At 35.8% G+C, this 72089-nt stretch overlaps 1 protein-coding gene across 3 annotated transcripts; it reads left to right on the top strand.

Moving 5' to 3' along the window:
- The first annotated feature begins 31160 nt into the window (after positions 1 to 31160).
- On the top strand, positions 31161 to 39386 carry LOC131050554 ((+)-neomenthol dehydrogenase). 3 transcript variants are annotated; one of them, XM_059213435.1, is made up of 6 exons: positions 31161 to 31217; positions 31344 to 31433; positions 36358 to 36627; positions 36722 to 36802; positions 38639 to 38812; positions 38922 to 39386. In XM_059213435.1, exons 1-6 carry the CDS (start codon positions 31215 to 31217, stop codon positions 38982 to 38984), a joined length of 681 nt encoding a protein of 226 aa, XP_059069418.1. In that variant the 5' UTR covers positions 31161 to 31214; the 3' UTR covers positions 38985 to 39386. The 3 variants fall into 3 exon arrangements, with proteins under 3 accessions (XP_059069418.1, XP_057840742.2, XP_057840748.2); XM_057984759.2 differs by having other exon boundaries at positions 31174 to 31217; positions 38906 to 39386; XM_057984765.2 differs by lacking the exons at positions 31161 to 31217; positions 31344 to 31433 and adding an exon at positions 31482 to 31627 and having other exon boundaries at positions 38906 to 39386.
- The last annotated feature ends 32703 nt before the right edge of the window (positions 39387 to 72089 follow it).

The raw sequence follows: 72089 nt of genomic DNA, 5'->3' as shown, positions 1-72089 counted from the left end.
AGTGTTCCTTTATTCCAACACATCCCTATCCACAAGATTAGAAGAGGCAAGGGTCAATGACCATGTGAAGATAGTAGATAGCCAAGATATCCTCTAGAGATTCAAACAAGCATGCCTATGTATAGGATGTAGGTGACCCAATTCGAGGAGATGAAGCAAGAGCTAGACTGTTGAAATCAGCAAGAGGGGCAGTGACAAACTCAAGAGAAGGTGGGGCCTTCTCAACAACACAAATAGAGATAGGCAAAGGAGCAGGCACTAAAGTAGATAAAGAGATTGGTGAGGAGAATATTTGAGATGATTTGCACCAATTAAATTCTATAATGGGTCCCTCCTCAAACTTGCATTTAGGGTCTGTAGGAGGCATAGGTCACTTGTCAACCATGGTAGGTTGGAGGACCCCAAGAAAGCTCTGATGAAGAAGCAGTTGCAAAACAGGAGGGTCAAACAAAGCTACATTAGATGCCAGCTACATGTGCAACATATCCAATGGCTGGGATAACAAAGGGATATCCAGTAACGAAGTGATGAAGGGCAGTTCTAGGGAAGGAGCAATGATGACCTACACCATTTTAGGGGGAGGTTCATCGATAGGCCCCAAAGAAACTGACAATAACATTGAAGATGATGTAGAGACTGGAACATCGGAAGAGACAAGATCAAATACAATAGGAACTAGTGTCGACGATGTACCATCAATTTATTAAGAATGTTTAGGAAAATGAGAGCAGAAAATTGGATATGCTACATACTTGAAGTATATTGCTTAGTATAGTTGTTGGCAGATACAAGTCAACTCACAACACCTGTTTGAGTAGAAGCAATGCAAGTTGACATGTATACCAATAAATAACATGTTAGACAGTCATTTGTATGCATAAAATAAATTATTTTGTATAAATAAATAATTTCAAGATAGGAAACATACATTGAAATCAGCTATATATAAGATAAATTTTAAAAGTTTGAAACAAAGTAAACAATTCAAATTTTTTTAAAAGCATTGTTAAATAGAAATAGGAAAAAGAGAATATGAATTATAGAATAGCCAATTTCAAACATTTGTTTTCTAAAAATTCTACATGATAACCCTATCTAAAAAGAGAGACATGTCATTCATGAAACCTTAAACATAATAATTTTTAGTATATGTTTATATCGTTTAATATTTAGATTTTACCAAAAACATATTACTAAAAGAGCATGGTAGATCTAGTAAAATGTAACAACATGTTATTAAAAGAGCACAATAGATGAACATTTTAATATGACAGACATTTGTATGCAGAGATTAACTGATTTTGTATAAATAATTAATTTAAAGATACAAAGCATACATTGAAATAAGTAATATATTACATAAATTTCAAAGCTTAGAAACAAAGTAAATAGTCCAATACTTTTTTAAAGCATTGTTAAATAGAAATAGGAAAAGAGGAATATGAGTTAGAGAATAGGCCAAATCAATACATTTGTTGGCATGAAATTTTGCATGATGATCTTGTCTCAAAAAAGAGACATGCCATTCATGAAACCCTAAACATAATAATTTTTAGGATACATTTATATCGTTTAAAATACTACTAATTGGCAATGAAATGACCTACTTAGATACACATGCATAAACACAATAATTCAAACTCTTGGTATCGATGGTGATGGGCAATGAGCATATTGCAAATATATTAAAACACAGATAAATTGAAAATGTAATTGATAATATAACCTCTCAAATTGTGAGTACTATGAATGGACAGACATAGAAGGGAGAATAGAAGGAATGGAAACTTTATTACCAAAAAATAAACATAATGTGTAAGAGAAATCATATATAATTCAATGAAAAAAAGGCTAAATATGTCTCTAATTTTCCTTCAATAGATAAAGTGTTAGCATATAAAGTCTATGTCATAATTTAATAAAAAAATTGTGTCATCAAACATGGCATGCCTCTATTTCATTTGCATCATTATTATTTTGAATTTTTTCATGAAGATCAACCTCTCCTTCTTCATAAGCATTGTTATGATTTGAGACAAATCTTTAAAAAAAAAATTAAAGGAAGAATTACAATTAGTTTAAGCTTTTCATATTTTTAAAAGTCAATAAATTACATTTACATTTATCAATTGCTTATAATATTGAAAATTATTAAAAACTAAACATAAAGAAAACTATTTGTATTTTTAATAAACTACTTACAACTATGAAGAGTTTCAACATGGGGTGGGATTTACCTGTGCTTGATGGTCTGTTTGAATCATATCAATAGCAAAAGACAACTCAGGAAAGATGAGATATCTAAAATGATAAATAATCATGTGGACATAGAATTCCATCTACTAGATGGGTAAAACAAAATAAAAAGAGAAACATGGATCCTTAATTTTCATGGCTTCCATGTAATCTCAATTAACTTGGATGGAAATGAATGAAAGCAAGATCAGAACTAGATGGGAGCACAATGTGCTCACTAATTTAGTAACAAAATGAATTCAATTTCTTCTACTTCGATACAAAATCAAACCATCAGTAATGGGGATAACATTTTACATTTCAACGAATGACCATATTTGAGCAGACTACCCCAGATTAAGTTAGCTAAAGAATGTAATAAGGTACTTATTGTTGGACATTGTTGTTGCTAGGATATGTTTTTAATTACGGGAAAAAAAGGTTTTGAATGGACCCCAAAACCCTTTACAAAAGATCCTTAAAAGATAAGAGCATTAAGAAACAAGACAAGACATTCTACAAAAAAAACCAGCAAAGTACTAGGCAAAAGCTAGCACAAAAGCCCAAAAAAACTAGCAACATCCAGCCAAAACAAAAAAAAGACAAATTACTTAATGTTTTTAAGGGCATTAGCCAATTTTTTGCTAATCCCTTGTATTTCTTTGATATTATCCCTAAGCATTGGGATTTCCTTGGATGAGGCCAAGGCCTCTTTTTTCATACTCGCCCTAGTCCTTTTGGTTGCACCTCCAAGAGCACTATCCATGTTCCCAGCCTCAATAGCATCATCATCAACATCAAGGTCCACAAAAGGTTTGGATGTGCTGGAGCCATCAAGGTATTTAGCAATCTCCTCCATGTTCTTGGTCACAGAGTTGAGGATCTCTGGAATCATAATTAGGAAGTTCTTCATGGTTGTCTTTCCTTCCTCCAGCTTACTGATTTGAGCTTCCAACTTTTCCACTTTTTCATCCATAACCTTTTTCCACAGCTCCTAGTTACTTTCATCTTTCTTTCCCTACTCTTCCTACTACTTAGCTATTTTTTCCAGTTTCTTAATTCTTTCATATACCCACCTATCAAAACCCAGGTGAGCCTCAAACTAGTTCTTGAGCTTATCCATAATAATCTCATCTCCATCTTTATCCTTGTCCCTTCTCGTATCCTCCTTATCCTTGTTCTTCTCAGTTTCCATTTCCCTTTCCTCCTTATTAATGTGGTTGCTGCTAGGATATGTTGTTGTCATTGACGTCAACATATTCCTATGATTTATTGCAACCACCATTGCAGATTGGTTTACTGGGATCATGGTTCGGTGTATAAAATGTTTATAGTATCATTATATCTTTCTGTATTGGTTTCAGTGATCTGGAAGCTTAATTGATCATATCATGTATGATCCAGTTTGCAGTTTGGTTTTTCTGATCAGTGCTTTGCAGAGTTCGGTATTTCCTCCAGTATATTCTGGTGTGATCATATTTTGAGTTGAGATTTTGGGATGTTCATGTGTATCTACATTTCATATGGCTCATAATTTGGTGCTCCGCAAGTTATCTTTCCTTGTGATAGTTGTTGTTGTTTAAGTGCTCCTGAGTTTCAGATGTTGATCGATGAAGATTTGATAAGTCATGTTGGTGCAGCTATTGTAGATGATTCTAATATGCTTGTTGGTGTTTCCTAATTGTGTTCTTTTTTTTTGATGATCCGCATTGATCATTGTGCAAGTTTTGGTAATTTTTCTAAACTCGTGATGTTCTTCATGTTATGTGGTATTCTTGGTGGTGTAGCGGTGATGTTCTTTGTGTTATGTTGTATTCTTGGTGCTGTTGCAGTTGATCTCGGCATGATTTTCGATGGTGTTACATGTTTGAGACTTTGATTTAGGTCCATGTTATATCATGTATATCATTAAATTGGTCTAGTGTTAGATCTTTGTATCGTGTGATGTAATTTTGTAATTGTGAGTTGAGGGTTTGGCCAACCTTGTAGTCAAGGTTGCTGAATTGTATAAATAGTTGATAAATTCGTGTAATTTAGGTATGAAGGTTGTGTCTGCATTATCAGAGAGTGGTGTATGTATAAACAAGGGATTCATCTTTCAATGTGGTGTATTGAGCAGAGATTGGTGTAGAGCAAAAAAAAGTGCTTAACCGGAGTTGTCGTCAGGCATTAGCAGATGCTATTATTACATTTCATTTCTTCTGGATTGTAGTCTAAATTTTGTTGTAAGTTAGTGAGACTTCCCTGAAGGTTGTAGCCTTCCAAGTTATTGTATATTGAGCTATGAGCTCTAGGTAGTGTGCCTGAATGCTGGTGCATTCCCCATTGTAATTATTTTCACATACTAATGCAGAGTATCATCTTATTGTGGGTAGGTTCCCACCGTGGTTTTTCCCTTAACCAGTTTTTCCACATCAAAATCTTGGTGTTGTGTGTTGTGCTATCAATTTTCTTATCTTTGTTGTTGTTCTAGTTTATTATATTTGTATTCGTGGTTAAGTTTGTCAATCTGGTGAAAACTGATTCAACCCCCTCTGCCCCTCCCTCTCAGTTTTCTTTCATTATTGTTGCCAACACTTATACCATTTATTGGAAACATATCAAGTAAATGGACAACTAATAAATGCAATAACAATATCCTTACATAGTCTTCCACAAGGAAAATCTCATACAAAAATTGTTGTCTTGCTTCACAGTGACCTACAAAACTTCTTTAAAAGTTTTAGTTAGTGTAGTAATGTAGTATGATTCATCTTTATGTTTAAAACTAGTTAAAGTTCAGACTGAGGGTTCAAGCATCATGCCATGCTTAATAGGACAACCAAGTGAAGCTTTATTGTGGAGAAATTTTGTTGCAGGGATACACACAAGTTGTTAGAGGTGGGTAGTCAAATGGTCTAAAAACTATACTAACATTGATAGGATCTGTATACACCTAAAAATGGTCTGAAGATAATTAATTCAATTATTTAATTAATCCCCCTTCCTAATTTAATTGAACTCACTAAGAAATTTGATTAAAATCCACCTTTCATCTACTTATTAATAAATCTAAGGATTTATTTAATAGGTTCATTTCATAATCCCCTTTAATTAATTAATTCCCTGCATCAAATTCATCATCAAATTCATTTCAATAATCCCATAATTAATTAAAACAAATACATTTATGAGTTGTTGAGATTAATTAGCCTTTTCCTATTATTTGAATTTTTAAATTCAAATTCTCCTAACTTCTAACCTCCTAACCTAACCCCTTCTTAACCTAACTCATTCCATCTAACCCCAGGTTTAATTAACCCCATCTTAGCTTGCACATCCTAACCACCATGTCCCCTTTCCTTGGACACTTTGCCCTCTCATGAGCAAAGCTTCTTGACACTTGTCACCATGGAGATGACAATGTTCCCTTTTATCCAAACCCTTCTCCTACCAACCTCCAAATGTTCCCTTTCATCCAACCCCTTCTCCTACTAACCTCCAATTTAACCATTGATATCTTAAGACTTAATCATGACCATCGATTCCTGCCACCTCACCCCTTTGGAGCAATAATCAACCCATCTCATTTGCATTCAAGCATTGTTACTATAGACATATAGCTCTTAGCAAATCATTCTTAGCATTGTTATCATGTTCAATTTTAGCTTAATTGCATCTTCATTCTAGCTTATTTTATAGAATAACCATAGAAACATATAGCTTAAATCATGCTATCATTACTAGATCATGCATCTTCACCATTTAAATCCTCCATTTAAGTATAGTCAAGTCACTGGAATTTGCATAACCAGATCTGAGAGAAAAATTCATACTCGCATTTGCTAGGAGGCAATAGATCAATTAGCTATGGTTTATTTTTATTTGTTTTAATTTTTCTAACCATGCTTGTAAAGATCTATTGAGTGTTTTTTGTGTTGCAGATGTAGGTATAACAGATACACACTTCACAAATACACGACATTTTGGCGCCCACTCTGGGGCTGGAGCCTCGCATATATCTTTCCAGTATCCTGTCTAGTTCTCGCAAATACAAATTTAACGCATTTGTAATGCAAATTCACGCCTGTCCTAACTCTTTTCTGTAGAGCAATTGTCAAAGATACGCTTGTCAAAGACCAAATTCAAAACAAATCAATGACTACTAATGGATCTATTTTGTAGGTTGCCTAAAAGAATTCAGCAAAACTTTGTGTATTCCTTAAAGTTTTTTTAGGCACACTTGATTTTGGCTAAAAATGAACAATCATGTATGTTGTGTTTTTGATGATAGGCGAGTATGCTCTCACCTTTCTTAGGTGATCAAAAAGCTAGACTCATATTTTGTTTTCATTAGTGCATATCTTTAGCAGGCCTGCCCTCCCGAGGAGCTAAAAACTCTTAAAGCCATTACGACCGGTGCGAGGGGAATGACCTAAGTGGGAATGGATAACGCCAAGTAATCCAACCCACTATAAGATAAATATGATTTGATGAAAATCAAGTCAACGACAGTGCTCAGGAATAGATCTCCTTCGTACCTTTGGATATATTAGACCTTGTTCTTCAAGGCTGGGAGACCTCTTAATTGAGTATTATACCCCGACGCGTCGAACAGATCCCTTACTAGTTCTGGTTAAATTAGAAGCTACCTGATTCACCTCCGAAAGGGTGATAATCTTTGTGCAAGAGAGATAGTAACTCTCCCAAGACACTTGCCATATTGTGCCCCCATTAGAATTTGGAGTTACATAATACGGCGTTGAGAATCCATTGCGTGAGACTCAGTGGTCGTATACTGATTAGCTATTGGGTGTGTATCTAAGCTTGCAAGAAAAGGTTTTCTCTCCTCAGCCAACTTCCTTAGGGTTTAGCATGCTTGAAGTCGCTTATCACATCATGTGTTTGCTATGTATTCATCCCTAAATTGAAAATCAGACATCTAAAACTGGAAAACATAAGCAAAACATCAAAATTCACTAATCCAAATTCGGCAAAACAAAACATATTTTTCATTCTCCCGTTCTCTGTCGTGCAAGTCAGGTGATTTGTTGTACAATATATTTGTTTTGTCATATGATTCATAAAGTTTTGTTGTATGAGGAATTTGTTTTGTCATGTGGTTCATAAAGTTTTGTCATACGAGTCTCTGCTTTTTCAAAGGAAATTTCTAATTTGTCATCTGTTCTTGTATCTTTTGTCATATGGTTCAAGAAGTATTGTCGTACGAGTCTCTATTTTCATCAGTCTAGAGTTGCCACTTTGCATGACTTTTCAAGTTTGTCATTCTGCTTGATCAATTTGTAGTATTCATAAACACCTGTTATCTATTGTTCTATGCTTAAATTGTCTTCTTGGTTTGCTTGGTTGAGTTATCATCCATCAAAATCAGACTCTAGAATATAATGATGAATACAAAGAGGGGGGGTGAATTAGTATACCAAAAAATACTAAACTCAAACTCTTAAACAGTTTAGCAGTTAATTGGTATAACATATTTACTAACAAGCCTGTTAAGACAAATGCAAACCAAACAACAAATAAAGCATTCACCACAAGAGCATAATCACCATAACACAAGATGTTTTGACATGGAAACCCAAATGGGAAAAACCACGGTGAACAGAAACTCACAAGTAACTATCTGCAGAATAGAAACCAAACCGGTTAAGGTCATATAATGTTCTTCACCAGAACAGATCCTATTAGGATTCTAGATCTCTATTAGGAGATAAGTCCTATTAAAGACTACCTTGTGAGATAATTCCAGATTCACGGTTGTGAGCCACCTTGTTAGAGGATTTACAAAGGCTTTGTTGGGCCTACCCAATTAAGGGTTTCAGACTTGTCGAAGATATGAGTAATCAACATGTAGATGATCTAGATACTAGCACAGTATGCTTGGTTAGATCTATTGGGACTCATTAAATTTGAGTCAAGTTTAGAGGCCCATTTCAAAATTTTGCTCTCCATTTTCAAATGAGTCAGTTTCAATGGCCTAGTTAGAGAGGGGATAGAATGGAGCCAGTTGACTTTCAAAGGGTAAGGCTTGGGAAGTGTATCCTACACCTTTCATTTGGCCTATACAGTGATGTGAAACTTTCAGAATTCAGTTTGGATCGGTTTATCAGGTACCCATTTCAAGGGGTGAGCTGAAAGTGCATTTTAGGCACAAATGCAGATTTTACTAAGTAGCCTACTTTGGGTGTTTATATCTTTTGCCCTGTTGATCTTCATGAATAATTTCAAATTGGATTCAATTCTATGCATAAATGTGAGTTAGCATGAAAAATTTCAAGTCTTCATGAATCCATTTGCTCAGTTTACCAAGCTCGAACTGTTTTTGCAGTTTGTATGTTTTGACAAGTCCCTGTTTCAGTGACTAGTCGGAGCCCTATTTTGCATAAGTGTAAAAGTTGCCTCAGTGAGTGTTATGTCAGAATGTTTATTCCGGGCTGTTACTAGTATAAATAAAAAGCTATGTTTCAAGTTTCAATCCACTGCCAATCCGTTTGATCGGTTTTCAAAAGGGTTTCTTGAGCCATCTTTTTCAGTCTTTCATACTTTCATTGTCGTATCAGTTAAAGTGGCCATTTTCATGAGTGCACCATTTATCCCTAGTCAGTTTTTTGGTCAAACTGAGTGTTCTAAGATTTGATATATACTTCAAGGTACCTATGTCTTAGTTTTGAACGTCTACGGAGGTCGTTTGATATTTTTAAGAAAGGCATCATGTGTTACCTGAACATTGACTTCATCAGGTCCGCAGTGTCGACAAAGCCAATTGGTCATTTTCGATAATTAATATCTCTTCGCTCGGGATTCATCTTGCAAAACTGTTTTGTAGAGTTCATTCTTGTATATCAGAGTACACGCCTGTCAGATGGCGAGGTCTAGAAAGGTGTTTTGACTGATTTGAAAATTAAGTCTTTGCGATTAAATGCGAAAATGTGGCGTAAGTGTCTAAAAGTTGTAAAACTCAGTTTGATGATCCGAAAATGGTGCCAATAATTTCCAGAGGTATGTTTGAGGTTCCTAAGGCATTTCAGAGGTCAGCTGCATGAAAACGGATTTTTTTTTAGCCGGACCCACTTTGGGGCCCGACCTAGTTCATGCCCGTGCATTAATTTTATGGTAAAATGGTCTTTTCATGGTAATGTATATCAATGTCAGCTTGACTGTGATTCACCAATAGGATGGTGAGAGGCGAATTCAGTGTACTTTTCATCTATGGATGGATGGATGCAATTTTTAGTTCAAAATAGTCTTCAGAGAGGGGACATATGCATCTTTGAGCGGATAGACAAGGGCAATAACATTACCAAGCTGAGAGTCCATATTGTCTAGATTGTAGAGGAGGGTAACAACAAGGTAAATATCTATGAGCAGATGTAAAATGAATTCCATGGTTTTGCCAATCCTTCATCCTCCCACACATGTCTTGAAAGTTGCAGAAGCTTTGAAGTAAATGCAATTGGCAAGTCTAGAGCTCCCCACCCTCAACTCTCCCCTCTCACGTGCCTTCCCTTCCATGTGATGGTTGTTGTAAGAATTTACAAAAGCTTTTATCCATAGAAAAATTCCATGGAAAATCAGAATCCATCCCTATGCATGGTAATAAAGGGGCAGCGATTAAAACATGGAGAAAATGCAATGATTAGGCATTGACACTTGCAGCAAGTGCAAATTAGCAGCCCTCCCTCCCTCACATGGCACATGACTGGTGTTTGGAGAAGGGTGTTTACATTCTAGGAAAATGGGTGATATAATGCAGACCTCCCTCCTTGCGTTGAAAGGCTGCAGAAAGCTTTTAAAACAAATGAAGCATAATAGCATTATTCTGAGGGCATGAATAAGTTAAAACAAATGCAATTTGCAGGAGTAACTCCTCCCTCTCACGTGGCATTGTAAAAAGCATGGGAACTTTCAAGAAATTGCAAATAGAAGGTTCAAATGTTAATATCCTTTTCCTTGCGTGGGTCTCTGAAGCATCAAATGCAAGTCCTTCCCCTCTGCGTGGTTGAACAACATGCAAAAGGGCTTCCAAGCCAATGCAATGTAATGGCCTGCATGGTGTGTGGAGGTATTTAAATTCCAATAAAATGCAGATTTGCCAGGCATAAAACTAGTAACAATCCTCCCTCTGTGTGGCATGGTGAAGAAGGAAGCTCAGAAAATCTTAAGCAAATGCAAAGCTCTCATAAAACACTCAGGTAAAACCTTCAGAAATGCATTCTCAGGAAAATGCATATATCCCACATTGGTTGTGCACTGGGAGTTTTTAATATTTAAAAATAAGGCTCCACCCATTCATAGTGTCAAAGCATTGAAGGCTTTTGATGAATGGTGTCGGTTGGGCACCCAAGTGGACCCCACGCGTGGGTGCGCTTCCCGAGGTGACCGAGGAGGCTAACAGGTGGCGACAAGCTGGACCCCACATAGGCATGGATCCTGAGGCAAGCGAGTTTTGCAGAGAAGGAGCAAATTAACCAGCGAGAAAGTTGCAGGAGATCCAACAATTTTCATGACTTCGCGAAGGGGAGATGCTCGCACGTTAAGCTCTGCAAAATGGTGAAAAAATCAAGCTGGTCGTGAAGAGTGAGCGAGTTCAGGAGATCCAATGGCCGACATGACTTCGTGACCTAAAGATGCAAGCTCATTAGCCATCGCGAAATGGTGAAAGACAGGTGGCGGGTCTGATGGTGGTCCAGCAGGCGGGTCCCGGTTAGGTGATAGTCCAGTCGTAGGTCCGGGTGGCGATGACGGAGCAATGACATGGCACTCAGGTGGCGGTCCATGGTGGGCACAAAGGTTTTGATGAAAGTGCTTGTTCGATGAGACCTATAGACCACTCGCCGAAGAAGAAATTCCACCAAAAGACTGAGACCAGACTGCTGAGGTGGTGGACACGTGGCTGACCCGACAGATAGGTGGTGACTAGTAGACCCTATAAGTGAATCACAGGCTGCCACGTGGCAGGGCGTCAGATGAAAAATCAAGCAAAAAAAGGGGAAAAATTAAAGTTAAATGATATAGTTTCAACTATTGAGGAAAAATGAAAATTTAAATGATGGCCTGCACATTCAAAGTTTAATTCGCCAGAGGTCTATGTTTACTCAAAATGGCAAGTATTATATATTGCCAGAAAGCCCTTGAGATAAGGAATCCAATCATGTAGTTAATTTTAACAAAAATTTTATATTTTGGGAGCAGTTTCCATGGGAAAGAAGAAGAAAGTGAATTTAGTTGGAAGAGGAGACACTTGGCAATTTCAGTTGCAGACCTAATGTTTTTCCCTCTCCTTCTTATTCCCATTTTTTGCTACTTGTAAGGGTTCTAGAATTTTGGAGGAAATGCTCCAGTTTTCATGGCTTCCATTTCTGAATTACTTGACCCAAATGTGTAAAATTATATGGATCTTTTCAGGGTATAGAGGTTGCAGTGCAGTGTTGTAGATGTGGTTTCTTAGTTGCAGGTCTTACTTGTATCAGGCATGAGTAAATTTCCCACAATATTGTCTTTGTGCATATATTTCATTGTTATGAATTGAATCCTCAAAGAGGCTATAATTTGTCATCTCAAGGAGATCGTATGATTGTTTGTAGGCATTCTTCAGTGAAGAGTTTAAATTCTATAATCACTCATAAACAATGGAATGTGTCCCAAATCTGATAAATTTTGTGAATGGAATTAAGTAATGCATTAGTATAAGGTGTTAATGCAGGAATATTGTTTAAGGAAAACCAATTTGTAAATATGGATGCACATTTTCAGTTCTGTGTGTGACTTTGTTGCCCAATGAACAAGGCACTAGTCTTGTAGATTTGGGGATAGTCTCAGATTAATTCAAATTAAAGACAAATCTATTTCTCTTTATGTTTAGGGGTTTGTGTTCTATCCTTCTAAAGCTCTGTTTCACCCATTATTTGTACAAGATCCAGCCAATCCGTATATGTTATCTAATTTGTTGAGCTTGTGGAATGGTTTATCTGCTTCATTGATGCTCTCATGGTGAGTAAATGAGTTAATTTAATGCATCAAAAGGGTGTCCCCCCTAGGTCTAGCAGAACCTGAAGTGTAGGAGGATTAATTAGGGTCCTATGTTATGTTGTCCAAGCCCTGATGTGTTTCATAGACTGAAATTGGCCATTTCATAGAAGGATTGCAAGTGTACTTGGGTTAATCACTTTTGGTGAACAACAAAAATAGCGACTCTACTAGGTATGCTGAATAGAAATTGCCTAATTTCATCTAGTTAGTCAGTCCATTGAGATTGCACAGAGTAGAAGATGTCTTTTATGGTTGAGGGATTAGTAGATGATTTGATAAATCGCATTGAGATATCGATGATTAAATTATTTGTATGCTCAGATAAGTTCTTCATCATAAGAGTTTTATAAAAAAGTGCAGTAGAAAGATACACATAGATTTGGTGTTGATTTTCCAAATCCATATGTGTTAAATAGCCTAGAAGAGTGTTTATTGCAGCAAGATTGAAGGAGACAATAAAGAATTTAAATATGTGTTGAATGGCTTTCTGTTGTTCAAAATGTCCTTTGTGCAAGAGGTGGTGACTCTGAGGTAAAAGACAATGCTGAAAGTTGAAATAAATGCTCAGATCTACAAGTCCTACACTTGCAAACACCCAGGTATTTTCAGAAATTTCAATGCAAAACCATTTGTTCTGAAAATTTGAATGAGTAATGTAGTTTTCCCATTAAGTGAGCAGCACTAGTAAAGAGAGAAAGAGAGGAATCACAAATTAATTTGCATATCCATTCTGCTGAAATGTCCAATGTATATGTTCTTTTGTAGTATGCAAATTTGGAAAGCTTTGTGTCAAGCAATGTTATGAATAGATTTGAAATAAGGATATGTGCTTGAAGTGTTTCATTCTTTTATCCAAGGTTGTATAATCATTTGTGGGAGTAAAAAGAAATGTGTAGTGAAGTTTTTCAATCGGGTGTATTTCCACATATGACCATGCCTAGTGAAGTGTCACAACCATGTAATAGGAAAGGTTTCAGTATGAAGTACTATGCTTCTCTAAATTTCAAAGATATTTCGAGTTACCCAAATCCCATACCCACAGAAATTGGAAAATATTTGCCCATATTTAGTGGGAAGAAATCAAAATCAGCATGTCAACATGTGAAAAGATTTTCAGATTTGATAGGAGAGTTTGAAATTTTCCAAGAGGATGTGTGCATGAAGTTATTCATCCAGTCTTTGAAAGAGGATGCAAGGGATTGGTTCTCTTTTTTGCCGGCAGATTGTATTTCCTCATGGGAAGAATTGATTTCAGATTTCTTAGACCAATTTGATGAAAAGATGAGTGATTGTGATTTGTTGAAAGAATTCACTTATATACAAATCAGGGAAGATGAATTGGTACCAACATTTAATATCATATTTTCACAAGCTTTGTCTAAAATTTCCAGAAAATATAAGTTTGATGATAAAGTATGTTTGGATATTTTTATGAGTTCTTTTGAGAAGAAGATAGGTTTCTTATTGAGAAACAAAGAACTCGAAACTTTGTATGAAGCTTTTAACATAGCTAGGGAAATTGAAAATAATTTGAAATTTGGGATATCCAAGAGAGTTGTGTCTACTACTGTTTCTTATCAAAATACCTTCAATGGTGAAATACCATGTGAAGTTGAACAAAATATTCCTTGTCAAAATATGTCAAGCCCTATTGTTCCTAGTAGTTTTGCTGATATATGTGATTCAAAGCTAAATCAGAGTCAAGAATATCTATTGTCAATGCTGGTTGCCTCTCACAGTAATGATGGAATGATCAGTGGGAATTGTTGTGATAATGCTGATACAGAGATAGACATATATAAGGGATATGCACCATTTGATTTGTATGCTGGTTATGCTGATTATGTAGCTGCCAAATATGAAGTGAATCATGCATCTCTCAAGGATAGTAAAAATGAAAACAATGATGGTGATGACCATCGATCTTTACATGTTGTTGATGTGTTTAATGTTGCAATACCAAATACTGAAGGATCACCAAATGTTGCTGATTATGCAAGTGAAAATGTGCAATATGATGAAAATCAAATTTTGATTAAGTCTGATAAATCTAAAAATCAAATTATGGATGATGCCGATAGTGTTTTTAGTGCAAGTATACCCAGTGATGAATGTGTTTCAGAATGGAGTGGTGCTGCTGATTATGAGGACACTGAGTTCGATTTTCAGCACCTTGAAGGTATACAGAGGAACAATGAAGATCAATTTCAGAATGAGAATGGTCTTGGCACGAGTTATTCACTTTCTTATGATCAGCAAATGAATGTCAGTTATGCAACTGATGATGGTTATGAGAATTCTTATTATTCATCTTGTGAAGATGATATAGGAGGAGACCAAGTTATATACCTCAATCAGAAATATGAAAATGAAAGTGTCTTTTAAGATAAAAACATATGTAACAGTGTTGATAATGTTCTATTTTTAGATTTAAATGAACTAGTATTTGAATGCTTTCGGAATTTTAAGTACCATGAAGAGAATTTGAATGTTGATAGTATGCTTGAACTGGAGATGGGATTCTTTGTCTTTGATATAAATGTTCATGGTGCTGATCTCTTTGATGAAAATGCTGAAATTTCCCCTTGTGTTGAACAAGTTTTTAATGCTGATGAAATTCCAAACAACAGTAACATGTATTGTAAAATTTTACTTCATGATGAAGATAAGAGGCATGGGTTATGTGATGACTACTTCAGACCACAAATGGAAGTTTTTTAGATGGATGTAAGTTTGAATGAAGAAGATTTAGCTGAGGATTTGCTTCAGCCAAAGGTATGCATTCTTTTCCATGAATGGGATATTGAGGATGCAGATGTGTTGAGTTTGATAGACAAGGATAATATAGAATGTGATCAGCATAGTGAAGTATCACATCCGGATTGTAACATTTATGTTCCTTGTTTGCATCAATTGGTTATGAATGTCCCTCATTCTATGAATGAAAATGATAGCAAGGTGAGTGTTGATAAGAACTACAGTAGTGAGATTGAATGATTTATTTTTGAAGTTCAGCATGATGATGCCTTTGTGAATGATAGAATTGATTGGGATAGTGAAATGTATTGCAGCTTGTGGGAAAGCCTCTATTGTGATTTGTCTCATGATTTTACTTTTGAAATAGTGTGTGATTACGAAGTTCAAAATCAAACAAAAGGTATGCACACCAGTTGTTACAGTAATGAGATGAAAGAGGTTGATTATAAGGAGTACGCTCAGTTGTTGTTGAAAGGTACCTTTGTTTGGATCATGGTATCAAGTGATGAGAATCCGATTTTTGACAGAGGTAAATGCTAAGATTGTTTGAGCATTTTATATTCAATTGTCAGTATGTTTGTATATATTGTATACTTGCTTTGCTTTAGTTGTGTGGTTTTTAATAAAGTGCCCTGCTGTTTGGGTGGAATAATGAAGCCCTATTTTTGAGAAGAGAAGAGAAATGATCCATTTTTGGGTGGTCTGCTTAACCATAGATTCTAGATTCTTGTGTTCATCTTGCAATCAACCATCCCCAGTCAGAGCCACTATTGGGACTAATTAAATTTGAGTCAAGTTTAGAGGCCCATTTCAAAATTTTGCTCTGCATTTCCAAATGAGTCAGTTTGAATGGCCTAGTTAGAGAGGGGGTAGAATGGAGCCAGTTGACTTTTGAAGGGTAAGGCTTGGGAAGTGTATCCTACACCTTTCATTTGGCCTATACAGTGATGTGCAACTTTTAGAATTTAGTTTGGATCGGTTTATCAGGTACCCATTTCAAGGGGTGAGCTGAAAGTGCATTTTAGGCACAAATGCAGATTTTACTAAGTAGCCTACTTTGGGTGTTTATATCTTTTGCCCTATTGATCTTCATGAAGAATTTCAAATTGGATTCAATTCTATGCATAAATTTGAGTTAGCATGCAAAATTTCAAGTCTTCATGAATCCATTTGCTCAGTTTACCAAGCTCGAACTGTTTGCAGTTTGTATGTTTTGACAAGTCCCTGTTTCAACTACTAGTCAGAGCCCTATTTTGCATAAGTGTAAAAGTTGCCTTAGTGAGTGTTATGTCAGAATGTTTGTCCCGGGCTGTTACTGGTATAAATGAAAAGCTATGGTTCAAGTTTCAAGCCTCTGCCAATCCGTTTGATCAGTTTTCAAAAGGGTTTCTTGAGCCATCCTTTTCAGTCTTTCGTACTTTCATTGTCGTATCAGTTAAAGTGGCCATTTTCATGAGCGCACCATTTATCCCTAGTCAGGTTTTTGGTCAAAATGAGTGTTCTAAGATTTGATATATACTTCAAGGTACCTATGTCTCAGTTTTGAAGGTCTACGAAGGTCGTTTGATATTTTTAAGAAAGGCGTCATGTGTTGCCTGAACATTGACTTCATCAGGTCCGCAGTGTCGACAAAGCTAGTTGGTCATTTTCGACAATTAATATCTCTTCACTTGGGATTCATCTTGGAAAACCGTTTAGTAGAGTTCATGCTTGTATATCAGAGTACACGCCTGTCAGATGGCGAGGTCCAGAAAGGTGTTTTGACTGGTTTGAAAATTACGTCTTCGCAATTAAATGCGAAAATGTGGCGTAAGTGTCTAAATGTTGTAAAACTCAGTTTCATGATCCGAAAATGGTGTCGATCGTTTCTAGAGGTATGTTTGAGGTTCCTAAGGCATTTCAAAGGTCAGTTGCATGAAAACAAATTTTTTTTTAGCCGGACCCACTTTGGGGCCTGACCTGGTTCATGCCCGTGCATTAATTTTATGGTAAAATGGTCTTTTCATGGTAATGTATATCAATGTCAGCTCGACTATGATTCACCAGTAGGATGGTTAGAGGCGACTTCAGTGTACTTGTCATCTATGGATGGATGGATGCAATTTTTAGTTCAAAATAGTCTTCAGAGAGGGGACATATTCATCTTTGAGCGGATAGACAAGGGCAATAACATTACCAAGCTAAGAGTCCATATTGTTAGGATTGCAGAGGAGGGTAACACCAAGGTAAATATGTATGAGTAGATGTAAAATGAATTCCATGGTTTTGCCAATCCTTCATCCTCCCACACATGTCTTGAAAGTTGCAGAAGATTTGAAGTAAATGCAATTGGCAAGTCTAGAGCTCCCCTCCCTAAACTCTCCCCTCTCACGTGCCTTCCCTTCCACGTGATCGTTGTTGTAAGAATTTTCAAAAGCTTTTATCCATAGAAAAATTCCACGGTAAATCCAAAATCCATCCCTGTGCGTGGTAATAAAGGGGCAACGATTAAACACATGGAGAAAATGCAATGGTTGGGATTGAAACTTGCAGCAAGTGCAAATTAGCAGCCCTCCCTCCCTCACGTGGCACGTGACTAGTGTTTGGAGAAGGGTGTTTAAATTCCAGGCAAATGGGTGATATAATGCAGACCTCCCTCCTTGTGTTGAAAGGCTGCATAAAGCTTTTAAAACAAATGCAGCATAGTAGCATTATTCTGAGGGCATGAATAAGTTAAAACAAATGCAATTTGTAGGAGTAACTCCTCCATCTCACGTGGCATTGTAAAAAGCATGGGAACTTTCAAGCAATTGCAACTAGCAGGTTCAAATGTTAATATCCTTTTCCTTGCATGGGTCTTTGAAGCATCAAATGCAAGTCCTTCCGCTATGCGTGGTTGAATAGCATGCAAAACAGCTTCCAAGCCAATGCAATGTAATGGCCTACGTGGTGCGTGGAGGTATTTAAATTCCAATCAAATTCAGATTTGGTAGGCATAAAACCAGTAACAATCCTCCCTCTTCGTGGCATGGTGAAGAAGGAAGCTCAGAAAATCTTAAGCAAATGCAAAGCTCTCATAAAACACTAAGGTAAAACCTTCATAAATGCATTCTCAGGAAAATGCATATATCCCACATTGGCTATGCACTGGGAGTTTTTAATATTTAAAATGAAGGCTCCACCCATTCATAGTGTCAAAGTCTTGAAGGCTTTTGATGAATGGTGTCAGTTGGGCACCCAAGTGGACCCCACGCGCATGGGTGTGCTTCCCGAGGCGACCGAGGAGGCTGACAAGTGGTGACAAGGTGGACCCCATGCAAGCACGGATCCCAAGGCAAGTGAATTTTGTAGAGAAGGAGCAAATTAACCAGTGAGCAAGTTGCAGGAGATCCAACGGTTGTCGTGACTTCACGAAGGGGAGATGCTCGCATGTTAAGCTCTTCGAAATGGCAAAAAACTCAAGCAGATCGCGAAGAGTTAACGAGTGAGCAGGTTTAGCAAATCCAACGACTGACGTGACTTCGTGACCCGAAGATGCAAGCTCATTAGCCATCGCAAAATGGCGAAAGACAGGTGGCAGGTCTGATGGCGGTCCAACAGGTGGGTCCCAGTTAGGTGGCAGTCCGATGGTAGGTCCGGGTGGTGATGATGAAGTAGTGACATGGCGCTCAGGTGGTGGTCTGCGGTGGGCCCGAAGGTTTCGATGAAAGTGCCTGTTCGATGAGACCTATAGACAGCTTGCCGAAGAAGAAATTCCACCAAAAGACTGAGACCAAACTACTGAGGTGGTGGGCACGTGGCAGACGCGACAAACAGGTGGTGACTAGTAGACCCTGCGAGAGAATCATAGGCTGCCACGTGGCAGGGCGTCAGATGAAAAATCAGGCAAAAAATGAGGAAAAATTAAAGTTAAATGATATAGTTTCAACTATTGAGGAAAAATGAAAATTTAAATGATGGCCTGCACATTCAAAGTTTAATTCGCCAGAGGTCTATGTTTACTCAAAATGGCAAGTATTATATATTGCCAGAAAGCTCTTGAGATAAGGAATCCAATCATGTAGTTAATTTTAACAAATTTTTTATATTTTGGGAGCAGTTTCCATGGGAAATAAGAAGAAAGTGAATTCAGTTGGAAGAGGAGACACTTGGCAATTTCGGTTGTAGACCTAATGTTTTTCCCTCTCCTTCTTACTCCCATTTTTTGCTACTTGTAAGGGTTCTAGAATTTTGGAGGAAATGATCCAGTTTTCATGGCTTCCATTTCTGAATTACTTGACCCAAATGTGTAAAATTATATGGATCTTTTCAGGGTATAGAGGTTGCAGTGCAATGTTGTAGATGTGGTTTCTTAGTTGCAGGTCTTACTTGTATCAAGCATGAGTAAATTTCCCACAATATTGTCTTTGTGCATATATTTCATTGTTATGAATTGAATCCTCAAAGAAGCTATAATTTGTCATCTCAAGGAGATCGTATGATTGTTTGTAGGCATTCTTCAGTGAAGAGTTTAAATTCTATAATCACTCATAAACAATGGAATGTGTCCCAAATCTGATAAATTTTGTGAATGGAATTAAGTAATGCATTAGTATAAGGTGTTAATGTAGGAATATTATTTAAGGAAAACCAATTTGTAACTATGGATGCACATTTGCAGATCTGTGTGTGACTCTGTTGCCCAATGAACAAGGCACTGGTCTTGCAGATTTGGGGATAGTCTCAGATTAATTCAAATTAAAGACAAATCTATTTCCGTTTATGTTTAGGGGTTTTGTGTTCTATCCTTCCAAAGCTCTGTTTCACCCATTATTTGTACAAGATCCAACCAATCTGTATGTGTTATCTAATTTGTTGAGCTTGTGGAATGGTTTATTTGCTTCATTGATGTTGTCATGGTGAGTAAATGAGTTAATTTCATGCATCAAAAGGGTGTCCCCCCCTAGGTCTACAAGAAGCTAAAGTGCAGGAGGATCATTTAGGATCCTATGTTATGTTGTCCAAGCCCTGATGTGTTTCATAGACTGAAATTGGCCATTTCATAGAAGGATTGCAGGTGTACTTGGGTTAATCACTTTTGGTGAACAACAAGATCCTTGATAGCTTATTGTTAATGCACATTTAGCATTACTTTAGTCTTCAATATCTCCACACTCTATTTCTTCACACAGATCTAATCTTCTCTTCTATAATCACACATACAAAACCCTCATCCACTCCTAAAACCCTAGACATGATGTCCTTATAAAGGAGTCTGATTTCATGTCGGTCCAATAGGATTACATTACAAGTTCCTAGGTTTAGTGCATCTAGACACATTTGGTAACACGACATAAAATCACCGTCAAAGTGTCGGTGGATGATAACTCATCACATAAATACTGGTTGGTAACTCATCACATAAATACCGGTTGGTAACTCATCACAGAGTAATACCGCTTCATACATTTTACCGATTACTGGTTATCAAAATGAAGACTGGAAGAATGTTAACTACCGCTTTGTTCCTTCGTACCACTTTGAGATCCTCAAACCGCTTGAGGTCTTCATACCACTTTGGGTCTTCAGTCAGTTTGTGACTGGTAAACTCCTTCTACAAACCACCAATAGTCTAAAGACTATAATACATAATATCGGTTGGAACAATTACCAGTTGAACATAACTCATACATAAAGAAAGTGATCACAAAACAAGTGTGTGTCCATCAATGACAATCACAACATCATCAAAAATGCCAACATATAAACACCTCAATATTTTCAAGTGCTCACCCTCAACAAGTTCAAGATCTAAACATCTCAAAGTGCATTATCACCCTCTTTGATAAACTGATCACTCAAACATAGTTTCTCATCAGGATCAATCATCATTTATCATGAAACTAAAATGTTTGGTCAAGATAATCTTGTCCCACATCATAGGATATATATTTCCTACTGGACTTGGTTCTTATCAAATCATCACCATTGCACTCCTAAACTGAAGATCGAAAACCTTGCAAACTTTAAACACTTGAGTCCTCTTTTAGTGTCATATCACTCTATTGCCTTGACATTGACTGTCGATCACTTATCAAAATAACTTTTAGACAATCGAACCCCTGAAATGGAAACAAAAACATTTGAAATAGCTGAAAACCATATCAACATGACATACCAAAGCAAAATACAAGTAACAAGTCAACATATCAGAGCAATCAAACAAGTTCAAAATCAAAATCCAACTATGTTAAAACCTCACAAGGATTCAAATACATCTCAAAAGAAAGGTGGCTCTTTTATGCAACTCTTAAAAATATCCCTAAAGGACTTGGCTAAAGAAGATCAAAATGGTGCACCTATGTCTAGCATTGGATCATCCCCCCATAAACAAATTGACTCTCCAAAGGCATCTACTCCTACACCTCTCGAAAGCTTGCAAGAACCTTCCATAGCATCCTTACCAAATAATATACCCATCAAACCTATTTCAGAGGATCCTATTCAAAGCTCATCTTCTTCATATCTAAGCATTGATTCCTTGCAACATCCCCATAGCACTTCCTTGGAAATTGAAGTCCTCATTCATAGAACGCTTGTTAAATGTGTCTTGATAGATGGGGGAGCTGGCTTGAACATTTTCTCTTTGAGTCTTGTTTGTGATTTAGGTTATTCTGAAGATGCAGTTGATCCCCTGAAAAACATCACATTCAAAGTATGTGACGAAGAAGAGCATTACTCTAAAGGAATTATGATGTTACCTATCAGGGTGGGACCTTTGCAAAAAGACACAGCATGCCAAGTTCTAGACTTAGACCTACCATAGAACATACTCTTGGGAGGACCATGGATACAGGACATACAAGCTATTACATCAACATGTCATCAGTGCTTAAAATTTCCATACAATGGACAAGAAATCACAATATCAGTAGACTCAAATCCATTGCAGTGTTGTAATAATCTGAAATAAGCTCCAGAGGTCATTGTTTCATATAACAAAGAGGTAGCAGCTTCAAGCACACAATCCAAGGAACAATCATTTGCATCAATTTTGTCAAACATGGAAAAACAAATACAGCTAAGAGATCAAGGGATCGGAGAATATTTGCTATCATGGAAAAACAAACAAGAGCAACTTGAAATTTAAATGGAAGAAGCAAATGTAGAAGTTGATGTAGTTCACACGTATGCAAAAGAAACATTAAGAACTAGCCTACTTGAATCAAAATCACATTCGGCTGACATGGACTTAACCGAGGACGATCAGGAGTTTCTTATGCGAGGCCATTCTGACGAGAGTACCATTCTAGGCATCGACATACATATCGAAAGCTATGACATCTCTATCATGACCCCAAATATCTTTCACATAATTCAACATGAGGACCCTTTATCCTTGATCCCTCCTGAACCTATGGACTGGGAAAATGAAGGACATACTACCATTAATGCCTTACCGAATGACTAGGCCATATCCTTATATCTTAATGAAATCAAACCTATAACAAATTTCACCAGGGATTCCGCTAATGTATCTTCATGTCAAGTGGGTGTTAAATCTCCTAGCGCAAAAAAGAAAATCAAGAAAATAATGTCAGGTCTAATGTTGAAAACCATTTATTGGCAACATTGGACTGAGAAAAACTAAAAATAAAGGATGCATCTAATGGTGAAAACCTCCTTGAGACGCCGAAAGATGGGAGATTTGACACCTTACCTGAATTTTATCAAGAGAAGTCATTTATACTAATAAAACCAACACAGGCAATTATCATTGATACAACTGATCTATATCCAGCAAAATCTCTATCAGAACTAACAAGGTAAAAATATTTGGAACCCTTCAAAAGATAGAAAATCAATTTTACCTACTCATATGCAGACATTCCAGGGTTCGATCCATATTTTACAATACATCACCCAAATATTAGTCCAGGAGCAGATATCAATAATAGAACACAACATGGATCAGGAGCAGACATTCTATTCATCACACCACAAGGTCATACAATCCCAAAAGAATACAAATTAAGCTTTACATGCACCAACAACACAACAGAGTATGAAGCTTTGGTTACAGGTATCAAAATGGCTATAGAATGGAACATTACACAACTTCAAGTCTTTGGAGACTCTCAGCTCGTCATCAATCAAATCAATGATGACTATCAAACAAAGGACAAAAAGCTAATGCCTTATAAAAAGATGGTTGATGATATCAAAAAATACTTTGTAGAAATAATTTTCCAACAGATTCCAAGAAATGACAACAAAGCAGCAAACGCCATGGCTACACTTGCTGCTCTACTTCAGACATAGGAAAATCAATAGCGTTATGAATTCCTGGTGGAAGAGTTGTTTTACCCTGCCTATAATTGTCTTGATTCCTAAACCATTTGTCAACTTATTGGACATGATTCCTCCCACTATGGAAAAACTTACACATACCTAAAAGATAACATCTTACCTCTTGACTTCTCGAAGAACCAAAAGAGAAACTTTATTCGCCAATCCTCCCATTTTACTCTCGTCGCGGATACCCTATTTAAACCAGATCTAGACGGTACTCTTTTAAGATGTCTCGAACAAGAAGAATCTGAGAAGGCCTTACATGAAGTTCATAACAACATTTTTGGCACTCATTCAAGTGGTCTTACCCTTTCAAAAAAACTCATACGCTTGGGCTATTATTGACCGACTATGGAACGAGATTCTTTTTAGATAGCTAGAACATGCAAACAATGTCAGATCCATGACAATTTGATTCATGCACCAACACAATAACTTCATGCTTTGGCAACATCTTGGCCTTTCTGTCAATGGGGTCTTGATCTAGTAGGAAAAATAAATCCTTCTTCATCTAATGGTCACAAATTCATCCTTGTAGCTACTAAATATTTCACAAAATGGATTGAGGCAATACCTCTCATAAATATCATAGGAAAACACATTGTTGCATTTATCTTGAACTATATCATTTGTCGCTACAGAATACCAAAGACTATTGTCACTGATAATGGGCGACCATTCAAGAATCAAGATGTACAAGAGCTAAGTGAGAAATTCAAGATCCAACATAGATTCTCCACACCCTACTATCCATAGGGGAATGGGCAAGCAGAAGCATCAAACAAAACTATTCTGAAAATCCTCAAAAAGATAGTGAATAATGCTGGAAAAGATTGGCATATTCAATTAAACCCTGCTCTATGGGCCTACCGTACTAGTATCCACACGCCAACAGGTGCCACACCTTTCTCTCTTGTTTATGGATCAAAAGCAATATTGCCAATAGAAGTAGAGATACCTTCTCTACGAGTATCATTAAAAGGTCTCATCCTAGATGAAAAACAACGAGTATCTAGATTACAAGAGCTAGAACTGATCCATGAACGAAGACAAAATGCCTTTGATCATCTAAAGGTATATCAACAAAGAATGTGTCGGAGCTATAATCACAGCGTCAAACCATGAATCTTTCAAGTAAGGGAACTAATACTAAAAGAAAATCCACGCAACCAGGCAGATCGAGAAAAGAAAGGAAAGTTTGAACCAAACTGGTTAGGTCCATTTGTGATCACAGCAATATTTGGATCAGAAGCATATCAGTTATCAACACAGTATGAAGATCAGCTCGAGGAACCCATCAATAGAATGCATCTAAAGAAGTTTTATGTCTGAAAAAGCAGAAAAATCAAAAACAGTGAAAAATCAGAAAAAAATCAAAAACAGTGAAAAATCAGAAGAAAAAAAAAATAGTGAAAAAGCAAAGAAAATTAAAAAAAAATCAAATATGAGAAAAAGTGCAATAAAAATAGATGGTGAAAACCTGGCAAACAAGCGCTATCTATAAGCTAGCTCTTCCATCTATTAGTTCATGCATCTTTTTGCTTGCATTCATTTTTCATCAGCGTTGTTCATATGCATCATAAAGCCTTTGTACATACGCAGGCATCGTAACTGCTCTCTCACCATGGTTTGGATCATTGGGTATATCATAACGAATTTGTTTATAGTCTTGGGGAAAAATCCTGCACTTAGCTGGGGGCAAAAATTTTGATCAATTCTAAGCTTAATCCAACAGGTAGAACTAACAGTTAGAGAACTCTTAACAAGCGAAAACTGAGACATATCCAACATTGAACATGCGATCAAATTATCAACCATCAACCTATCACAAAGTCAGTCTAAGCACATCACACACTTTTCAATGGATGATATCTTGTGGATAATGATTTTAATATGATTGTTCAACTTTTATTTGCTATATTGATTTTCGCTATCATGATTTTTGAGTGACTCCAAGATGTCTTTGACTAGAGGAACAAGGAAGAAACATGATATTTTTCTTGTCTATTGTCTGAAAATTGATCATTAATATGTGCAAATTTGTGTCGGGACATGATCATCGGAGTATCATTGAAGACGTTTCCGATTTGTGTATGGAAATGATTAATACTACCTATTTTACGCAAACAACACTCAGGTCATCTTAATTCAAGTATACCTCGATGCTTGTGCTAACTTGCCATATCAAAATCTAGGAAAGTAGTGCTCAGGTCATAATGGTTAATTATACCATCGATGTTTGCACTCACTTCCCACATTTAAAAAGCTCAATGATGACAAAAATGCAATAATCCAGTGACTGGTCCGCTCATAGCTTTTCATTGCATTTGCATTTGCATTTAGCTTGCATTTCATTCTTGCATGGGATCCCGCATACTCCTTTTATCCAATGTTAAATCTATCGCAGGAATCATCAAGGTATCATCACGAGTGTATACACAATCAGACTAATGACTCATATCTCTCCAGATATTGTCGACCCAACAAAAATATTATATTATGCTACCCTCTCAACAAAACTAACATCAGCATATCCAAATTTTTCTGCAACTTGATATCAATAAACTGTCAGTTCTTTATCCAATCAATCTTATCAATTCTATCAATCAATCACATCTAAATATATTTTCTCATGTCTTATATAGGATGTATCTTTCCTGAAACCAGATGTTCCGATCATGTCTTATACAGGATATATCATTCCTGAAACCAGATGCTTTCGTCATCTTTGTCTTATACAGGAGGTGTCATTCATGAAACCAGACTGAATCTTGATCTTATCAATCTAACCAATCAAGCTTTATCAATCATTAAAAACTACATCACCATAATGGTAGAACTCGAATTTTCATCAACCACAGTTACATAAATCAAATCAATAATCTATCAGGATATCAATTTCGCAAAAATTTGAAAAACTCCAAAGATCAATTATCTCAATTGATCTCCCGAGTGGGCATCATCATATCACAATTTAGCAATCAAGATTTGGGGCATCCTATCAAACCAATATCATCATCAAAATCAAATTATTCTTTGAATTAACATGTCATCACACCTCGCTTCAAAGAGGGACAAAATGTTTACACCTAAAAATGGTCTGGAGATAATTAATTAAATAAGCAATTATTTAATTAATCCCCCTTCCTAATTTAATTGAATTCACTAAAAAAATTGATTAAAATCCCCCTTTCATCTACTTATTAATAAATCTAAGGATTTATTTAATAGGTTCATTTCATAATCCTCTTTAATTAATTAATTCAAATTAATTAATTCCCTCCATCAAATTCATCATCAAATTCATTTCAATAATCCCATAATTAATTAAAACAAATCAATTTATGAGTTGTTAAGATTAATTAGCCTTTTCCTATTATTTGAACTTTTAAATTCAAATTCTCCTAACTTCTAATCTCCTAACCTAACCCCTTCTAAACCTAACTCATTCCATCTAACCCCGGGTTTAATTAACCCCATCTTAGCTTGCACATCCTAACCACCATGTCCCCTTTCCTTGGACACTTTGCCCTCTCATGAGCAAAGCTTCTTGACACTTGTCACCATGGAGATGACAATGCTTTCTTTTATCCAACCCCTTCTCCTACCAACCTCCAAATGTTCCCTTTCATCCAACCCCTTCTCCTTCCAACCTCCAATTTAACCATTGATATCTTCAGACTTAATCTTCATTGTTGATTCCTCCCACCTCACCCCTGGCCTTGGAAATCCTATAAATAGACCCCATTTTGGATCAATAATCAACCCATCTCATTTGCATTTAAGCATTGTTACTATAGGCATATAGCTCTTAGCAAATCATTCTTAGCATTGTTATCATGTTCAATTTTAGCTTAATTGCATCTTCATTCTAGCTTATTTTCTAGAATAATCATAGAATCCTATAGCTTAAATCATGCTATAATTGCTAGATCATGCATCTTCATCATTTAAATCCTCCATTTAAGTGTAGTCAAGTCACTAGAATTTGCATAACCAAATCTGAGAGCAAAATTCATACTCGCATTTACTAGGAGGCAATAGATCGATTAGCTACGGTTTATCTTTCTTTGTTTTAAATTTTCTAACCATGCTTGTAATGATCTATTGAGTGTTTTTTGTGTTGCAGCTGCAGGTATAATAGGTACACACTTCACAGATACACGACAGGATCAATGATCAATCATTAGTCCATGCTAACTAAAATGCCCGAATCTAAAGCACTACATATCGAAGGCAATCAATGACAATGATTGAGTGATTACACCTAATAACAAGAGAAATCACCCCAACTTTGTCAAAGGTAAAAGCTTGATAGTTTTATTTTTACTTGCTATCCAATAAGAGGATTTGTCCCACCTGATTCTGCATCCTTTCTAGTTGAGATGTAACCTTCATCACATCACTTGATAATAAGAACCCAATCTTAAATAGGATTGCTTGCTACCGGTTCTACACTACCAGATTGCAACAATATAAATAACAATATTAAGCATAATGAACATGATAATTACTAGATAATCAGATGTTCGCATAAAGGTAGTGGATTTACAATTATTCGATGCAAGGAGGTCCAAATCTACATATCTTTCCTGACATACACTTACTTACATTATAGAACTTTACATTTAGAGTGAAGGAGAGTTGTGTCTAGAGATGTCACCTATAAAACACAGATATATGTACTAACATTTTTTATACATAGAGATGAATCAAGAATTTTGTTAAGCAATTTGCGTGCATCCTCTATACTCTCAATTTTTACGCACTCCCCACAACAACATCTGATCGATACCGACTTCTAATTATGCTTTCGTCGACTTTCCTTCCTAGTTGTAGAGATGCCATCATAGTGCAAGCCAAAAAAAATGACACTTAAAGTAAATGAATCAGGCCTAATAACTACTCTCTGCATTTCACAAAACACTTGAAGGCCTCCAATGCATTCCCTTTCTTTGTATAAGCTAAAACCATAACAGAACATGAGACTTCATCAACTAAAGACAACTGGGTTAAAACTATATGCACATCAACCAATCTTCTGCACTTGTGTAAGTAGTCATAATCTGGTTTCCCAAGTATATATCAATTTGACTTGTTGGTCCACTATTTCTTGTGTTACAGATTTCAGTGTCAAGGACGCCTGTAAGACAGAAGGATAGGCATAGGATTCTGGTTGAGGACGACTCTCTGGTCCATTACATTATGTGAACAATAGAGTGCAGTACCTTCAAAGATCCTAGATCAACTAGATCTGTAGTTTCACAACTCAATATATTAATAGTGTGAAAACTAATTATGGCCTCACAATAGCAGTAGCCTTGGAAAAATGGGTTACTCTTCCTTGGAGATTTATGAAAATGTAAACCATCGCTAATGGGGATAAAATTTTATATTTCAAATTTAAAAAATACATTGACAAATCCTTCAAAACATGGAATGAAACTAATGATAACACAAATAACAATTTTCTTGGTCCTAGAAGGGTTCCAAATGGAGCAAAAGTATTTTCTACTATATCGAATGAATCTGCAGATATTAAATCATTTTTTTTAGGGAAAGAAGGACGATGCTTAACTTCATACTGCAAAGGAAGAAAACCTCTCGACTCAAAGAAAACATCTTGATTGCTCTGAAATGTCCGAGGCAAAATCAACCAGCACTATAAAAATAATGAATTGAAGTGAAATAAATAATTGCACGGACACATGGAGTACATAATTTAAAAAATATATTTCTAGGTTTCTATTTCAAAAAGACAATTAAATCACAGTATTTGATCTAAATTATTTTGTCACTTCATCTATTCAATTTGGGTAAACTCTATGAAAGAGAGTTGTATGTCCGGAATCCATCCAATTTGGGCAAACTTTGTAAAAGAGAGTTGTATGCCCAAAATCTATCCAATTTGGGCACTCTGTGAAAGAGAGTTATATGCCCGAAATCCATTCAATTTGAGTAAACTCTGTGAAAAAGAGTTGTATGCCCGAGCCCGTACAAGTTAGGCAATCTTGTGAAGGAGTGTATGTCTGTGGACTTCATGAGAACATACAAATTGGCTAACTCCACATATGAGATGCATGTCAGAGCTTTGCAAATTCGTCTTAAGAGTTGTATGACTGTAACTCTATAACTCTATAACTCTCTAACTCCCTGCAATTGGACTCGAATTGAGCTTATATAGAAGCTTTCAAAGAAGCAGAACAACCACTACATTTATGTCCTCATCAGAAATCGAAAAGACTATCCAGTATTGAGAGGCTATTACATTTATATGAGAACAAAAATTAATTAAAGATTAAAATATTTAATACTCTAACTTATTTCTGATCATTGTTATATGCATATGACAAAAATAATAGATTATATGCAATAAAGTAAGATTATTTATCTATTCCATCTACAGATACTTGCTAAAAAAGTTACTTTGTCATATGCAGAAATTTTTAAAATCATCCTATAATTTGAATTGGAGAGAACAATCTAGAGAGACCTTGCTAAAAGAGCTACTTTGTCATATGCACAAAAATTTTAAATCTATCAAAAATTTGAGTTGGATTGTACATGGTAATTTTAATTTTCCTCAACTTGCCAATTCACAAACAACAAAATGATTGTAACTGATTTTTTTTAAAAATCATGTTAATTTTTCTTGTGGACTTTAAAAAAAAAATTCCATCTATAAACCAAAATTAAAATATAACTTTTAAGTTAATATAAAGTAAAATATTAAAAAACTAATATGTGAATATGTAATATGTATAATTTTTTTCAAAAAGATATAATATATGATAATATAATTATATTGGCGAAAATATTGATGCACACTTTATCTTACATAGTTAATAGTTTTTGAGTAACTTATTATTATTTACAATAAGGTTTATAACACTCTATCTATCACAAATCATAGTGTTTACACAAAAAGTCAAAAAGCAATAAATTAAATCAGCTATTTGATGTACATTCATATAAAGTAATTTTGGTCACATGTATTGTTTTCCTAAAAAGCGAAAGCATCTTAAAATTTGATTTGCATTTGGCATTTTTAGCCCACTTGAGTACTCATCACATGTTTTTTGTCTATTACACTATGTATTCTTTCTTTTACATCTTTTCCAATGCAACCAATAGTTGCATTGGGAATAGCTTCATAGACTGTCCTACTACATATTTAATGTGGTGCTGCAAAAAAGGCCAAATTATTAGCTGGTTCCAAAAAGACCAAATTGCCCACTATCACAATGTGACACTATGCACGAGAAAATTGCCCACTATCACAATGTGACACTATGCACTACAATATTCATAGTTGTCCACATTTAAAAATGAATCAATAAGGCTATACATTGCTATGAGTCAATAGAAATATAGATAAATGAAATTTGCAAATGTCTTAAAAAATAGATATGCATAAAAACATAAGGAAAAAAGTCAATAGATTTTAATTCTGCATTCCTATTGGTTCATGCTTGGAGACTTAATTGGACAGGATGAATGCATTAGTATTGTCTAACCATATGAACTAATAATGACTGATCAAAAATAAATTCTTAAACAACTCAACAAAGACTTATGTTTGTTATCTCCTTTAAATATGACCAAAACAAATCAACCTAAAATAAATATCTAGACAACTCAACAAAGATGTAAGTTTGTGCTTTCACTTAAATAAAATTAAGGTGAAAAGAATAATTGATAAAAATAAATAGTTAAGACAAATCAAGAAAGAACTGAGTCTGTCCTTTTCTTTAAATAGGAAAAAAAATTGATTAGAAACAATTTTTTAAACAACGTACCAAGGACGTAACTCGAACTTTATACAAAGAGATTTCTCGATCTATTGGTGCAGGTTAGTTTGAGATACGAACAATGTCTTCAAAATGGTTGGTTGAAAAGCATGTTAGGAGAATTAGATATTTTGTTAATGATATGATTGTCTTTGAGTTTGCGTTTACCTTGCTCCGTTGAAAGGTAGTTGAGGAGTATTTGTTTGTCTGGTTTTTAAACAGATAAACTCTGCGCCAATTATTGGTGAGGCGGTGCAAGACATGAACTGCGAAGTGATGGACAAAACGGGGATGGATATGCGCAAATTACTGGTGAGTTGGGTATACACCTTTTTAATTTGCATCTTTACTAAGAAAATCTTCCATGAATATGAGTAAATCATATAAACACAGTCATCCAATATGCAGACTTCAAACGCTTGAGGTTTTAGATGACAAAGATCACAAGCTGTCTTAAAATGACTTAGCAACCTCTACGCAGGGATTGGGTATAGTTTATTTATAAGGTACATATTATGCCAGATGTTGCTAATATCTGTGCACAGGCTAAGCATAATTTACTATACTGTACGACCTTAGATCATCAAAGTCATCTCAACAAAGCAAAGAGTACTGGTTAATTTCTGGTTTGTAATCATTATGATATCTTAGAGTGTAGTTTCTGGATTCGATTGTGTGTAAGATTTTTGCATCAACGTTTCAGATCACATTCCATGATAGATGTAGTTTCTGGGTTTCTAGATTCGATTGTGTGTAAGATTTTTGCATCAACGTTTCAGATCACATTCCATGATAGATGTTGTTTCTGGGTTTCTGGATTCAATTGTGTGTAAGATTTTTGCATCAACGTTTCAGATCACATTCCATGATAGATGTAGTTTCTGAACATAGATGTAGTTTCTGGACATTTCCAGAAACTACATCTATCATGGAATGTGATCTGAAACGTTGATGCAAAAATCTTACACACAATCGAATCCAAAAACTACACTCTGAACATGATGGATTATGGAAATCTCTTAGAATTGATTATGATACCTATCAAAGAAGGAAGAAATGTTTATATGATGATTCATGAATAGATCTAGAAGGGTCATAAAGTTTATGTTGAATTTTTATAAGCAAACCCAATGAACACCAGTTAGAGGTCTATATGGTAAGTGATCAAAGGAAGCCATCCAATAGACTAATAATTGGTAGAATATTTAATATGGGATTCATTTTCATTTCAATTTTGATTGTTTGTCAAGATTTCAATATGATTTTTATGATTATTAGGATTCGTGTGTCATTTATCTTATAAATTTTTTATATTAAGTTAATCTTAATATTGTTTGTAAACCATTCATAAAGAATGAAGGTTTTATTGACAATGATAACTATTTTTTACCATTTAGATTTTATTGAAGTGGTAACTTTTATTTACAAAAATGTAATTAAAATTACTATTTATCTACTAGCAACTAGTTAGTATTTGTTAGGTAAACCATCTTGATTCCTATAATTGTTTTTGGTGTGCAACTTCTCATGAGGTTATATATGTATAGTCTTTGAGTTAGTAGTAATGTCGGGAAATTAGCAAGTTAAGAAAATTTTGTTTGTAGGTGCTTAAAGGAGTGTGTGAAATGACAATATGTTCTTGTCTTCTTTTTTTTGTGGATTTTAGTTTTAAAGTTTTTATTCACACAAATATTACGTTGTGAGATTATTCGTCTAGAGTTTCTTTCATTCTTATGCTCCTAATTTATGCATCATTCTTTTTGTTATCTTATGGTGATTCTGATCTGAATTATGGATTCGGATGACAACACCTAAGTGAGAACCTGCGGTATTGTAAATTCTATTTACAAGAACCAGAAATCATCGAATTGAAGCAAGCCAAAAAATAATCTATTTCATTCGAAAATCCAACATATAGAAGTTCATGAGATTCCAAGGGTCACATAGACCTCTTGAGAATCAAAGCCCAACAGTCACATTTGTTTATTACATAATAAAATCTAAAAACTACGAAATTTTCAAAAAACTATATGAAAATTTATCCTAACTTCAACTAGACATAACTTTCTACTTGGGACTCGAAACTACGAGTCGTTGATCTCGTTGGAAAGGTCTCCAAGAGATGTAGACCCACAATTTTGGCAGGGGCTAAAAATGCCCTTAAGACCTTCAAAATTGCAAAATACTAACATATAGATAAACTAAACTAAAAAAAAATATACAATTCAAAAAATTCTTCAAATCAGATTCTATCTTCTTTCTATTAATATTTTACATTTGTATAAACTGATTATTTAAATCATATTGAAGTAGTTTATTAAACCATGATAACAATATTGAAAATCCCCATGGTAATTCCATATTAAGCTAGCTTAGCTGTAGACAAATATAATTGCTATATTTTTATTTGTATATCATGTTTTTGTATCTCCAACCAATGTCTAGCATGTTCATAAACAATTTATCTAATTCTATCCCTAAGAACGCAGAGCTCTACTAATTCATGGAGGATGAGTATGCACGTGATAGAAATTTAAGGTCAACTCCCTAACGCCGTATTCAATGTAATCAATTTGGTCAACCTTGCACATCAATGGCTAATTTTCTTCCATATTTATATTATTCTAAACAATTCTCCTTTTCACATGTATTGATATAATTTTTTATTTAATCTAGTTTCATTTAAAAATGATATATTTGATTATTTCCAGATTTTGCGTATTTAAAATGAAAGTCAACACCTCTCTTCTTAAATTTCTTTTATCAATACAATGACCTCTTTTTTCTAAAAGAACTAAAACCTTTATTCACATTTTAAACTTTTTGTAAACTTTTTATACGTGTCTTTTCTAATCTTTTTGTTTAAATATATACCTAACAATTGTAATACCCCTTACTAGGATTAATTATAATTAACCGTATTTTTATTTACAAATTATATCACATGTTTGAATATAATTAATAGTATTTTTTTTTACAAATTATATCACATGTTTGAAGAGATTTTCAAATATTTCCTTGAAAGTTATATTTAATGAGATTTAACTCAATCAAAACGTTCAGCATAATATTATCTCTATCAATAAAAAATAAATGGTGCATATCCTTCTTTTAATTTTTTTCTCTTGATATATTTAATAAAATTTATTTATGTATTTGTATAGTGGAGTAGTGGAGATCCCTCTCTAATATCAAATAATTATGAGTTTGGGTTTCATCAAGAATATGAAGTTGGGCTTTGTCTATAATACTAATTATGTGTCGAGCCTAATCTTTAAAATAAATATGTGGCTTTCCATCCTCTATAACATCAACATTATTTTTGGAATTCATTACTTTAGTATCTTAGAAAAGTTGGTCTTCCACTATATTTTTGTTTGTTCAACACATTTATAAATTAGCGTCAGATCATAAGAGAGGTAGTATAACTTGATAGAGTCAATATTATATGCTCAAACAAATAGGAAAAGATTTAATGAACTATTACAATCAATATCATCATATAAATGTGATATGAATAGAATAGATAAGGAATTATAGTTCTTAATAATGTACAAAGTATGAAAATTATATACATATAGTTCAAGTATATATTTGGGTGTTGGAATAAATTTAATGAGGTATTAAATAAAATTTTAATGTACACAAATGTAGTGTAAGGTCTTGTAGAGTTAACGGTTATAAAAAGTTGATATTTTGTGAAATTTATACTTAGGACAGAGATGGCTAGGGGTGTGCAATTAGTGGGAAACTAAATTTAAATTATACTTGAAGTGTAGGACATGGGTATGAATTTATTATACCAACGTGAAGTGTTGAGTGAAATGATTTAAGGATTTTTGTAATGAGTTTAGGTCATTTAAATTATTAGGAAAGGGTATAATATATTTATAGGTTCTCAATAAAGAAAGAAGAATTGTGAATGTTTTGGGAAGTGTATTAGCTTTCAAAAGAAACTTAGAAAAGATCTAGTGTAAAACTATTAACAATCTAAATGCATGTGTATTAATAAAGACAATAATTTAGAAACTTGAAAGGTACATATAAAGGTATAGTATGATGCCCATGACATTTTTAAAATTGTAAGAAGAAATTGAGAGTGTTGATGATTAATAACATAGTAAATAGTGATGCACTATTAAACTATACATGAATTGATGAAAAGCAAATTCTTAGACAACTCAACAAAGACAAAGGTTTGTCCTTTTAGTCTATTAAAATTAAGCATTTAAACAATTCAATAGACAGCCTTTTTGAGAGATAGATCGGGTGGGGAGGTGGTGTCCTCCTCCACAATGTATTTTGAAAATCAACACAGACAGGTCTTCTCGGGGTAACCCTGGTCCTGTTGGCGTTGGTGGCATTGGTAGAGATAGCTCGGGGACTATTTTGTTTCTCTTTTCTATTTATAAAGGTTGTTATACTAACAATTTGATGGAGGCTCTTGCCATTTTATTTGTTGTGGAGTGTGCTTATGCTCTTGGATGGAGCAGGCTCATTTGTGAATCAGATTCTCAGGTGGTGGTGAATTTGTTGACTCGGCAACAATCTGCAGATGTTAGTTGGCAGTTGAGTTCAGTTGTTAACTAGATTCTTCATTTGAGTGATTCTTTGATTTCTGTTTCTTTCAAGCATATCCCAAGGGAGTGGAATGGTGTTGTCGATTGCCAGGCCAAATGGGCCTCTGAGCACATGTATAATTGATATATCATGCATAAGGGTCAATGACCCTTGGATTTGTCTCATCAGTTGAAACACTTAGTGGATCTTGGTAGAGTTGTTTGATGCCCTTTCTTTGTTATTCTTCTACTTTGAATAAATTTTAACCCCTCCTTTATTTCAAAACCCTGTTCTTTCTCTTAAATAATGTTAGCCTAAATTTCTTAAAGTTAACGTAAATGGATAAAAACAAATTCCTAAACAACTAAAGAAATATTTAAATAAAGCTCAGGTGAAAAGAATAGTTGATAAGAAATAAATACTTAGGCAACTCGAAAGAAATGTGAGTCTGTAATGTCCCCTAGGTTTTGCTTTTACACGAACTCTATCAAAAGAGCTCCCGGGATCTATTTGTGGAGCTTAATTAGCTTAAGCTACGAACAATATCCTCAAAATGGTAACATTCTGGAATCGAAGCATCACTTATTTTCCATACAGATTTGGAAGTGCTTTAATCTCAGTCGATTGATTGCATAAGTGAATGTTTTAACAAAAATATAATGTTGTTTTTTCACAGGATCAGAAATGGTGGAGTGAGGAAACAGTAGCGGTGGTTACAGGAGCCAATAGGGGAATAGGCTTAGAGATCGTTCGCCAGCTGGCATGCAAGGGCATGACTGTTGTGCTTACGTGTCGCAACGAGAAGAATGGGTTGGCTGCCATGAAAGATCTGGGTGAAGCAGCAGTTGGTAATGTTCATTTTCACATATTAGATGTGCAGAGCTCCCAAAGTGTTTCAGATCTGGCCCAATGGTTGAAAACCATGTTTGGAGGATTAGATATTTTGGTATAAGTATTTGAGTTTGTATTTTATCTTTGTCTTGCTCCGTTGAAGGGTATTTGTTTGATTTTATGGGATGTAATTTTCTGGTTTTTATCAGATAAACAACGCAGCAGTGGCGGGGCAAGGCATGAACTGGGAAGTGATGGAAAAAGCTGGGGTGGATATGCGCCAATTACTGGTGAGTTGGGTATACACTTTTACAATCTTTGCATGTTTATGAAGAGAATCTCCCATGAATATGATCAAGAGAGATAAACACTGTCATCTGAAATGTAGACTTCAAACACTTGGGTTTTTACAGAGCAAAGATCACAAGCTCTCTTAGATGACTTAGCAGGGTTTAGGGATAGTTTATTCATACGCTACATGTTAGGTATGCCAGATGAATTGCTAATTTCAGTGCACATGCTAAGCATAGTTTTCCATGCTGTAGGGCCTTAAAATATGAAAGTCACGTTCTCTGCTTGTCTGAACATTTGCCCTATAATAATGTTTTTACATTAGTTGTATAGAGTTGTTAAATTTTTTAACAACATATTATAGTCTGTACAAAATGTAATTTTAAACAACATATTAGAAAAGAAAACATGATCACATGTTTCTAAATAGCAACAATTATTAAACTAGTTGTAGGAGGCAGAACACAATCATTTTATTTCCACACATGATGTTTACTTTGACCATCAAATATGGAAGTTTTCAAGTTGTAAAATCATTACCATTAATACGTTCATCCTACACATCTTTGGGAGTTGATTGACAACCTTTGGAGGATAAATGATCAGTGTAAGATGAGAGTTGCAACTTTCTAGCCAACCTAAATCAACTTTGTTATGGGGTTGAGAGGAAGTTATAGGCTAATAGGAAACTTGAGACCATCCACACACAATACAACCATGAGATTTATGTTGAGAAGCTTGAGAATCATGTATAAAAGCATTATGACATCTTACACTTCACTATTCTTTTGGATGGGATTGACCCCTATTAGAGGGACAAGTCAATAAAACTTTGGAGACCATACAAGATGCATTATCCCAATGGTCAAGAAGCATTTATGAGTAGGACGCTTTGAATGCAACTTCATTTCCTTGCACTTATATTTGTAGTAACACAACCAAACAAATCATAGGATTAACTTATATCAAAGTGAAATCAAATAAAATGGTGTATATCTTGTACATCATATTTATTTTAGATGTGCTACTAGCCAATTAAGTATGACCATGCATTTCTCTACCTAGTCACCTTAACTACACTAAAGGCATAGTGACTCAAGTTCCTTCTACCACCATTCAATAGTTGTAGAGGGCTGCTCTATCCTCTAGTTAGCCAATGTGTAGGTTGGTCTTGTCCCCACATATATCAATCTAGTGAATTTCCTAATGTTGGTAATCTCTCCTCAACATCTTCCCACCAACATGGGTGAATTATAAGGTGGATTTTTCTCAGCTAACAAATTGATGCTATTCAACATACAATGGTTCTTCATAATGAACCCTAGGCACATGAATAAAATGCTCTCATTGGGTGAGATCCTATTGCTGATGCAAGAGATTTACTTTAGAGTGTGGGGTTACCTTGATGATAGAGAATCTCCCCTAGTTTTAAGTTTTATATCTCTTACAACTTGGCTTTCTTTTATTACTTTTATGACATTGTGATATTATAATTATTTGTTTCTTTTTGGAAGGGTAAAGATGTTTCATAGAATTACTTTATTATATAGGTGTGGATGAACTCTTATCTTTTATCTATATGATTTTCAGATTTGATATTATTTTTTCTATTACTTTTCAAGATAGTCATATTATTTTCATTTTCAAATAATATATACTCTTTATTTCAAAATGTTAATTAATTACATTTATGTATCTCGTTCATTTGATGTAAGGAAGATGCCATATTCTTTGCGAGTTGTGCACTGAAAGAATACACAAACTATTCTTACCATTCAAATTGCATTTGAGTTATCTTCTTATTCAATTAGCTCAATATTCCCTTTGTATTGCAGTTCTATGGAACATCGAATGAAACTTCTGTGTATGATCATGAAAATGTAACAACATGTATTGATATAAATTATTATGGTACAAAGAGAGTTGTGAAAGGCTTGCTATCATTATTAAGGGAATCGTCTCGCCGGCCACGAATTGTTAATGTCTCCTCTTTACATGGGCTTCTCAAGGTATTCTTTTTTCTTTTCACAGCTCCAAATAATAATATTTCAATCATATAATGTGTGAATGCATTATATATATGTTGACAAATGTTTTGACAGATGATGCCAAATCCAGTGCTACAAAAACAACTTTCTGACATGGATATTATTAGTGAGGAATTTCTGGATTCCATGTTAAGTCAGTTTTTAGACGATGTCAAGCAAAAGAAAAACTTGGAAGAGAAAGGATGGCCAGCCCCATTTTCCGCCTACAAAATGTCAAAGATTTGTATGAACGCATACACACATCTGTTAGCCCGTGAGCTTTGTGATAAGGCGTACGTAAATTGCATTCATCCTGGATACGTTAGAACTGGAATGACATATGATACAGGAGACCTATCACCAAGTGAAGGTGCTCAAAATGTAGTGAAATTAGCTTTGTTTCCTCTTGGTGGACCTTCTGGTAAATACTTTATTGAAAAGGAGATTAGCGGCTTCTAAATGAATTTCTTTCTAAGTCTGAAACTACTTTTCTCATAATGGAGATACTTTCCATATTCTTTAATGAATTTCAATAATATAAGTTTTCATGTGTTTATGTAAGTTAATCATCAATAATTGGTTATAAACAAATTCTACCAAGCACAATGCAATCACCCAATAGTTAACATAAATGCTTGACGGATATGTCGTATAGTTGAAGTAAACCCTTTTAATTGATGTCTCTTGATTGATGTCTTTATTGGAGTTCTTTTTATTTTGAAGATGTATAAGAGATTCAGTAAAATATGGGATAACATAGACGGTATGCTGTAAATTTTGATAAAAACAAGAGGCTCGTTATGAATATCAGGATTAAAAATAAATGATACAATACATGTAAATAGCTTTAAACAACTCATCTTTTCTCCTTTATAATTTCTTAATTTTCTTGCAGCTTTGAAAGGTTTAAAACCTTGCCTTATAGCATGTTTCCTCATGTTATATCCCCATTAATAAAACCTTTTTATAAGAATTGATGAAACATAATGTATATAACACCTCCTCACCCGAAATTCCATGGAATGTAAATTTTGAGTGCATAAAAGTATGTATGTCAAGTTAGTCTTTTAATATGAATAGTGTGTTATTGTTTCATATTTTGGGTCATATAGAGTGAGGTTTGCATTATTGGTTTGGTGTTATGTCATCTCCATATACAATTAATTAGATCATCAGGTAATCTTAAAGTTTGTTTATTAGTTTTTTTATGAAAATAATGTATTCATAGTCATTTTTGAAGTTTTAACTTAATTAATAATGAATGGTAAAAATAACATAACTCATAATTTCATTAAGGATGTGATTAGAAGTTTTAATCATAACAATTCTACAGATAATTTTTTTATAAGACCTCATAAAACAATTCTTATGATATTATATGCAACATGAAAAATTTATTATAAACATCACCTATGATATTACAAAATAATGAAGATTGAGCACTAGGTTTATACTCTCAATTTTAATACTTAATTATGACCATAGTCTCTTAATATGATCTAGATATTTCTTTTGTATATGGAGAAGGTGTTTCATTTATATGATTTTCAGTGCAATGTGTTATAGATAGAAAGTGTTTAGCATATGATACTATTTATGTATGAAAGAAAGATTAGTCACTGTTTTTTTCTTATTTATAATGGTAAGTATCTATAAGAAACATATGTGTCTTATTTTAATTATTAATATTTTTTTAATGGTTTTGAATTAGTGATTTCAATAAAGGTTGATTCATTATGTCATTGAATCCTTCACAAACTAATAATAAAATATGTCATAATTTTCCTCATGGCCTCTTAAATAATAATGCTAAAATAAAGCTATATACTAATTCTTCACAAGTTTTGGTCCCACAACGTCTCTAGTTAAAGCTACCCTTGATTTCGTGTTGGTCTTCTCTGGTTTTGGGATTAGATCAAGCAAAAAAGTGTTAAGTTTGTGCCAAGATTGGTAGGAAAAAGGTACCCCCTATTTATGGTGAAAGTGGATAAAACAATATTGAAAGACTAAATAGATTCAACCACAAAACCCTAGCCTAACAACAACAAAGATCCACCATAGCATATGAAGATTACCAAAGACAATCCAAATCAAATGAAATCACAAAGATTATACCATCACATGTCCAATAGGGTTTGGATCTCCATTCTTCCTATCTCCATTGATCTTGCTTGATATATTTGCTCTCAGATATTATGTGTGCATAAGAGCTCAACAAAGAACAGAAATGTGGTTGCAAGTAGACTTGATCGCATATGAAAATTCGAAAGCGTAGTTGGGAGTGCTAGTAGTTTAATTGAATAGAATGATTAGAATGATTAGAATGTGTAGATTGATTAGGATGATTAGGGTTGATAATGAAGGAGCGTATCCTCTTATATAGAAGACACTATATGAAATGGAGGGATAAGATTAAGAGGTGTAAAAGATAAATGGTCGGCTAGGATTAGAGGGTAGGTAAATGAAATAATAAAATAATGAGAGGGTAGGTAGTGTAGGAATTAAGAGATGAATGACATGTGTCATGGGTAGAAAAGGCTAATGAATTAATTAAATAAATAAAGATTTATTTAATTAATAGAAGAAGTGGGATCAATTAAATAAATAAGATATTTATTTAATTTAGGAAAAGGATAATTTAAATAAATAATAGTATTTATTTAAATGAGAAATAAGGCTAGAATTGGATAAATGAATTAATTAAATAAATAAAGATATTTATTTAATTAGACAGGACAATTTTAGGTGTCTACATTTTGCACCTTTTTGAGACAATGCAGCTTGTCGTGTTGTTTCAAAGAAGATAAGATGAACTGATACAAAGTTGCCCCAAGATGAAAATGATATGCCCCCTTGAGAGATTGGATGAAAATGTCTGGAAAGATCACAGACAATCTCTCGATAAGAAAGAAAGGCTAGAATGGACTGACCGGATAGGATAGAGTGACAGAGTCACGGGATAAAGAAGACTGACTCGGGAGACTAGGGGTAGGGTAGCCCATAAGATAGACTACGAGGGAAAACATCCTCATTGTCATCCACACATCTAAGATATCAGAGTGCAGAGAGAGCAGAGAGCAGTCAACAATGATAGCATTGGTGCATAGATTCGATCACGTTCGCTGATATCAGAGGCCAGTAGATGCAAGAGAGCCGGTAAGTACCACAAAACCTCCTTGTAACTTTGTTGCATTAATTGTTGTCATAAATGCATGCTAGCTAGTGCAATAAATATGCTCTAGGTAGGTTTAGAAAAATGTCAAGCGGGGGGGAAAACGCTAAGGCGCATCTAGGAAGGCTAGACGTGTTTGTGTCATGAATGCGTGTTTATGTCTTCAAGGTCGAATCAGCAGTTCTGTGATAAACATACGTTGTCGACTGGATAAGCTGCTGAGAGGATACACTCAAGTAGGTCCTCTAGGGAGGACTAGGATAGTAGATAGGGCTAGGACTGACAATTATGTGATAGAACATACGTTGCCAATTAGGAAACTACTCAAGAGGATACACTCAAGCAAAGGCCCTAGGATAGGATAGATCGAGACACTTTGTGATGAACAAGAGTACCAAGGGAATTGACAATTCTGTGATAGAACATATGTTGCCAATTGGATTAGGCTGAAATTGATAATTTTGTGATAGAACATACATTGCCAATTGGATCAAGATGAAATTGACAATTTTGTGATAGAACATACATTGTCAATTGGATAAGCTACTCAAGAGGATACACTCAAGTAGGTGCCCTAAAGATAGGATCAAATTAGCACTTTGTGATGAACAGGGAGTACCGCTAGGATAGAAAGCGGTACTTTGTGATGAATAGGGAGTACTAAAAAGAACATCACTTTGTGATGAACAGGGAATGCCACTAAGATAGAAAGTAGTACTTTGTGATGAACAGTGAGTACCACTAGGATAAAAAGAAACACTTTGTGATGAATAGGGAGTACCACTAGGATTGACACAGTTGATTAATTTGCTTGACTACAGGAGGACCTACCGATGCTGGAGTCACGTGAGAAATTCCCTTCAACTCAAAGTTTGCGAGCAAAGTAAACAGCCAAAGATAGAGCTGTAGTTTAGGCTATGGGTTTGCGATATATTCTGTATGTTCCTGAGTTTCGGGTGAACATGGGATTGCTAATGGCATTAGCTAATAGATGGCACTCAGAGAGATGCACGTTTCATTTTCTGATGGGTGAGATGATAGTCACCTTAAAGGATGTATACAGGATACTGAGGATACAGATTGATGGGGATTTGGTTCCTTGCGATCAAGACGGAGACAGGGATGCACTAAGATGAGTGTTCTAGGATCCAGGACTTGGGATACCATGACACAGACAGGATTAGCGCTACTAGTGGTGCTGGGAGGAGTGATCAGTGTGTTCCTATGTCTGAACAGGGCAACATGAGGGTTGGTTGTGGGATGGGGGAGGAGGATGAGCTACTATCCTTGAGAGAGATCTTCCAGGGACAAAATGCTGAGATCTAGGATCTGGAGAGGGATGTGGCTAGGCTCAGGAGACAACTGAGGCACACTGAATGAGAGACGGATCAGGATATTCAATGCTATACAGAGGCTAAGACAGAAATGAGGGCAGGGAGACAGGCAGCAGAGGACACAGGAGCCAGATACACCTATGTTTTGCAGGCAGGGGAGGAGATAGCCTACTGGAGAGACCTGTACTGTGGAGTGGTACCACCAGATCAGCGGGCTAGGAGCTTCTGAAGACCATCGCGGACTACGATGACCACTGGACGGAGAGACAAGAGATAGGCATCTAAAGGTGGGGTCATAGGTCCTCCACTACCACTAGATAGAGGGGGCAAGAGAGATGATCCTGGGGTGGGTCCTTCCAAGGCTCAAACTTCATCGAGGCCAACCGGCTCAGAGGGATGGAGTTCATCATAGACTTAGAGGGATCCCTATGTATCAGTTTTGTACCATTTTGTATTATGACACCTTCAGGTGATTATAGCCATATGATTTTGACATCATTGTATTATGACACTTATGATTATATATATGAGACGATTCATCCTTGTAGAAACTATATGCATGTGTACCTATGTGATGTATGTTTCTATGTGATTCTTATGATATGGATGCAAATATGTATGATGAAATGCAATATTTTTGTTCTTTTATGTTTTATATGCTATGCAAATGTGAGTGTATGAAATGCTAATATGTGGTAATGCAAATAACTATTTACATGATGAAAATGTAAAATTTGCTAACATGTGTTCTGTGCAGGATGTGATGCAATTGTGATATCTATATGGATGTATGAAATTATAATATGTGGTAATCCGGGTGCAAACTACATGAAATACAAATATTTTTGGCATGTCATTATACTCAGTCATGTGATAGCAGGCTACACGGACTTGGGAAGGACGATGGAGGTCAATCAAGAAAGGGGGATGGAAGATATAAGATATGAAAGCAAAAGAGCTTCTTGTGCATTATCATCATGGAGCTTTATTATGGCAAATAGGTTATGAACATCTAGGCATATGCTCGACCTAGAAAGTCATTGTACCCGTTTGCATGGAGATCAGATAGTTGCAAACAAGGAATGCCCCAGTTCACACTAGACTCACAATATCCTCATACCCTTGGACAAGTCATAGCATTACTAAAAGACAATCCACAGACAACAAAGAAAAATAGGTGACGATACCCCATCCTCGCTTTTCTAGTCAAAGACATCTTGAAGATCAAATTTCTAATCAAAGACATCTCGAAAAAGCTAAAAGACATGTCACCAAAAAGATACAATCAAAAGAAAACCAAGACTCAACACCAACATCCACTGTAGTCCTCAAGTTTAGTGTCTCTTGTCACTTGTATAAGTCTTATTTGATTGTGGCCACAATGTTTACTTTCACAAAAGGATAGATAGCACTGAACCATAATATTTTCCGAGTCTATTGAAAGATTTGTTTTGTTGAAGCCCATTGTTGTTGTGTCTCATCTGAAACTGACTGAATCCATGAAACTGATACTTTATTGTAGAGAAGATGAAACTTTATTGTGGATATGTGATGCAAGTGTTGCTTTATTGTGGATTGTGCATGGATAGACTAAAGGAAATTTGGAAGAAAATGTACTCCTCAGAATGTGTGATGCTCTCAATTCCACACCCATCACTAGACGTAGGATTTGCCTTAGCCATAGATAGGAGTTGATTTATTATGGATGGAAAGGTTGTGAGAAGGAAGGATTATTATGAATGGCTAACCAATCTTAGGTAGATCAATAAAAAACCATGATGGGAATGGGTAAGTTTATTATGAATGGATAGGTTGTGTATGTGTGCAAAGTGAAGTGATGAAAGAGAATCGTGAAGGAGGGAAGAGAAATGTCTCTACGCATGGCACCGGTGACTCGATTTTCATTATGGTACTTGCCCAAGGCGCTACCGAAGTGGTTTTCATCGTTGGATGGATTATTTCTTTTTACTTTTTTTTATTTTTAAATTTTTTTTTTGTATTTTTGAATTTTTTGATACTCTAAAGAGCTATGTGTAAAACCTGCGAAGGTGAATGTTGTTGATTGGATCCTCCAAAGGTTCGCCCTCTAGAGTTGAGAGCTGATATGCACTGGATCCATAGGCTTTTGTAATGATGTAAGGACCAAGTCAATTTGGTTCGAATTTGCCCTTCTTCTCTCTGTCTTGCTGATTTTTAGGATTTCCTTTTAGAACTAAGTCACCCACCTCAAATATGCGAGGCTTGAACTTATGATTGTAGTTGCATCATTCCTTGACTGAATGATGTGTAGCTCGAGTGATTGTCTTCCTTTATAAAGGAACTGAGATAGAATTACTAGCGTGTGGACTACATAGGCCCATATGTGTGTCACATAAAGAAGTTTGGGCATCCCTAATAACAAATTCCTTCGAGGAAGCTCCATTAAAGGTCCATGATGTATCGCCAAAAGGGGATGGATGTGTGGAACATGTAGATGAGTTATGAAGGCTTATGATTGTGAAAAGAAGTGAAAGTAGGATAGCATGATGAAGACTTAGGATCAACAAGTATGCTTTTTGACTTAAAACTTTAGAACTTTTGCCCCCAGTTATTTTGATATTAGGGGAGATCATCTCTTGTTCTTTTTTCTTCATAGTATTTTTATCCTTGACCTTGATTTTTGCCGAGTCCAATAGCTTTTGATTTTGATTTGGACTAAAGAACTTTTCTTTATTATTGACTTTTATATTTTTCTTTTCAAAGCTTGATTTTGATCCCCAATTAGTAAGGGCTTTTGTGATTCTTGTTGATCCAAGTCTAGGAGCAGAGTGGAAATGGAATGAGTGGGTGAAATGGTAAGGCTATATGAGTTCTCAAGAGGGTTAGCGATATGCTCAATAAATTCTTCACTGGAACCACTCTTATGACTATTGATATTAAGAGCTGCTTGCACCACTAGAGGAGATTTGCATTCAGACTTAGTAGCCACAACACTAGGTGGTTCATACCCAATTCCTTGCAAATTGTTTATAGATTGTTCTTGTCGATTGAATACCTTAGGAGATAGTGGGAGTTGATCAACATGAAAGATATACTCACCACATCTCATGTCTTTAACCTTGAACTTATCTTTGATCTCTGATTGTTTTGATATGGAAGCTATTAAGGATTTTGGATCAGCATATGCTGATGAAGGAACAACTTGTCAATTGACTGGGATTGTTATTTTTGATCTAGGTTGCAAGTTTTTGCAATATATGAATGGATTCAGATCACCTTTGACAGTCACTTCAACTCTATTGTGTGGAAACTTGATACACCAATGATATGTTGAGGGAATAGCTCTCATTTCATGAATCCATGAACGTCCTAGCAATATGTTGTATGTGAGATCGAGGTCTAGGACTTGACAAACCACATCCTTTGTACCGGCTCTACTTTGAGAGGCAAGGTGACTGTGCCTTTGGATGAATGCTCTTCATCATCATATGCCTTGATGGTAATTTTGTTTGTAGCATTCATATCCTTATCTAAATATCCCAATTGTATTATTCTGTTCAAAGTACATATATTAAGACCAACTCCTCCATCGATCAAGACTTGTTTTATTCGATATTTCTATAGGAAGGCTTCAATGAGTAAAGGTGTATTATGTGGTTGGCTCACGCAGGCATCATCATCTTCGGTGAATGTAAGAGAATGTGGAATGGAAAGGTATCCCACCATGGCTTGAAACTGGTCCATGTTCAGATCAGTGGGGACAGTAGTGTCTCTCAAAGTTTTGTAAAGAATGGCTTTATGTGTAGTGGATATGCGTAAAAGTTCAAGGATGGAGATAAGCGTGGGTGTCTTCCCTAACTGTTCTACAAGGTCATACTTAGGTTTGGTTGATGAGGAAGCAGTGTTTTCGGCTGGAGCACCTTGCAAGGTGAATTTACCTCGACAAGTTGTAACATTACATTCAGAGGTAGGTTTGGAAGAAGATCCAATGCCTTTTAGGACAATCTTGGGTCTTTGGGTAGAATTCTCAAGTGTTTTGTCCTTGATGATAATGGTAGAGACGCAATTATCCATCGAAATGTGATTGACAGTTGAATCATAGTTATAAGATGCTCTGGCATAGTTGGCCTGCTCATCTGTGGCTTTGGCATTTCCCTTGTCATGGTTTGGGAATGGTTCTTTAAACATTTCATGTTCTTGATTGGATGAGTGTCCTTCAATCTCAATGTCACCTCTATCAAAGAGATCTTTTATGATGTTCTTTAGTCGATGACAGTTTCCTATTTTATGTCCCTTGATTTTATGAAATTCACAATATTCATCATCATTCCACCAATTTGGTTTGACCTTTGGCTCATATGGAGGCAAATCTAGAATTTTTATTATTTTGTTTTCCACTAGCTTCTTGAAAGCTGACTCAAGTGGTTCTCCCATTGGGGTATACTTCCTTCATGATTTGGAAGTTGTTTGAGTATTCACTTTATTGTTTGTAGAGCTCTATCCGGAAAAAGCAATTTTGGGTCGCACTGTATTGGCATCAAAAACACCATCATTGACTGTGTTCTTGTTTTTATTCCAAAATATTGTCTTATCTTTTCCTTTAAAGTCATCTTTGTTTTCTTTGAATATCTTAATTACTCCTTGATCAATTAGGACCTTCTCTATTGCTAAGCCTTTTTCAATGACGTCCTTGAAGGTGGACAAACAAGCTTTTCTCAAGTCATAACCAAGGTCTTTGTTAACATTTTGGGTGAACATCTCTACCATTTGTTTTTGTGGAATTTCACAAGAGCATCTTCTGACTAGATTCCTCCATCTTTGTAAAAATGATGAAAAAGACTCTCCATCCTTTTGCTTGGTGTTGCACAAAGTAGTGACTGATATGTTTGTCTCTATGTTGTATGAGAAATGTTGGATAAATGCCTTTGCTAAGTCACCCCATGACTTAATTCCAGGTGGTAGTTGGGAGAACCATTCCATAGCTTGATCACCTAAGCTCTGTGGGAATAATCTCATCAAATATGTCTCTTCTGATGCTACCTCAATGCAAGCTGTGAAAAAATGTCTTATATGTGCCTTAGGATCTCCTTTGCCTCTGTACTTATCAAACTTAGGTGTCACAAAGTGTGTAGGAAATGGAGGCATTGAAATGCTTTTTTTCAAATGGATAGGGACATATGTCTCTCATTGTGTAAGTTGGCTTCGATGTATTTATGTCCTCCATTTTCTTTTGTAAGTCCTTTATTTGTTGTTCCAAATTGTTCTTAGGTGGAGACCGACTTCTTGGACCATACCCCATGCCTAAACTACCAAGTGGAGGAGGAGAATGTTTCATATATGGATGGTATTGATCATACACATGTTCATATGGAGGAGGTCTATAGTGATGTTGCGTATAAGGACCACTTGGTATAGAGTCATGATGAAGAATGAAATATCTGTTTTGTCCATGTATACCATACTCTACAAGCATATCATGAGTTTGTTCTAATGTGTTGCCCCCAAATTTGACGTGGGGTTTCCTTGTGTCCAAATTTTGAACATGCCTTTGGATATCCAATTGCTTTGGTGGTTGGTCCTTAGTATTGGCATGTGATTGAGTATATTTTTCTGCATTGGTCTGTGAAGGTGAGTATCATATGCTTGACCATGTGTGTATGGGACCTTAGGTTTTTGAAACAAAGATGATGGTGATTCAAGCACAAGATGTGGTCCTCTATTGCCTCCACTATTAGGCCTCCTTTGATCCATGTTGAGGTGAGGTTGTTGCAAAGGTTGATTTTCCATTATTTGAGACATGTCAAAATCATGAGGTATCTTGGATCCACTTTGTGCCATCACTTGTAGAAAATATTGTCTATCTCTCCTCATTATTTTCTCAACCAATCGATTAAAATGGGGATCCATAATGGAGTCTTCCACTTCTGCTGAATGTACAGAAAATTTCTCCATATTGTCATTGTGTGTATCATTGTTGTTTGTAGTGTCCATGTTCTCAACATTTGGAATGTTTCTATAGGTATCCATGTCAGGTAATGTGGTATGATCAGAATTGAAAAATACATCATTGTCATACTCATAGGCACTCATGTTTGCAGACTCTTGAGCCTCTTTAGTTTCTCTCCTAGATTTTTGGGAACGGGTTTCAACCATGAACTAGGTATTTGACCAAGATGTGTGAGACTAGATGAAGATGAATAGAGTATGGAAGACCAAGAGTTTGGATGGAATGTAAATGAATCTGAGGTGTACTTACAATGTCTAAAGTGTAAGACCAAGTATGTATCTAGTAGAGTAGGTGTGGCTTCCAAAGAGATGATAGTTTCTCTTGATGAGGTAAGTTGACCTTGACTCTAAGTAAGACCAAATGAGACCCAAAGGTGATAGACCTTTATGAGGGACCACTTAGCAAAATGTTGTTGTATGTAATGTGTTGACAAAGTATGATGAGGACAAGAAAGTGACCTTTTGACTCAACTTTAGACAAATGTGAATGTAATATAAGGTGTACAGAAATGATGAACTTTGGGAGACCCAAAGATAGGTTGAATGCTAGATGAAAATATGGATAAATAACTTAGGAAGCTCAAGAATTCTAAAACTAATTGCTCTTGTTTGTTGTATTGTGAGTTTTTCCAATTTGTGAAGTTGTTTGTTGTGACCAAATCTGAATTTTTGACTGTTTTTCGTGACAAGATGACACAATGTTGATGAGGACTCAATGTTTGCAAGTGTTTAGACTCAAAATGACTCAAAAGAAAGTGTGTTGTTTGATGTAAAAATGTTTTGCATACACTTGAAGACACAAAAGACACAATGTTTTGATGTTTGATCTGAATGTTTGAATGTTCAAAAGAAGACAAGCACAATTATTATGGTTGGCCAGGACAATATTTGTTGATCCCACATGGGGTTTCCCCCGAGGCTATGCTATTCAGAGTGGATACTTAGATGCTTGACCCCATGGCTCCACCCTCGACACTCACTTCTTCGAGGCAGCCAAGCACCAGTCCCCATGAAAAATCCCCGTGGTGAACTTTGTATCCCTACTAAGAACCGTATGTGTGTGGGTCACTCCACGTCCGACCTCCTGACCCAACAACTAGAAGGATTTTGGCTTTCTAAAACAAAAAGGTGCTAGTAAGGGCATCTGCTCATGTGACCACACATGCGGAACTTTCAGCTCTGTAAATATAGAAGGCTCCCAGCTGGTAGGGGTTACGCCCTACAAATGATCAAATAAATTTGATCAAACGGGTTTATGGGGAGACATAGTGTCGGTATGAACTAATCAGCACACGTTACCCATGGTTTTTACCATGGATACAGTTGTTTATAGTGATTCAGAAGAGGTGGGTTTTCCTCGCTACCACTTGGGTCGTTCTCTCCTCACTAGTATTCCTAATGACCACATGGGGAGATAGAACCTCTAAAGATGAAACAAAAAGAGCCTATTGCTCAAGACTCAAAAGACACTAGTTCAGTTTTAGTGCACCAATTGAAGTGTTTGATAATCTATGAAAACAAGGCACACAATAAAGATCAAAAGAAAACCCTTGCCAAAATTTTGCAACAAAGATTTGTTAGCAGTTTTGGTAAATAGCTTTGTCACTTTAAAAATAATGTGACTTGCCCAATGGGAAAGCAACAAATTCATTCCAACAGTTGGATAGATTGCCTATGAGATACAATCTTCCTCTATGTTTGAGAGGGGTAGCTCCCTCTTATTATGTAATTTTAGATTTTCGAAAATGATTTAAACCTAAAATTTGAAAAAGAAACCCTTGATAATGGATATACAAACGTTATGTGAGTTTCACGATATTATTTGAAATTTTAACTACATCCATTACAAATATCAAGGTATACACATTAGATACTCGACAATGGACTCATTCCACCCTCAACAATGTTGTTTTTGAGATACCAGGAAACAAACACTCTTGAAAAGAAGATTCTTTATGAGATCTGGCTATTTCTTCCACAAACTAAATCTCAAAAGTTATTATTAGCTATAACATATGATGAACCAACAACTTTGAACATAAAAAATTCATGAAACAATTCCAAAATTGCTTTGTATTCACTTTGAGAACTTATACAATACAAAAAAAATTCAAGCTTAGTTTGCAAAACTGAAAAAAAGTCCCTCCTAATGGATACAATCTTGGTATAAATAGACTTCACTTTAGCAACCGCTTAATAACCACCCTGAAAATGAACTTCATAACTACCTATAATTTATGAAAAATAAAATAATCTTTAATCAAGTTTATTAAACTCTTAACTTTACCAAAATAAAGCTTACTTTATGCCCTTTTTACAAACACTTCATCAGAGTCACTTTTTACAAAGTATAATATTAACAAATAAAACATGTGACTCGATACTTTCACTTAAAAATAAAAATTATCAATCAAGGAGTTTCTCTTTCTGCATTTGACCCATCTTTGAAACTTTCTCAATTAGAATCTAGTATGGCAATTTCATGATTTCCTTGATGTGAAGATGATTGTGCCTTGTTGAAACTCCTAAATGCTTTTGTTGCCTAGACCATGATTTGATTCTTTGGGAAATCACACTGCTTTTTTTAACTTTCCAAATGGAACTATTTTCCTGAACGCCCATCAATTCTTGAATATAGCTAGATACATGACTGCTACCAACATCGAGTGAGGTCAAGATATTGCCCAATTTCCTCATGATCTCTACATCGAATGCATGTTTGTCAAACAATTATATATTAACTTCACTTTGAAAGTTTCTTTTTATAGCCTGAATATCCATGTCTTGGATTCCTTCCTTTACTATTGATCTTGTTGATAATATAGCGTCAGTCAGTCTCCTTCTAGCCAATCCAAGTGTGTGAATGGCCTATCGGCCTTACACATTTTATTTGTATTATGATTATCTATTTAATTCTTGTCTTGTTCAATATGCAAACATGCTTCTATTATAATCGATGTATCTTGCATATTGTATATTGTCTTAATTATCCAATTAGACATTAGACTGAGCATTAGTCAAACATTAGTTAGTAAGCAACTTATGTGAAAGTCATTATCCTTCGTCCATTTACCTAGGGTGGCGACTCTTGGAAAGAGTCACCCCCTCGTCACTTATATATCGTGGACAACTCTCAGGTCAAATAGAATATAGAACACATACATGGTGAATAATATCTAGTTGTTATCACATTACAACTAACAATATATTGTGCAAAACAATTGTTGTCAAACGAAATCGAACAGAGAGATGAATCATAGACCATGGCTATCAAATCGGTGATAGATGACTATAAACGAATATAGTATATCGTGGTTGGCAATCAGATTTATACAACGATTTAGTGATAGATAATACATAGAACAAGATAAATTTTAATTCTGATTCATAAATTTAACATGGTATCAGAGCCAGGTTTCCTTCTATAAAGCCTAACCGCCTAAAGGAAGATCCGATTAAGATCAGATTAATATCTCCTTGAAAGTTTGTATTTTAAAATGATGAATGGTAATTGATCATTCAAGAAGCCTAGAGACTCCTCTAAAGTACAATGTTTCATATATGACGACTTCCAAACTTGTGATTGAGAGGGAGCTTACTAATCGAGATTGAGCACTTCTGAGGTAAAAATTATAAATATTGATTATTAAATTATTAATACTAATAATTATTTTATGTGCCCTGTGTAAATCATAAGGAAGTGATGACTTCCAAATGATTTCCACTTGTATTTTTGAGGTTATTGGAAGGTGACGATTTTACAATAACTCAAGATTGTGGTAGAATCGCCGACTGAGGAAATCCATGTAAGAGCTTGTGGATAGAATCGCCGACTGAGGCAATCCACACAAGAGCTCATGGATAGAATTTCCAACTGAGGCAATCCACGTGAGAGCTCATGGATAGAATCGTGGACTGAGGCAATCCACGCAAGAGCTCATGGATAGAATCGCCGACTGAGGCAATCCACATGAGAGCTCATGGATAGAATCACCGACTAAGGTAATCCACATGAGAGCTCATGGATAGAATCGCCGACTGAGGCAATCCACACAAGAGCTCATGGATAGAATCGCCAACTGAGGCAATCCACGTGAGAGCTCATGGATAGAATCGCTGACTGAGGCAATCCACACAAGAGCTTGTGGATAGAATCACTGACTGAGGCAATCCACACAAGAGCTTATGGATAGAATCGTCGACAGAGGAAATCCACTCAAGAGTTTGTGAATAGAATCGCCAACAGAGATAATTCACATCTTGAAACTATGGTCCAAAGATAAAGCCAACATTACCATGCGCCATCGATAATTATATCGGGTGTTAATATAAACCATGCTCCACCGATAATTATATCGGGTGGTAAGATAACTATACACCATCGATAATTATCAGGTGTCTTAATATATGCACCGGTTGGTACGTAATATGCCTTGCATTATTATTGTGAGGGGGCACGATCAAGTGATGTCTTGATCAAGGCATTGCTTGATCGTACCCAACCCACTACAATAAATTTAATCTATGGATATGCCTGAATGGTTGATATCACGTGAGGTGATATCTATGAATGAGTCATGATGGATGGATATCACAGTAAGGTGATATCTTTCCTTTCCACATATGGATGTAGCCATTGTGGTCAATCACTTCAATGAGTTGATGTAACTTGTAGAAAGGTTCCTCCCTAGCTAAGAGGGAGTGTTGATAATATAGCGTCAATTGGTCTCCTTCTAGCCAATCCAAATGTGTGAATGGCCTATCGGCCTTACACATTTTATTTGTATTATGATTATCTATTTAATTCTTGTCTTGTTCAATATGCAAACATGCTTATATTATAATCAATGTATTTTGCATATCGTATATTGTCTTAATTATCCAATGAGACATTAGACTGAGCATTAGTCAAAAATTAGTTAGTAAGCAACTTATGTGAAAGTTGCTATCCTTCATGCATTTACCTAGGGTGGCGACTCTTGGAAAGAGTCACTCGTCACTTATATATTGTGGACAACTCTTAGGTAAAACAAAATATAGAACACATACACGGTGATAATATCTAGTCGTTATCATATCACAGCTAACAATATATCATGCAAAAAAATTGTTGTCAGACCGAATCGAACAGAGAGATGAATCATAGACTGTGGCTATCAGATTGGTGATAGATGACTATAAACGAATATAGTATATCATGGTTGGCAATCAGATTTATACAACAATTCAGTGATAGATAATACATAGAACAAGATAAATTTTAATTCTGATTCATAAATTTAACAGATCTTGATGTGATTGATAGAAGATCATTTTGAATATTGAGGTTTACTTGTTTACAGATTGCTAAGACTAGTTCTTGTTCCGACAAGACATTTCTGTAGTTCATGATCTTCCATTCTATACTTGTTATCCATAGCTTTGATTGATTATCTTCAGCTTGAGAGAAGATATTCTAGCTGATCAAAATATTATTGTCAATTTTGATCAATTTATAAAGGTCATCTACAACTTCTTGCCAAGTGGCTTCTTCTTTTTTAGCATCTTTTATCTCTATTGTGATCTTTTCTTTTTTAGCAATTGCCTGTTTATAAATTTCCCCAACTTTTTCGATGAGAACCATGGCATCTCCTCTCATTTGATCTATTCATTCTCTAGTTGCTCTGCCACAGTATTGATTTATGTGAATGTTCTCCATGACTTTTTTTCAAAGACACTCTTTGGAAGGGGAATTGCAGGAGCTGAAACTATATCTATAGTTATAGAGGATGAATCAACAATTGCCTTAAGATAAGAAGTTAAAACTTGTACTTGTTGTTTCAGTTTATCCTTTTTTTTCTTTTTTTCTTTTTTTCTTTTTTTCTTTTTTTCTTTTTGGTCCTTTCCACTAATTTAGTAGCAAACATTTGAAATTTTGAACATCACCTTCATGTGATGAAGGACCAAAATCTACGCTGGTAAACTCAAAATCAGCTACATCAGCCTCTTTCACATTCTTCTCTCATATAGGTCGCGCCACTTCAACACACATGTTTCTACATGAAGGATCAACAACTAACCTTGTTGTTTTGGTCTTCTTGGTTTTATTAGATTTTTTAATCAGATTAGTCACTATATCAAATTTAGGAATAACCAATTGAGCGACTTTTCTTTTCTTGAGCAAGCTTTGTTGTAGCCAAGATGGAGTTTGAAGATGCAAAGTACTAAATATTTCAGCATTTGGTGGTTCCATAGAAGTGAATGGATCTATAATGGCTAAGAAATGATTTTTATATAGAATGGAATCCTGAATCAATGTGGGTGAATGTTGTACAGGATGCAGTGGCATGTCATGAGGGTGAGATTAAGAAAGGAGGGAAATTAGATATGTTAGGAGTTAACTCTTCGCCTTTGAAATCATCTTCTCATTTCCTTCTTTTTCAACTGCTTCTCCAATGGAATTTAATGGCTTATCTTTAAGCTTAGATCTCCTCTTTGTTATCTTTGAATCAACCTCACACGTGCTTTTAAAAACACCTTTCTTGTTTGGATCTTCACCATCATCACCACCTTGAGCCCCTAATTGCAAGTTAGAAGTGGATGTTGCAATTTGTGAAGTATTTGAAGGATTGCTTTGTTGATTATCATCTTTTTTCTTGGAAGAGTTATTTTTGTTCATAGGCCTAGTTGCAGTAGCTTCAATTATTTTTTTCTCACCATTCTTCTAATCTCTTTATGATATAAGTAGTTCTTTCATTCAATTCCCTTATTTCATGACTTGATCAATTAATAAATAGCAATGGTTGCAATTGAATTTTTTCAAAATAAAGAGGGTCTATCACATCTGTGAGATCATCTTCAATTCCATTCACATCCCATTTCAGTTCAAATAGTTTAATTTTCTCTAATTTGAACCACATCCAATCCCTTTTTCTTACTTCATACTCATCTTCACAATCTTTTGAAAAGCCTTCAATTGTTGGAAGATGATAATAACTTGGGCCTAAATCCATATTATTTTTGATAAAATCCTTGTTGGCATATGGATACCTCATAGTTCCAATGTAAAGTTTTATCTTCACAAATATGATGAATATTTGGGCAACTGAGAAGGGGGTGAATCAATTGACAATAAAAAATTTCTTTAAAATTTCATTGACAGATCTGGAACAACTAGTAGAATTAATCAAAACAGATAAAGCATGAAAGCATATGCACATAACAGATCTGAGATAGAGAACACCAGAATTTACGTGGAAAACCCAAGAAGGGAAAAACCACGGAGAATGCTAATTCTAAATATAGAAACACTGATTAAGGCGAGTTTTGTGAAGGATGGCTCACTGCCAAGATGCTCACTATAGGTGGACTCACTACTGGAGGACTCACTACCCAGAAAAATCTCACTATCGAAGAGAGAAAGCTAAAAGAGAATCCACCATTGAAATATAGTCTGCACTACTAGAACTACTTCTGGTAACAATATACAACACAACTCTTACACATCAATTGGATTCATTCAATCTTGCATGTCTTCAACAAAAAAAGCCACACCAACTCATCCAGATCATACTCCTACATATACTGTCTCCAGAAAAACATAATCCTCTAAGTCAGTCAAGAGAAAGATCTAAAATAGGTCACCACTAAACATTCAATGGTGGGAACTAGGAATGAGAAGTGGACCATATCACAATGTTCCTCATCGAACACATCAACATGCTACATACATCACTTGACCCAAAATATTATTCACAAACTATATAACTATTGTTACATAACCTCAACGTCCGGACCAAAAACCTCGACTTTTGATTCAATCCGGACCCAAGAATAGCACTAAGTAGTATCAACAACAAATCTTCTAAAAAGCCAAGACATCCGATAAATCTCCAAACGCCCAAAAATATCTCATGCATACATTGTTGCTCAACATAACACATCTGAACCTAATCGGAACCACAGGGTTTGACATCAATGACAACATATAGCATAATCCTAACAATCTCCCCCTTTGTTATTGATGGCAACATCCATCAACATTCATCAAGAGGAACAACAAATCAACATATAAGGATACTCTCTCTCTCCCTCTTTGACAATAATGACAAAGGTGGGCAAAACTTTCCCCTATGAAACTCACTCCTACTCCCCCTAAGAGGAAGTATCCTTGCACAATGCCTTGGTAAAGATATCTACAATCTGCTCCTTTGTAGGTACATACTCCAATCTGATTTAATTGTCCATCACTTTTTCCCTAAAGAAATGGTACCAAATAGATATATATTTTGTTTTGGAATGCTATACTGGATTCTTTGAAATATTTATTGCATTGGTATTGTCACACATGATTGAGATAGGGTCATCATAATTTACACCAATGTCCTTCGAAGTCTACTTCATCCATAAGATATGTGTGTAACATGAAGATGTTGCAATATATTCTGCTTCAACTATAGATAGGGACATAAAGTCCTGCTTCTTACTTGACCAAGAAACCAATCGAAAGCCAAGAAAGAATGCTCCTCCACTAGTACCTTTTTTGTCATCAACACTTTCGGCCTACGCTGCATTTGTATAAGTTGTAAGGGTAAAATTTGGATTCATGGGATGCCACAAACCAAACTCTTATGTACCTTTCAAATATCTGAAAATCCTTTTTACTACTACAACATGTGATTCTTTTGGTTCTTACTGAAATATGGCTGCCAAGCAAACTGCATACATAATATCTGGTCTAGTAATAGTCAAATATAATAGTCCTTCAATCATTAACCTATACTGACTTGCACCTGCCTTAGGAGATTTATCATCTTTGATTAACTTGTACATCCGGTGGTCATGGGTGTACACACTAGTTTGGAATTCTCTAACCCAAACTTTTTTAACAACTCTTTGATGTACTTAGACTTAGAAATGAAAATTATTTTATCTTTCTGATTAACTTGCAAACTGAAGAAGAAATTTAACTCACCAATCATGGACATCTCAAATTCTTTCTGCATCTCATTAGCAAATATTTTGCACATACCTTCATTTCCTCCAAAGATTATATCATCAACATACACTACAACAATTAGGAGTTTACCTAAATCAGTCTTGAAGTATAAATTGTTGTTAGCTAAACCTTTTTGAAATCCTTGATGAGTCAAGCACTTGTCTAGTCTTCCATATCGGGCTCTAGAGGCTTGTTTCAGTCCATACAAAGCCTTGTTTTGATTTGCAAATAATGTTTGGATCATTTTTCAATCTGAAACCATCCAGTTGTTTAATATAAACCTCTTCTTTCAATTCTCCATTCAAGAATGTTGATTTCACATCCATTTGATAGACCTTGAAGTCCTTAAATGTTGCAAATGCCAAAAACATCTAGATTGCCTCCATCCAAGCAATTGGGGCATAAGTTTCATCAAAGTCAATGCCTTCAATCTAAGTATAGCTTTTGTAAACCAACCTTGCCTTATTTCTTAAAAAATTTCCATTTTCATCCAACTTGTTCTAAAATACCCATCTAGTTCCAATTACGTTCTTGTCATCTAGTCTATTGACTAACTCCCATGTTCTTCTCAATCTGATCCAGTTCTTCTTACATTGCCTTCATCCAATTCTAATCATTACAAGATTCTTCTACTGTCTTTGGCTCAGTTTCAGATAGTAAACACAACAAAACTTGATCTTGAGTCACTTTGCTTCTTGTGATGATACTTTTTCTCTTATCTCCAATTATATAGTCTTCTGAATGATTCTTCGAAACATACCTTGGAGTCTTGGATGTAGATGTCAGAGCATCTTGATCATTCTTTTCTTCACTTATGATTTCTTTTTCCTTTTTCTTTTCTTCGGACTCATCAAATTCATATCTTGCCACTATTTTTGTCTTCTAAAGAACTTTCATTTGTGCTTTCAAGAATCTTATTCAACCTTTTGTTGTAACACCGGTATGCCTTGCTCTTTGTTGAATAGCCTAAGAATATACCTTCATTTTCACTATTATCAAACTTTCGAAGATCATCCTCATATCTCCAGATATATAACTTACTTCCAAATATTTTGAAATATTTCACTGTCAGAGTTCTACCATGCCAAAGTTCATAGGATGTCTTCCCATATTTCCGTTGATACAAAATTCTGTTAAGAGTGTATGTTGTTGCGTGAACTACTTCTCTCCAGTAAACTTATAGTAGTTATGTTGCTTTCATCATAGTTCTAGCTACCTCTTGTATAGTTTTGTTCATCCTTTCCACTACACCATTCCGTTGTGGTGTTCGGAGGCCAGATAATGTCGTGTTTCTCACAGAAATCATTTAACTCATCAGAAATAAATTCTCCACCTCTGTTAGATCTTAAACACTTGATTTTCCTATCAACCTCATTCTCAACTTTTGCCTTGAAAATCTTGAACTTCTCTAATGCCTCAGACTTCTCTCTTAAAAATGCAACACAAGTCATCCTAGAATAATCATCAATTAGTAACATGAAATATCTCCCACCTTGCAATCTCCTTGTTCTGGTCTAACCACATAGATCTGTGTAAATCAAATCTAGTAATCTAGTGGATGAGTACTCTTTTCCTCTGAATGTGCTCTTTGTCTGCTTTTCTACTTGACATTCCTTGCAAATGTTGTTCTCTAGTTTAGTCAGTTTTGATAAATCTCTCACTGCACTCCTTGAACTGATCTGCACAAGGTTGTCAAAGTTGATATGACACATCCTCCAATATCATAGCCAGTTGTCATCAAGTTGTGATATTAAATAGTGTCTTGTAGCTCCTTCCAACTGATACATATTCCCATTTTTTCTTCTTCCAGCTGCAATAACTATTTCAGACTCCTTCCAGATCTCACATCCATTATCCTAAAAAATATCATTATATCCATTTTTGCACATCTATCTGACATTCATTTGAAAGATTACATGATGCAAACACTTCACATAGTAAACATTGTCAGTGTTATGTTTTCCATAAAAAGTATTTGAACCAATCCTAATAATTTGTGCTATTTGATCATCTTTGAACCTAATAGAACCTCCACAATACTTTTCAAGATTTATGAACTTACTTTTATCACTAGTCATATGATTTGAGCATCCACTATCAATCAACCATTCATTCTTGTCTCTTCTAGCATGAATTGCATTAGCAATAGTTTTAGAAATATCAAACTTATAAATTTCATTTTCTACTAGAAATAAACTATCACCTTCCTCATAGTCTAATTCCTCATTTGAAATGTCAACATCATCCTTAACATAATAGGCTTTCTTATTGAACTTTCCCTCGTTTTCCTTAAACTTTTGTATTGTTCCCTTATCCGGACATCTAGTAGCTATATGACCAATATTTCCACATTTAAAATATTTAAAGGGTAACATACCTTTGTACTTGTCGATGCTTGCCTTTAGTTTCCTCACAAAGTTTGCTTCCATCTCGTTCGAGCTCTCAACACCATCTGGATCATCTTCAATGCTTTGAATGCAGTCTCTAATTTGTCTTTGTCTTTTTCAAACTTTCTCACTTCAAATATTGCCAAAGTACCAAATATCTACTCTCTAGTGAACTTCTTCGGATCATAGGTTTCTTCAATAGCTGAGACCTTATCACTGTAACTCACCAGTAAAGTCATCAAGATTTTATCAATCACATCTTCATCATTCAAGATGCTTTTGAGTTCTCTGATTTCATTAACTACAATATCAACCTTCTCAAAGTAGCTTACTATGACTTCTCCTTCTTCCATCTTCAGGTTTTCATACCTTCGCTTAGCTGTTAGCCTCTTTGTCAACTTAACTCTCTCATTTCCTTCATAAATATTTTTTAGCTTCTGCCAAACCTCATAAGCAGTATTCAAAGAAATAACTTTTGTCAATTCAGTTTTTGATAATGCACTAAAGATAGCATACCTCGCCTTTTCATTTTTTTCATAGGCTTGAATCTCTTTCGAAGTAGTACGACCATTTGTTGGTTGAAGATACATAGTTTCCACAACCTTCCAAGTGTTGTAACCCAAAGAAATTAGATAACCTCTCATCTTTACTTTTCAGAAACTATAATCAGATCCTTGAAAGATAGGAATGAATAATTTGTGTGCCATCGGATTAGGATCTACCTCAAGCAGTTAAACTCTCTATCAAGGAACCACAACTCTAATACCAATTGATAAATATCAGGGCAACTAAAAGGGGGGAGTGAATTAGTTAACAATAAAAAATTTCTTTAAACTTTCATTCACAGATCCGGGACAGCTAGTAGAGTTAATCAAAATAGATAAAGCATGAAAGCATATGCACATAGCAAATCAAACATGGAGAATACTAGAATTTACGTAGAAAACCCAAGAAGGGAAAAACCATGGAGAGTGTTAATTCTCAATATAGAAACACTGGTTAAGGTGATTTTTACAAATGATGGCCCACTACCAAGATGCTCATTGCAAGTGGGGTCACTGGCTAGAAATGCTCATTACTGGAGGGCTCACTACCCAGAAAAAGCTCACTAGCGAAGAGAGAAAGATAAAAGAGAAAACACTACCGAAACATAGTCTGCACTGCCAGAACTTCTTCAGGTAACAATCCGCAACACAACTCTTACACATCAACTGAATTATTTCAATCTTGCATGTCTTCAACAAAAAAACCACACCAACTCATCTAAATCATACTCCTACATATATTGTTTTAGGAAAAACATAATCCTCTAAGTGGGCCAAGACAAAGATCTAAAATAGGTCACCACTAAACATTCTGGTGGTGGGAAGGAATGAGAAGTGGACCATATCACAACATTCTTTATTGAACACGTTACATACATCACCAAAGTCAGACCCAAAACATTATCCACACACTATACAATTGTCGTTAAACAACTTCAATGTCCGAACCAAAAACCTTGACTTTTGGATCAATCCGGACCAAAAAATAGCACTAAGTAGTATCAGCAACACATCTTCAGAAAAACCAAGGCATATGGGAAATCTCCAAACGCCCAACATCTCATACATACACTACTGCTCAACATACCACATGATTTGACATCAATGAAAATATATAGCATAATGCTAACAAATGAACACTCAATATTTTGAGCATCTGAGAATGACTTGCAGCTGTAGTAACCTAGACCAATAGGAAAAGAAATAAAAAAAATTTCTTGCTCCTACGATCTTTGCGAACCTCGACAAGTTGCCTATAAAGCTCTATCAAGATGAGCTTAACGTCTGCATGCCTTGGTAACTTGAATGAGTATCCATTGAATCCACCAATGCACAAGTAAGTGAAAACCTTTGAAATTGTATAAAGTAACTCCCATATTGCCTTATGAGATTTGCAGCTTCTGGAGAAATCCAAAGTCCAAGATTTCCTTGGAGTGCTCTTGTTGTTAACATTGTAAAGGCATCATTTACTCTTAGAAAATGACTATAGCTCTCTTTTAGTTTCAGTTGTGGGTAAAAATCATATATTTGTGAATGGTATAGATCCCTCTAGTATTAAGTCTTGGCCATGTCCTCGTATGATAATTGCATGGAAAAGAAAATAAGTCATATAGAAAAATTGATTCTATTCGAAACCAACCATTTGACTGTGCAAATTGTTACTGATGATAATCCCCCAATCGATATATTGACCTCCTTTGCATATGACATATATATATATATATATAGGTACATCCATGGTTCAATTTCACTTGATTCTTCATCTCCCACCAATCGGTGAAGCAGGACAATTGTGTTTGGTATCTCTTCAACAAAGAAAGTTCTATTTAAGGTCTTGGGTAGCTGCTTGATTTTCCTCCTTTCTTAGTCTGCAACCAATGCCTTGTTGTAGTATTGAGACACTGATCTTCATGTTTAAGGAAATATTGATGCACGGTTTCTTGGTTCAGGCTTGTAAATTGATCTCTAGCTGGCAACCTCAAAATAATGCTGAAGGAAATGCCATCTAGCTTGACAATCAATTTGTCATCGATGGTTTTTACTTCTCCGATTTTGAGGTTATAACATTTCACACACTCCAACACCAGATCTAAAAATTGAAGTGATATGAGAAATCCTGTTACGTAAGCCAAACCACTCTCAAATATTTTTGTGACAAAAGTGACCTTTTCCCTTCTTCCAAACTGTCCCAAAAGCTATCCAAGCTAAGGTTCCCCTGCTTTCCTAACTTCGTATCTGAAATTCGAGGAAGTGTGCTCTCTGATACAGACATGAACTCAAATCCATGATATTAGTACTTCATGACGATAAAGCTGCCTTCACTTGGAAAAATCACCATGAGACTTTTTCTGCAATACTTCGAACCCTAAGCTCACTAATCCTTTTGTATCCCACACTTTACAAAAACGATGTTTCGAATGCATTTTATGCACATTCTGCAATGATGATATTTATGAAATGACATCTTTTGGGCATTCTATCAAATCATTTCAAGTTCGTTGTCAATGAGTCTTGAGGTTGCGGCTTCATTGTTTTGAAGGAGATTTCCATACAGTTCAAATGCTTTGACTACGCATCCCCATTTTGCCTTTAGTTGAAAGCTACTAAAACCTTTACAACAAATCACCTTTGCGAATAGTCTACAGTAATTGTATTCATGAGATTACATTTCGTGGAGAATTTCTGTCTGAAAATTATGGTATTTGCATGTGTATACGCCAGAGTATTTCCAAATATAATATCTGGCAAAAATCTAACATCCTTCGTTCTTCGATGTACTTCATGGGATGGCTTATTTTTGAGGCGTTCGCTGCTCTTTTCAATGACGGCTAATTGCCTTTGACTGGGAGTTTCATAAACCTTTTTATAAGATCAAATTTGCGCGCAACTATAATCATTTCATAGTAAGAGATCGCATTTCTTTTGAGACAGCCTTTTGAATACTTGAAATGCCTTGCTCATGATTCCATATCTTGTCAAAACTTTTGCAGTGCAACAACATTGACAAAAATATCCCAACCATTATGTTTCGAGGGATGTCCATAACCTGTACAAAAGCTTCCATTTTGGCGCGGCAGGGAGGCGGTTGGTAGAAGCCTGAAAAAATTTGGCTTTACTCCTGCCATTTGCATTTGCCGAGAGTTTCTAAAGCCTTTTCAACTAATAAATTTTGTGTAGGTCTGCAATCATTTCATTCTGTTCTTCGAGATGACATCTCCTCGAGGCATTTTATCAAACAGCTGACGACCTTGTTATTGTTGCATTTCTTTCAGGCATTATGTCGAACAACTCAACTACATTGTCCATGACTCCACATTTTGCATGCTCTGAGGGTTGTAGAATTTGGCTTTGCATCGGCCACCTGTATTTGCTTAAAAGCCTTCAAATCCTTTTCAACATATATATTCAATCAAAGTATTCGCTCCTTCGTATAACTCTTTGAATCATCGTACAACATGAGACATATTGTCAAAAAGCTTATGTGCCTTGTCTATGTAAGCATTGCCTTTTAAATGCTTTCAAAGCCATTTCACTGAATTCATTTAGTGTATATTGGGAAGCCGCCACATTTCATTGAGGCATTTTGTCAAGTGGTTGCAAATCTGTCCATGTAGATTTGCGGCATTTTGACAAACACTTCACTTGACATGTCTAGGCTTCCACAATCTATATTACTGTGAGCAGATTTCATTAAGGCATTTTGTCAAACATATTACATGTCTTTGTCACTGTTTCCACATTCTATGCGCATGTCTACCACAACATTTTCAACTGTAGTGTGAGCAGAAAGGGTGCAAACCAAAGTCGTCGAGTTTGGTTTTTATAGTCTTGCTAAATTTTCTTTTTGCACAAATATACCTTGTGCAAATCATGCAATCATCGCATTGAAACCAGGGCGTTCTCAACTATAATATCTGACAATTTTCATCGATGCTCTTAATATTCCAGCCACACATTCAAAATCCACGCTACAATTCATTGCGCTCTGTGAGATGACTCTTCTTAGAGGCATTCTGTGAAAAATTTCATATGCTTTATTGCACTCCAACAATTTACATGCATCAATCCCAGTTGAAATATCTGATAAAGTTCAGATTGCCAATAAGACTTGGTGTCACTTTTAGCTTGTGCCAACACTCTCATTGCCTAGGGGTAGGGAAGAAAATGGATCATTGAAAGTTCTAAAGCCTTTTCAATAAATGTATTTCATGCATATCCTGTGATCATTGATTCCATGAAATAATATCTCTTTGACGTACTTGTCAAACTGTTCGCAGCCCTCATAAATGTCTCCACATTTCTTTTGAAAAACAATTCAGATACCTCACACTCGCTCCATTCAACCATTTCACATATTTCAAGAGTAGAGAGGGTGCAAGGAAAGGTTGGAGAAACTAACATTGTAAATGTCCAAATAGTTTTTCAAGGAACTCAATTTGAAGTAATTAATATAACTATTTTGGGTTATGTTTTTAGAATTCACAATTCACAATTAGTATTGAGTTGTGAAATTGCATTTCATAACTCTTTTACTTTCAATTTTAAGTTCACAACATATCTCGCATTTACTTCTCATCTTTCACAATCCAGTTGCATCTGCTAGGATAACCAGTGGACAACTAGGAGGGGCAGGGGAGGAGGAGGGTGTGAGAGGGAATCAATTGTCAACATATTATGAAACTTTAAGCACACAAAACTTTTTACTGGAATGTATAAACCAAAATACCGGAATAGCAAATATATCAATTAAGCATAAACATAAACCATAAACCAAATACCATGCATCCACAACACATAACACCAAGATTTGTACATGGAAAACCCGATAAAGGGAAAAACTACGGTGGGAATCCTACCCACAATCAGATGATACTTTTGCAGTAAGTATGTGATTACAATAAAAAGGCTTGTACATACAGGAAGACACACTGCCTAGAGCGCACTGTTCATCACAAAGGAGTCTCACTGACTACAAAAGAAATACAGACTACTATCTAGAAATAAGAATAAACTGCAAGAATAACATCTCCTATGCTTGAGTACAGTTCTAGTTAAGCTCAATACCAGAGGTCTTAAACCTCTTACACAAACACAATTCAATCGCTTATAATCGACTAAAGCCTCTGCATGTGATTACAACTTTATTCGTGCATAGATAATCCCATAACCCATAAGCACAACCACGATCTACAAAGAGATCTTACATCATATATATGAACTTGGGACCTAAACAATTAGGTCGGCCACCTAAAATATAATACAATAAATCCATTACATAAACCCGCAAACCAATGATAATCCAAGTCGGCCTGAGACCGAAACAACATAAACCAATCAATAAATCCAACTAGTGATGCATCGGAAGCATCCACCAACACATTACATAAACCAGTTCATAACCTAACAGAACAATAGCGGACCTAAAATAGGTCGCCATAAGACAAATGAAACACCATCAATCAATTGGATCACGAACATGATAACCATCAACATCCTGATAACTTTCTAGAAGCCACACCAACACCACTAATCGAATCCACCAAAAGATCTTCAATAAAGCTCTGCCGGTAAAATCCTTATCGGTAACCAAAAGGCTTACTAGAACAAATGATAGCTTCTGGATCATCAAATCCCAAACCAAATGAATGTGATACACGTTTGAATGACATGAATAACCAACCAAACCATTTTCACCAATCAAAATATACTGGAGAATAATAGAGATAATCTCCATATCAACATCAAAATCAAACCACTCTACCGCAATCTAGTAGACAACCAAGAAGCTAGTGTTGACATTAATGACAAACATCAATGCAACACATAATCTATTGGCAAATGCACACTCCAATGAGAAATTGTAGGTGATTGAAGGTTTTGTCATTGATGGCAACCTTACAATCATATGACACCGGCAAGGCAAAGACACCGGCACTGACAGACTTTACACCGGCATACAAAACACTGGTAGTGAAAGGAAGGATACCGGCACCTTGGCCGACTTCAATTTTGTTTAAAATATATTTTGTAATTAATTGTAAAATCATTGTAAGCCAACATGGCGAGTTGTAATATGACTCATATATGTATGAGATCATTGTAGATCATTTTGTAATAGGAAATGGGTGAGGAAAAAGAAAGATAATAATAGACCTAATATGTGAATTATTGGTTAAGGGTTTATGTATGTAGCAGAGCTTAAATCGGTACTGAACCTAGCATAGCAGATGTTGATTTGAAGCAGTACAAGACATTGGATTAGTATAACCCATCTTTGTAAGTGTTGGGACTATTTAAAACTGAGTCAAGTTTATAGGCCTATTTCAAAATTTTGCTCTGTATGTCAGAAAGGCACCTAAATGAGTCAGTTTGAAGGGTCTAGTTTGCGAGAGGGCAAAATGGAGCTGGTTGATTTTCAAAGGGTAAGGCTCGGGATTCATGTCCCACACCTTTCATTTGGCCTATTCAGTGATGTGCAACTTTCAGAATTCAATTTGGATAAGTTTATGAGGTACCCAGTTTGAGGGATGAGCTGAAAGTGCATTTTAGGCACAAATGCAAATTTTATTTAGTAGCCTACTTTGAGCGATTACATCTTTTGCCCTGTTGATCATCATGGAGAATTTCAAAATGGATTCAATTCTATGCATAAATATGAGTCAGTCTGCAAAATTTCAAGTCTTGACAAATCCATTTGCTCATTTTTCATAGCCAAATCCATTTGCAGTTTGTGTGTTTTGGCAAGTCCCTGTTTCAACAGCTAGTTGGAGCCCTGTTTTGCACAAGTGTAAAAGTTGCCTCAGTAAGCGTCATGCCATAATGTTTGTTCTGGGCTAATGTTGATATAAATGATGAGCTATGTTTCAAGTTTCAAGCCTCTGCTAATCTGTTTGATCGGTTTTCCAAAAGGTTCATTTAGCCATCATTTTCAGTTATCCATACTTTCAGTGTTAGATCAATTAATGTAGCCATTTTCATGAATGCACCATTTGCATCCTGTCAGTCTGGTGATCAAACTGAGAATTCTAATTTTTAATATGTACTTCAAGGTACCTATGTTTCAAATTTGAGGGCCTACGGAGGTCATTTGATATTTTTGAGAAAGGCGTCATGTGTTGCCAGGACATTGACTTCATCAGGTCCGCAGTGTCGACAAAGCCAGTTTGTCATTTTCGCCGATTAATATCTCCTTGCTCGGGACTCGTCTTCAGAAACTATTTGGTAGATTTCATGCTTGTATATCAAAGTACACGCGTGTCAGATGGCGAGCTCCAGAAAGGTGTTTTGATAGGTTTGAAAAATACGTCTTTGCGATTAAATGCGAAAACGTGGCGCAGGTGCCTGAAATTCGTAGAATGTGGATTAATGATCCGAAAATGATGTCGATCATTTCCAGAGATATGTTTGAGGTCCGTGAGGCATTTCAGAGGTCAGTTGCATGAAAACGAAATTTTTTTTAGTCGAGTCCACTTTGGGGCCCAACCTGGTTCCTGCTTGTGCACTATTTTTTTATGGCGAATATGGTCATGGTCAATGTTGGCTCACAGTGAGAATTCATGAGTATCTAAATTTTGATTGCGATTATTCAAAGAGGCAAGTGAATGGAGAATTTAGGAGCAAGCATAGGGATAATCATCCAGCTAGTATGGCAGTGGGTGTTGTGGATGCAACCTATGAATTTGTATTTAAGACTGTTATGTCTCTCGAACCATCAAGATCAGAGTAAAGCAGTATTGCAAGTGGGATTTTTGTTATCTATAGGGTCAGGTTATTGATCACCTGGATGGTCACGTTGGCATGGTCCACGAACTGTTGCAGAGTAGCAGGCAGCCTTGGGGGGTGACACCAAGAAATTTAGTTCTTCACTGTTATTGGAGGAGAAAGGATGATGGCTCATTTGTAATTCTTTATCATTCTGTGACGCATCTAAAATGTCCTCCTTCTTGGGGTTTTGTGTGAAATCACTAAGGGGTAGAGGATATGTGATATCTTTGTTAATTCATCCCAAACTCCTCGTGTCTCAGTGATTTCTTCCTCCAGTGACCCTTTATGTGGTATGTAAAAGGGCGTTGGTATTATCAGCAACCAAGTCCTCTCTGTGGCGTGGTCTCCCATCCTCCCTTTCCTTTGTGTGACTTGGAGATAATAGCAGCAGTTAAACCATCGAGCTTCATGCAATGCATTTGGCAGGTGTAACAAAGTTGCAAGTGCACATGGTGTTTAGGAGTTGCTCCTCCCTCACCTACCCTCCCAAATCATCCTCCCAGCAGTCCACAGGTATGTAAAGGGGTTGCAGAATAGACCTCCAAGGCTTCTACATGGGGATTGGAGAAGGAGCTATAGAAGAATTCCAAGGTGGATGCGATAGCTGGAGAGAGGCCGATGAACTTTCAATGCAAATTCCATTGACAGATTTGCCAAGCTTAATGCATTTTCCCTATGTGTGGTAATAAAATCAGCAGCAATTAAATCATCGAGGTAATAATAAGAGTAATAAAAACATTCAAGCAAAGGATTTTGGCAGGTTTGATTGCCAGTCTCAATCTTTCCCACGTTTTTTCCTCATCCTTCCCTGCTGCAACGTAGTGTTTGAAAAAGGGAGGCAATTGAAACTCCAAGTAATGCAATTGGCAAGATTAATGCCAATCTCCCCCTGTCGTGAGAATGTACTCCTCCCAGTATGGCGTGGTTGAGAAGGCCATCAAATCCCAAGCAAATGCAGAAAAACTCACCAATAAAGCTCAGGCAAAGCTCCAAAGTGAAGTTCCAGGCTTAACGTTTTGTCCCACATTGACTGGGAAGTGGTATTTTTTAATGTTTATAACCAAATCCACACACATCTATAATGTCAAAGCCTCTGGGCTTTTGACGGACGGTGCCTATGGGCACCCAAGGTGGACCCACGTGTGGGCACGGATCCCAAGGCGATGGAGGAGGTGACTGAGCAGTGACTAGGTGGACCCCATGCAAGCACGCTTCCCAAGGCAAATAGGCAAATTTTGCAAAGAAGGGTCGTCTTAACTAGTGAGTAGGTTGCAGAGGATCTGATGAAGCGCATGATTTCGCGGGCCGAAGATGCATGCGAGGTACACCCTGTGAAATGGTGAAAAGGGTAAAGATCGTGCATGTTTCAGGAGATTGAACGATCCGCGCTGTTTCGTGAAGGAAAGATGCTCGCTGGTTAAGGTCCGTGAAACAACGAAACACGAAATGGCGAAAATGCAGCATGGTAAAGGTCGAGCAAGTTTGATGAAGATCGAGGGCTCGCGCGATTTCGTGGAGTGGAGATGCACACTAGATAAAGGCCGCGAAATGGCGAAAGCTAGGTTGCGTACAAGTGGCAGGTCTAGTTAGCGGTCCAGTAGGTGGGTCCCGGTGAGGTGGCGATGACGTGGTGTAGAGGTGGCGCCTAGGTGGATGACAAGCAAGCGGACATGTGGCGGAGTGACGAGTTGTCATCCCAGGTGGCGCCCAGTGGACCCCATTGACCAATCAGGTCTCGCCACGTGGCAAGGCATCAAGACCAAATGGGAGCAAAAATCAGAATTAAAATCATATTTATTATATAGTGCAGACTATATTAAAATTCAAAAAATTTAAATGATGTGCACATGTTGAGGATTAAATCGCCCAGGGCTATATTTTTGGCCAAAATATGAAGTGTTATATATCGTCGAAAAGCTCTCGGAATGAGGAATCCAGTCAAGCAGTTAATTTTGACAAGTGTGGGATATTTCAAGAGCAGTTTACATGGGAGTGAAATTCAGTTAGAGAGGAGATATTTGGCAATTTCAGTTGCAGATTTGATTTTCTTCCCTCTCCTTATTCCCATTTCTTTTCATTTTGTAAGGGTTCCAGAATTCTGTGAGAAGTGCTCCAGTTTTCATGGCTTCCATTTTCTAAATTTCTTGACCTAAACTTGTAAAGTTCTATGGATCTGTTCAGGTTATAGAGGCTACATTGTAGAATGACAGATTGTTTTCTAGTTGCAGGTCTTACTTGTGTCAGGCATGAGTAAATTTCCCATGATATTGTCTCTGTGCATGTATTTCATTGTTATGAATTGAATCCTCAAGGAGGCTTATAATTTGTTGTCTCAAGGAGATTGTATGATTGTTTGTAGGCATTCTTCAATGAAGAGTTTAAATTCTATAATCAGTCATAAACAATGGAATGTGTCCCAGATCTGATAATTTTGTGAATGGATTGAGTAATGCATTAGTATAAGGTATTAATGTAGGGATATTTTGTAAGGAAAACAAATTTGCAGCTGTGATTGACATTTTGTAGTTCTATGTGTGACTCTGTTGCCCAATGAACAAGGCACTAGTCTTTGACAAATTTGGGAATGGTCTCAGAACAACAATTTTAAAAGAAAATCTATTTCCCTTTATGTTTAGGGGTTGTGTTCTTTCATTCCAAGCTCTTTTTCATTTGTGGTTTATATAGATCTAGCCAATCTGTAGTGTGTTTTTAAATTGGATGAGTTTGTGGAATGTTTTATCTGCTTCATTAATGTTGTCATGGTGAGTGAATAATTTTGATTCAGTGCATCAAAAGGGTGTCCCCCCCTAGGTCTAGCAGAACCTGAAGTGCAGGAGGATCAATTAGGGTCCTATGTTATGTTGTCCAAGCCCTGATGTGTTTCATAGATTGAAATTGGCCATTTCATAGAAGGATTGCAGTTATACTTGGGTTATCACTTTTGGTGAACAACAGTAAGTCAGTGTGACTTCTTTTGTAATTGAGCAGTGAGCTCTAGGCACTTGGCCTTCCTGCATGTGTAGGCCCCTATTGTAAAATTAATATTCCCTTATTGGCCAATAAGCGAATATTGTGGGTCACAAATCCCACTGAGG

Source organism: Cryptomeria japonica, chromosome 10, assembly GCF_030272615.1.
Source record: "Cryptomeria japonica chromosome 10, Sugi_1.0, whole genome shotgun sequence".
Lineage (NCBI taxonomy): Eukaryota > Viridiplantae > Streptophyta > Pinopsida > Cupressales > Cupressaceae > Cryptomeria > Cryptomeria japonica.
The sequence above is the reverse complement of the archived record's forward strand: the minus strand, read 5'-3'. Positions and strand labels throughout refer to the sequence as shown.

Coding starts and splice junctions, on each gene's coding strand:
- LOC131050554 (XM_057984759.2), top strand. Junction 31,434..36,357: donor TGGATATGCGCAAATTACTG/GTGAGTTGGGTA, acceptor GTTTTTTCACAG/GATCAGAAATGGTGGAGTGA. Junction 36,803..38,638: donor TGGATATGCGCCAATTACTG/GTGAGTTGGGTA, acceptor TTTGTATTGCAG/TTCTATGGAACATCGAATGA.